The 72,089-nt window shown below is 39.0% G+C and overlaps 1 long non-coding RNA gene across 1 annotated transcript; it reads right to left on the reverse strand.

Moving 5' to 3' along the window:
- Positions 1-18,304: 18,304 nt before the first annotated feature.
- Positions 18,305-37,162, reverse strand: LOC134144144 (uncharacterized). Its single transcript, XR_009959299.1, has 2 exons — positions 36,269-37,162; positions 18,305-21,588 (listed from the first exon to the last, which is right to left on the reverse strand). It is a non-coding gene; the product is annotated as an uncharacterized LOC134144144 (long non-coding RNA).
- Positions 37,163-72,089: the final 34,927 nt, after the last annotated feature.

The following is a 72,089-nucleotide window of genomic DNA, read 5'->3' on the forward strand; positions in this document are numbered from 1 at the left end:
CTTAGGAGCTACAGAAACCAAACAAACAGAAGAGAGAGATTTTCTTTAAGAAAGAAAAAGAAATAAAAGTAGATAATAAAAAGAGGGAAAATAAAAAGTACACATTTTTGCTAAAGAAATTAGCATTTATCAGTTCTTCAGACTTTCAGCAATTTCTAAACTCTGCTTGCAAGTTGAAGAGAGACCATAACTCTCCTGGGAGCAACTCTGCAGGGTGAAAGAAAATTTCATGTTTTATCCCTAATGTATTCAGAATTCTCATCATTCATGAGTAGGAAGAAGGCCAACAGGCAAACAGTAAGTAAAGTGCAGCAGAAGGGGCAGATGTTATATTTGTATATGTGTGTGTATAGATATATGTGTGTATGTATGTATACACAGTATATATGGGTGTGTATATATAGTACATGTATAAAGTATCTAGAAGGCTTTCTCCTTGATTAAAGAAGCAACAAAGTATTGGAGCAGGTGATTTTTTTACAAAGTTTTGATTGAAGTACACTGCAATCAGTGAATGGCTCCCATTAAACCAGGCAGAGAGAGATATCGGGCGCAGTAATGAACAGATGCCATTGTCGGTTTGTGGGACGGAGATCAAGAGGCTAGTGTCAGATTTTTGTCTGTGCAGTACAATAGTTTTCTACATCACACAAATGCAAAGGATAAAGTGCCTCTTTTTACTCATTGGACTTGCTTCAGATTTTTTTGTGATGAGAAAAAAATTGCTTTCTTAGATGTGCTGCCTGGATCTGCTGGCTTACGCCATCCTAGAATTCAGTTTTAAAGTATCAAAATTTTTCTGAAGAATGCACTCCCTGTGCAGCTTAATAGGTGGGACCAGTTTTCTCTGTAACATTTACAGACCAAGCATGAAATTCTCCAAAAACTCTCCTGGGAAAATTCTGGGGGATAGCAGACGTTTCAATATTTTCTTCTTTCTCCCTGTTTTTAACTTTCTAAACAAACACAGTTTACTAGCAAGCAGGAGTCTACTTGTATGCTGAACCTGCCGAACCTGAATTTTACAGCTGTACATAATTATGATAGGTGGATACATTATGTAAGTAAAGCCAGATATATTTAATACAACAGTTTTTCAGTTCTCTAACCAAGGCTTTTGAAGTCATGAAAACTAATGTCTGATGGGATCTGTCTTCAGCAGCAGTAGTATTTAGTTAAGCTTGTTAGCACTGTTCATGGCAAACATTTTCTTTCCTTTTCATCTTTAATATTTGTGGTTAGTCAGTGTCCACGAAAGGACTCAGACTTAGGGTCCTGGAAATAAAATGTCTCTCTTTCTAATAAGTACAGGCTTTGGCTAGGTTGTTGTATTTTCTGTCTTAACCCTGCCCCTGAAAAGTCCTCCGTATGAGGAGGAAGGCAGGCCAAGTCTTACACTCTCCTCGAACGTGACATCATCTCCTCTGAGGCTGCAGTGAGTCCAAGCCATGGTCTGCCCCTTCATCACCATCCCGCTTCCGCAACCAGCAGGCAACAGGTACGAAGAAGAACTAGCAGCAGGATTTTCAGAAGATCTGAGCACTGCACAAATACATGCTGGTGAACTTCAGCTGCAACTTGAGAGCTTTTGACGCTTCCTTTCCTGGGTCTCCACATTTTGGTATCTACTGGTATAGCTGACATACACAGACAATAAGTGGTGGCACAAGGCTCACATCAAACTGATTCTTCTTCTTCTCCCAAGAAGCAGAACCAACTACTTGTGCCATTCACCTGAAGCACCGTGGAAAGAGGTAACTATTCAAACAGGCCAAGATCCTTTCTGTACTAAGTAGATTCTTGTGCATTTTAGCACTGACTAAAATATATATTGTTGTTTTTACTTATGTGAGAGCCCAAAACATATACTGTTGTCTTTACTTATATGAGAGCTCTGTGAGGCCAGGTTCTTTTTTAAAACTTTTATTTTACTCTGAGATATTGTGAGTTAAAAACTGGGTGATCTAAATTAGGTTTCTCAGTGCACACTAAGTCAGCTAAAAGAAGGTGAGACATTCACAGCTCCATTGACGTCAGTGGAACTGGAATATGTAGCCCTTTAAAAATAATCAGGACACTGTACTCTGGTGTCTGCATAAGTGTTTGTCACAACATTTGGGCCCTATTAAGCCCACACAGACTACTTAGAGATAAGAGGTTCTGTATCCTATTAAGCAGTCCTTCGAGCCATGCAATTTTACATTACTTCCCTGTCATTTGTTCAGGCCCTTGAAACTGAGCCGAATAGCAGAATTCAAATATATTCTGTAGCCATTATTGGCCGACATAATGCAGCAATCTGTCCTTGCTTAAGTGAGAATTGGTGCTAGAACTGGCTGATTTGTTTCACAACAAGACAAGGCGCCACTGTAAACCTGCACGGGTTTCAGTAAACCAGGAGACCCCTCCAAAGGCACGGCCAAGTCTCAGCACCTTGTCCCACCTGTGTTTCCCTAAGCTCAGCTTATTCTCCTGCTTTATCGTGTTTTCCTAGAGAAAGGTGGGGAGGTTGATAGGGTTGCTGGACAGAGGGCAAGTGTAGCTGACCTGAGAGTTTGAATAGTCTTTCCAAAGAAACTCTATTCCATTTATTAGTGATGTTCTGTTACGTGACCGCTGCTTGCAGGTTCATGGAGATTTCTTGATGTGAACTATACATATCTATCTGTTCCAAGTAAAATAAATATTTGGCTGGGGGGACAATCATGTATACTGCCTACAGCAAGTCTTGAATTGCTAGGCCTCAGGTGATAGAATTCTACTTTTTGCATTTCTTGTGAATCAGCCTGAATTTTCAAAGTTCATGTTTATCTAAAATAAATAGATGGAAGCATCCAAAACTTATTTTTGATGCACCCTAAATATATTTAGATAAACTACCCTGAATAAATTCTGATAATTCATTGCTCCAATGGATTTCTATAGGAAAAAGCAGCTGACAAGGACAAGATTACTTCTTTTACTGGCAGCATGTGTTTGCTCTGTAGTGTTAGTGAAGCCAAGGCTTAAATGATCATTTTATACAACTGTATAATCTTCATAGAACCAGAAGAAAGCTTGTCATAATTTTTGAGTGCATTAGCTGATTTTTTTTAATATTGGTTTTGAAGTAAAGTAGTATACTTGCCGTTATATGAAACTGAGAGATCTGTAAACAATTGTATAATGTGTTTTTAGTCTGTTTAAGTGTTTAGGGAAAGGATATTTGCTGCACAAAAACAACAGAAAACTTTGAGTTCAAACTTATTGATCTGATACAGTAGCATCTATAAAGCCATAGCGTGTGTCCATTCCCGGATACGCATGGTTCCTGGAGGAGGTCTCAGTACCTATTAAATCCATGTGGGTCAAGAGCCGACCCAGCAAGCCTCTGTAATTCCCACCTGCAGATTTCCTCACAGGCATGACATGATTACTGGGCACACAAACTACCACTTAGTTTTCCCTTTCCTAAAATTTGCCCAATCAATAAATTCCAGAAGTTCCATTTAGATTTTTTTTTTTTTTTTTTTTTTTTTTTTTTTTTTGCATTTTGAAAGTAACAAATGCTAGGAGCTTGAATTTGTCCTCTTACCAGAGGATAACTGTAAAGCTGAGTGGCCGTACTTAAATACCCTCACTTTAACTGTTTCCCTATTGATTATTTTGGCCCGTTAAACCAAAGATTATCAAAAGCCTATACTATTATTTGATGTAAGTGGAGATATTAAGATAACAGCTAATTCCATTCAGCTTTGTAGTAGTGAGATAAGATGAGGTACCCCTGTTGATTTTAATTCCCCGCCGAATGTCTCCCTCCCCAAAAATAGGGAAAGCGGGAAGTGCATCCTCTCCTGGGTGCCAGCACTGCCCCTGCCTGCTCATCACACATGCAAACTGATTGCTGCAGTCTTTACACACCAAAAGCCTCCCCTAATGAGCTGTCAAAACCTGCCGTTTCTCGCCTTTCCTTTTTTGGCACAATAGTTTGCATTTTGTACTTTCCATCTAAAAATCCACAGAGCCTAAAAAATCCACAGGCATTTCATCGACTCTGCAAGCAAATATACTCTACCACCCAAGGCAGAAAACAAAACGATGCTGATCGTAATGAGAATTGGTAGCGTGAGAAGACAGCTCGTGTGAGCAGCACGGCACGATTCTGGGACACGCAGAACCGGGCTGTCACCTGAGATACGGATCCTGTCCCTCTTTCAGCGGGTGCTTGAGCAAGGCACTACCCCTCCTGCTCCACCACCACGGCGGTGCATCCTCTGCGGTCACAGCTCGAGGAATACCAACCCACCTTACGCAGGAGTGGAGAGCGCTCAGCTTTTAGCACCGTGTTAAATAAAACAGCTTCCAGCGGCCTAATTCAGGAAAGCTTAGTCAGGTGATAATCTTTCTCACCCTTTACATGTCACTCCAGCAGCACACTAGCATTCAAAATAATTTGAAAACATTCTGAAACACAAGAGAAGGAGCCGTCCTCCTGCGCGGCTCTGGCCGAGATTAGACCTCCCAATATAGCTGCTGGGTGCAAAAGTGCTCCTAAGCCGCTGTTTCCCTGGCTTTACGTCTGAGTGCCAGTAATCAAATTAACTGTGATGGCTGCAGTAAGCTGTTTATGGAGATGAAAGACCTACCAAAAGAAGTTTCTGTTACAGCTTATGAAGCTGAATACTGTTAAGAACATAAACACCCAGTGCACAGCGAGTCTTTGACTTTTATTCTTTCTATATTTCCTCACCAAAAGGTCAAGAGCACATAAATATTCCTGTGTAGTCTTGGATGAGCCCCAAATCCCTCTTCCCACCCTATAACTGGTTTGTTTTCTAAAAAGAAGGAAAAAAAATGCATTATTTGCTTTTCTGTCCTCTCTTTAAAAAATTGAATAAATTAGACGAAGGGTAACCTAGGCAGTAAAAATAACGACCCAGTGGGATGGCTCACGCGAGGCGGCCGGGGAAGGGAGGCAGCGGGGAGGGCGGCGGGCGCGGAGCTGCCCCCGCACCGCCCCGCTCGGCGCCCGCCCCCAGCGCGAGCTGGGGAAACGAACGCCGGCACCGAGCGCTGAGGCCAGATGAGGATTTGTGTAAGCACGCGAATAGCCCGGAGGGCTTATCGCGAGGTAGGGAACCGCCTCGTCCCTCCGCTTTCTCGCTAACGTGTCAGAAAGCCACAGGAAGGGCAGCGTTTTTGAATCTGACACGAAAACCTCCACTCTCGGTGCGCGCAGGGCAGGCTGGGTGGAAAGCGTGACGGCAGGGAGCCCCCGCGCTCCTTGCCGAACGAGCACAAGCCGCCATCGCCGCCGCCAGCGGCGCCGCGCGCCCGCCCCACAGGCGCCGAGCGCGCGCCCGTCCCGAGGCCCTTCCGAACCGGGCCGCGGCGCCCCGCCGGCGGGAAGGCCTCGTCAGCAGCGTTAGTCACGTCACAGGCCTCCGCCCGCGGAAGCCGTCCACTCGGCCCAAATAAATGCGTAACAAACGGTTCCTCACAATTTCCAAACAGAAGAATTCATGGCTTTTTAGTCTCTTTTTCTGCTTTCGAAACCATTTATGTATGTGTTAGATAAGAAAAAAATTGAAAATTTTCCCGTGTTATCACCGACAGCGGACTGTATCATAATCTCGCAAAGTTTCGAGCGCTCATACTCCCAGCTAGAAATATGTGGGAAATGGGTACCAGGATTTTGTGCAATCACAGGATATTATTACCCAGTCGGTCAACTGACTACAAAGTTTCACTTTTATAGTCCAATAATGAAGAAAATATTTTATCTTCTCACCACTCCAGCACTTCACGTTCTGATATATTCTCCTCTGCCCACTAGTTTTAATTTCTGAGCTACCTCAGTCTTTAATAACATGCTGTGTCTTGCCAATGCTAGATTAATTCACATTTAAAAGCAGTTCTCTGCAGACTTCACAAATGCACAGATAGCTTTTTCAGTTCAGCACAAATTCCAATCAATACTTTACCTGAAGCTTTCTTTTGATCCTTCAGTTGTATAAAATAATTCTGTTCCTATCATTTATCTTCCTGCTATACCTTTTCTGTTCTGTAACTGAGCACAGATATCTTACGTATTCATTTCCTTGTGGCTCTTGGAAGAATTTATCTATGATTAAAATATTGCAGACAGTTGCATTAGGAGAGCAGGGTGACTTTTAAATACAACGTTCCAACTTGTACATGACAAATACAGAAACACTAATAGGCCATCATTTAACCAGCTCAGCCTCTATTTTAGAATTCAAACTAGGATAAAAATGGATAACATGAAACTTTATGCATTATGCACCAGATTAGCCTTTGATGGTCAAATTATAAACACTGGAAAAGCATAAACGCATAAAGTGGGACAAAATGGTATTAAAGCTTAGCATGGAGAAAGATGAAATAAAGTATAATTTTCTCATGCAGCTTCCTAGAAACTGACAGTATTAATTTGGCCAGATAACTTTAAGAGGCACAATTATTTTTACTTGGTGTAAAATTTTGTTTTACACCAACAACAAAATATTGTTTGCTGTTAGAGAAAAAAACCTCTCTCCTAGGTAAAAGCTGGCTTTTAATTAAGTATGTCTTCAGCATCGCACTCTAATCATATTATAACTTGCTCTGAAACCTGGACTTGTGTTGGTATCAGATGCGTCACCCTGATGATACATCAGGATGGGGAACTCTGAAATAGTGGGCACGTTAGTGAAAATTACCTTTAAAGCCCAGCATTTGCAGTTGTATGCACAGCAGATGTTAAGCAACTGCATTAACACTTGAGCTTTCAGTTTAAGCACAGTGTAGAGCACTCTGTGCATGGAAAACAAGCAACGCTGTAAGGCGGGAAGGTCGGTGCAGAGCGGCAGGGGCTTTGCTGCGGCTCCTCCCTGCTGCCGCCGGGCCGCGTCGGGCCCCAGCCCTAGCCCACGGCTGGTGACATGTGCTAAATGAGGCACGCTCATCCTTCTCCAGCTTATTCAGTACAAGCACTATTTTCATCTACAGCTCTGAGCTGCTGTCTCTGTCAAAAGGAAGCACTTCCTTAACTTACTTATCTTGCGAGGTGTGTAGTCATCTGTTGCCAAAGACATCAACTTCATTTTTTTGATAAGGAAAATACATACATGTTGTTATAGTTAATAGGCCAGTTTTACTGGAGAAGTCGCACGGGGGACAAACCATGTATTTACTGTCCTATTAAGCAATGCAAATAGCAGTGAGTGTTTGGATTTTCCACGTCCTCAAGAAGTGACTTTGCTATTACGCTGCTGATGCTCTGTCGAATAAACTTTTTCAGTTAGTAACAACCCTTGAAAATAATTCTTTCAGTCTAATAAGAATGCCAGATTACAGAAAGCTTTCCTGCGCAGCTTAAGGGCCATATTCCTGCCCGCTGTAAACAGCCGTGCTTCCACAGGTTTCAGGAGAACTAATCCAATTTATACCCTGGCCCTACCTCCCTATTCCATAAGCCCTGTATTAAAGGTTACATAATAATTAAGGATAAAGAAATAATAAAAAAAAAAACTTTCTTGATTCAGGGAATGACTTTGCACTTACTGAAGTGAGGATGAACAGAATCGAGCTCCAAGAGATTAGTTATAATGAGATTAGTTAAAAGCTCACTTAGCATAACATGGAGAAATGCATTCCAGTGCATTTGCGAATGATGTGCTTTAACGCTGCCAGTCGCTTCTGAAGGTCCCAATCCTGTAAAGCTCACTCATGACTTAATGTACTATAAATAATCCCACTGAAATCAATAAGACTATTCACAGCACAGACAGGCAAGCAGAGCTGCAGTGTTTGAAGAATTAGGGATCTAGCCAGAGGAAAGTTCCCTAGCTTCCACCTCTCCATCAGGCTTGACCTATAAAAAAAACATAGGGAAGTGTTCGGTATTATGTCAAGCAGCAACAGCCCTGTTTTCCAGTAATTTTGGTTCTACTTCAAAGAAAATCTTCTATTATTTCTCAAGTGGATGTGATTTTCACATGAAACCACATAAAGGTCTCATTCTCCAGATTTATGTTTTTAATGCTTCCCCAAAAGGGAAAACGCTATTTCCTCACAATTGCCTAAAATGAAGAAGAGCATATAATTTGCATTCATCAGCCTTGTTATAATTCTTGCCTGTAAACCCATTTGAAGCCTATATTCTGGATCAGAAATACAATGGTAAAGCTGGTTTGAGACACAGAATTGCTAGGTGTTGTACATCAAATGAAAAAATCCACGATGCAATAAGTTGCTGCTTTGTTCTAGCAAGAAAAAGGCTTTTCCCAACATGAATACAGGGGACAAGGAAAGGGCTGGAGCTTTCAGCCAAAGCATGTTTGAAAGGAAGCCTATTAACAGGAGCCAGGGCACAGAGCCAGCAAGGACTACATCAGGAACCTGAAATTTACATTTAATCAAGCTCAAGTAGTGACAAGAAATCAATTTAACACACTGTTTGCAGAACATTTACTGTGGAGTCGTTTCATATGATGCAGCACTGCTGAAAATCACCCGCAGAAAAATCAGCTGTTATTAAGGAAAGAGCAATGACCAAAGAAAATGTGCCACCGAAGGCATTGAAACAGAACAGGAATTTCTTTATTTTATTTTCCAAAACTTCAAACATAACCTTTGATAAGTTGAATGTTTGATCTTTTAGCTACCAGCACAATTTCCTAGTTACTTTTATAAACTGGAGCTTTCAAACTCCTACCTACTCCCAGTGATCTCAGCACACTGACTTATTAAGTATTCCCTCAGCTTATCTCAAGTCTCAGTGCAGCAAGGCTTTTTAGTTGCTATGGCCCTAAGCGTGCAACATGAAAGAAAAGGATATCTGGGAGTCCCACTCTACATTTCTCATTTAGAAAGGAGGCCTGGGTGCCTGAGGCACGTCCCCAGTCATTTTCAGTTGTTTTGGCACTCCTGTTTCCATTTGGAGCGTTCCCTCATCACAGAATGCTTCTGCAAAGCATTTAGTGAGACGTGCAGAAACACCAAGGCTGCACAGATCCAAACTTCTACTCAGAGCAGCGGATAAGATGCCTGCATGCAGGGACAGCATCGCCGCCTCAACTGATCATTTTATCAGATGGCTCTCTCCAAAATCTCGTGTCCTATTTAGTAATAGTCATTCTGGTACAGTCCTCCTAATACCAGTACTAATATAAATAGCATTCATTTTCCACAGATCAAATCTGTGCAGCTCCTACAGTACAACACCATTACACTAATTAATCTAGTTGTTGTCACAAGCCAAACAAAAGCTGATAAGCCCAATATGTCACATTAAGCAAAACTAGGCAGCAATGGAGCATTACATTAAAAGAACGTTTGCTTTTGTCATTTTTCACATAAAAAGCATGATATCTTTGTGAGCAGCTTTAAATTAATGTCTTTGCATCATGTTAGGTACACAGAAAAGCTAGAATACATTTAAGAGGCAAGGAATTTCCAACCAGCAAGGGAAATTTGAGGATCTCAGAACAGCAATTCTCACCAGGATTTACCCGTTACAGGCAAGGAGCTCAAGAATTGCACTGACCCAAGCTCAGAAATGTTTTTAAATTAAAGTTAATGTAGAAACTGAAATAATTCGCCCTTTCAAGACACCACAAGTTGGACCAGCAACGCCAAGTGGTGAAGCCCACAGACACCTCCAGCTTTGGGTCTCAGCAGTTCTCCAGGCAAGGGAAGCTCCTCCAACAAGACAGCAAGCAAAAACCTCCCGTTCATCCTCTCCCCACCGGCTGCAGAGGGCCACAACGACATGCGCGTGATCACAGCACGCTCACTCTGCCGAGCTCACACGGCGTGGGGCAGCTGCCCAAAGCCAGGGAAGCTGCTCACACTGGCGCGTGGGCCTAAACCAGAACCTGCCGTGATGGGAAATCACCCTTCCAGTCCTGCCAGCCATGGCAATGCCATGTACGTCCAGTGCGTTGCGTTGCAAGGACCCTTAGGCTCCTTGCTTGGAGGAGTAACAGCAATACTTCAGTGTTTCAGCCAGGGTAACCACCGTGTGCAAAACTATGCTAATCACAAAAACAGTTACACTGACTTCTGGAGGAGCTGCTTTAAAACTTGAGACTGCAAAGCCTACACCTTGAGCCTAACCCTGCTGCTCTTAAACTGCATCTGCTCTTAAATCGTTTTAATCTGGCTCAGCTCTCTCCATGTTACATTGCAATGTACAATGTACTTGAATCCTGTTTATTCTTGCATAAGGACTAGTAGCAGTGGCCCAGTTGCAGAAATCTCTTATTATCAATTTCAAAGAGCCTATACCTAGAAAATGAAGGATTTACTGCTACCTTTATAGGCACTCTGACATCAGCAAAAATTGGAGCCTGCATCGTTCTCTAAATCTCCTATTTTTCTGCAAAGAATGTAGTACACACGATTAATCCAAACCATGAAAACAGTATTTCACATCCAGCTTCTGGAATATTTCAGTGTTCCCCGTGAGTTTCAATGAGTACTAGCTGTAGAGATGTAAATATGGACCCAATGAAATCTACCAGAATTTATTCATGGAAAAATAATCTCTTCTGAATTAAAAATATGCTACAGATGGATGCTTTCATTTTCTCCTTTGTAGTAAAGAAAACATTGAGATGGGTATGGTGGTATGACAGAGGAATCAAGAACTCCTTTGCTGCTGGGAACTGTGCAGAGGTGGAGGAAAAGAGCCAAATATCCTCGGCTGTTTTCAAGCCCCTAGACAAAAAAACCTGAAAGTTCAAAAACACAGGAAGGCTGGTACCTAAAAGGACAGGGTAAAAATCTCCCAAGAAACTGTGAGAAAAGTTGCAGCCACCAGAGACACTCAAGCTGAAGAAATTATGCACACAGGCAGAAAATGTGGCTTAAACAAATCATTCCTATTTCCAACTTCTAATTGTTTGAAAATCTTATATTTCTATTTTTAACAGCTAACTGCTAGTTATATACTGTGCATGTTCAGTGTCATTTAAAACTGACTGTTTTCTCAAGCAATTTTGTTGACTTTGACATATACTGAAAGTTCTTTTGAAATATCTTTTTGTAAACCTGACTTTATTTAGATTAGGAAAGAAAAAGTCTGTCTTTGGAAGTCATCAATATTTAGGATGAAAGCAGAAGAAGAAATTGTAATATTACCTCTCCTTGTATACTTATTACAACAAACATGTACTTGCTGTTGTTCATTAAAGTTTTATACAAATAATGACTCATCAGTAGATGATGAAACTCTATGAGAATCTTTTGGAGCTTTTCACATGAATTTCTCAGAGTATTATCAAAATATTACTGATTCAAAGTCAGGCATAACAGTGACACAGATAAGTATATCACAGGTATTGCTGAGTGGGGTGAAACATGATTCAAAAATTACACGGAACATAATTCAGAAGATTTGCTAGAATGTCAAATATACTACAAGCACTTGAGGCACTTCAGTTCCTGGTCCACAGAGAGTTCCTGCTAGCCATGTGCCTGCACAGTTAAAAGGGGAATTTTATTAACATTTACAGAAAGAGGGAGATTACCACAAGAAGGGGAGGGTATGTTTGAGGTGTTATAAGCAGCTAAGGTTATATTAACCCCCGTAAAAGTTATAAATTACACCCTAGTGGAGAGGGTGCTATTCCCAAGCCTGGAGTGCTGTAGGGGTGTTCAGGGGCACTGCAGGGACTCCTCTTCTAACCACAGTTTCTTCCCCACAAATTCTGTGCATATTTGGCACCCATATCTGCAACTTACAGCCTGTTCGTGGTGATGAGCACAAAGAAAATGTTACAAAGCTCTTCAAATTTGTGATGTTTTTCACATAGGAGTCACACCCAGCATAGTAAGAGCTAACAAGGCTAAATATTACACAGTTTGGACCTAAGTGGAACAAACACTTCTAACAAACTAGGATTTCAGTAAATTTAAGTAGCCATTACATTATCAATACTGTAATTTTCCTCCATAAAAAATTATTGCATTAGTCTTATAAGAATTTATAGGCTGCAAATCAAGAAAAAAAAATCATCACAACCCACAGCTGCAAATTATCACTGCAATTTTGTGCACAAACACAGCATAAATTTCATTCCTAGAACTTAGAGGAGAGCATTTTTTAAAGACACCTAATGTAATTTAAAAGCCTTCAAGCAATGATGAGTTTGCTTCTTCCCCCAAGTTCCAGTGTTTGGTTTTCCTTCTTTATGAAATTTTTATTTCAAGCACAAAGGTGTCCATTTCATCTTCTATTCAGCAGAATCTGCAATAATTTTATTTGCAAAACTCAGATGACCTATCCACCCATGATGAGATATTCTGTTCCATATATATGGTACGAGCAGCCAGAAACTAAGTATAGTATTGTGTACTTAAGTACGGTATCTAACACCTCCAAAAGGGATGCACATAGTTGTCAACTTCAACATAAAATCAGCATGCAGTTTCCCAGAATTAGTGACTCAGCAACACTGAAAGCACATTTTGTTTTACGGCCCAATGTTTCCAGAAGACCTAAGTAGAATCAATTACTAAAGAGAAATGCTTATAACATGTTCTTTCAAAGGATGGTATGGGACTTACATTTCTTCTAGTGAAGTTGCTCCTCAACCTTTCATATAACCACCTCAGAATTAAAGAGAACTTGACCTTTAGCAAAGGATTCCAGTTCAACTTAGTTGTTAGGCCAAAGGGATCCAAATCTGAACCTCCTGAACCATCTTCTCTTGTTTCTAGTAGAAAATTAGCTGTGTTTGTGTGGGATTTGATCTTGCCAGCCTACTAAATGTGGTCAGAAAACCACTATCAGATTGAATCCATAGCATTTATTGGCTTTGACTTAAAATTTTATGTTGCAAGGTCTATTTCACTTCTGTGACCACCCTTCTTGATATCTGAGTCCTTTTTGAATTAACATGACAATTAACATCACACATTTTGTCCTGTTTTTACTAATATGCAAGAGCACTTCCCTTTTTTATACGATAAGCACTTACTTAGCTATCAAAGGATTACTTTAACCTTTCACCTGCAAAACTCCACAGACACCTCATGCTCATGCTGCTGTCTTCACTGACCCCTAATTCTATTTCTGCTTCACAAAGTCTTCCACCCTGCAATTTTAACCTGCATTCCCTGATCCTGTATGTATTCTTTTGTCTTTTGTATTTTTGAAGATCCTTCTGGATTCTGACAAAGTTCTTGTTCAAATCATTTAACTGTAACATGCCTTCAATTACCTTCTAAGTCATCAGCCTTTCTTTCATTAATAAGCTTTACCCACAAAGATTTTATTAGTATTTAGAGGGTAGATAAAAATGTCAAATATCGTTAAGGGAAAAAAATTCCTGAGAGTTTCTGCTAATAAAAACTTTGCTTATTAACAACTCCCCATTAACAACTCCATTTTGAAAATGGTCAGCGTGTCACACTAACACACATTCTGTTAATTCTACATAGCACAATTAACACACCTGTCTCACATGAGTAGGTCAGGTGATACAAAATTCTGGCAAAACAAAATTTACTACTCAACATAGCTGCTTATATCAATCAAACCTGTATTTCTATGAAAAGGATAACAGATTTGTTTACCAGAAACTACTGCTCATGAAGTCATGTTGATAGACATGTTATACTTGTAATAAATTGTTTGTTGACAGAGTCTAATTAAATGTTACATTTATTTTGCCTTTACTTGACATGTGGCTAACTAGCTTAGCGTTCCCCTGGCTCAGCCTACTTATGGTCTTCAAACTCCATCAACAGTTTTCCCCAGTTTTCTCAGATCTGTGAAAAATTTACATTAGTGTTCATCTAATGCCTTTAAAGGCTCTGACAAATTTTCTGAGCTTGCAGTTTAAGAGAAATCTTAGTTTCCGTAAGGCCTACTTCCCATTTATTTCTCCCCCCTCCCCCCCAGAATTTACCTCCTGCATATGTGTTCTTGCTTTGCTCCAAATATAGGAGAGAAACTGCTGCTGACATTTCTTACCTCTTCTACATCACTATTCATGATTTCACCATCCGTATCAAGCAAAGAACTCCAAGATTTCCTTTGATCAGAACTATATTTAGAAGTGCTTTTAAAATTGTTTTCACCCTTTGGCCATTGACATATTTCTACTGGCTTCCCTTTTCAGTTGCAGCTTCCTTCCAATAATATGTGTGTTTTAATAAGTATGGCTTTGACCAGTGTAATACAGTTTTTAGTCAAGTCTGTTTTATTCAGTTGTAGTTTTGGTTAAGTTTTTTCACTTAGCATGTGTGTTCCAAACTGACAGAATCACTGGTTTTTAGTCGGGGTGTTATCACACTTAAAATTGCCTGCACAAAGAAAAGTGTAGCAGATCATGATTAAGTCACCACATAACATGCATCAACTTAAGAGGAAATATAAGAAAAAAATAAGAAAATAGCATGTGTTCACTAGATATTGTAGGCAAAGCTACATTTACTTGGTTTATGAGGGATTTGGGGAAGCTTTAAAGACTCTGATATGACAAGTTTGTTTTGTATGCCAGACTAACAGACAGTCTTGCAACAGGGAAATGAGGCATGCAGCTAGCTATAATGTTTAAGTACTAGTTAAGGAGTTAATATATCTTCCTTATGGAGACTTTTCCCACATTAAAAAGGTAGAGAAAAGACATTAGCTAGTGCTTCCTTTGCACATTCGGTTTGATCTGGTGCTTCTGTGAAAGAACTGCACTGGCAGTTTGGAGAAAAAACAGGAGCTGCAGAAAAGAACATGCTAACCTATAAAAGCATTTTCCTTGAAGAATACTGGTACTACTTCCATGTCCATTGTAAGCACGCTTTGTTTGTTGGGACATTGCTGGGGCATACTCAATCCCCATGTCAGGCAGCTAGTATTGCTGCTGTTCTTTCATTTTTACCTTATATGTTGAATGCAGTGCTAGCTGTGTCTTGTGAGCCCAAGGTTGCAATTTCCCTGGGACAAGGACCATCCCTCCATGTCAGATAGGTGTTTGTCTTTAAAGCATGACCAAGATACTGGAGTGGGGCACTATTAAAAGCTACAAATACCACTACTCTTGGTAGTAGTTATTCTGCCTTTAGATTCTTACAACCTCATTTGTCACCAGTGCATGATGATCCTCTTCAAAAATTATATCAAACTTTAAAAAATAAAATCTGCTTGAAAAGCTGCTAATACCAACATCTTTCTGAAAGTTTTCAAAGTGAGAATTCCTAGAATACTAAATATTTTTTTTTCTTTAATCTTGTGTGGTAAAAATAGTTAGGAGCATTTAGGGTTTCTTTTAACAGAGATCATCAATTCACTTTGCTATTAAAGCAGTCTTCCATGAAAAAGCTTAAGCTTCAATGAATGTGTATATTTCCCCTAGGACCAGCTTGAACTTTTAACATCCACAGTGTTCCTTGGCAAGAAGCACCACAGGCCTGCTGCCCCTTACTCCTCTTTCTGTTTGTTTGAATCTCACTCCTCTTGACCTCATCTGACGCCCTCCAGTTACCGTCCTGGAGAAGACAGCAGCAATCGGTCTGCCTCTGTTCTTTGCATGCTGCTAATGACATTATGGACTGCTCGCCGATGCCTGGTTATGGAGTTTAGAGAGTCTAGCCTCCTAACTCGGACTCCAAAGCTAAGCACCTAATGCTTTAAAAATATTTTTGCCACTCTATCTTTGTGGGAGGCAAATTGGGAATTTCCACAATCAGTATTCACTTCCTACAAGAACCCTAAAATTGTTAGTGAGGAATAGCAAGAAAAGAAAAGGAAAAGAAAACAAATCTAATGCATAAGGGTTGCGAACAGATATCAGTACCACTACTTTCTGTAAGACTTTCAGTACCTTCTACCCACTGAAATGATTAAAATAACTGACTATATTTTTTAAAAAAAGAAAATAGATAAAGAAGATGAAAGTAGCTATGATACACCTGGCATTATATGTAAGGAAAACACTTAAAACAGGTAGAGACCATGTAAACAAATTTGCTTACTTGATTGTATTTCTTTCTTTAGTCACATAACACCTTTCAATTTGCTACATTATCTTTCCATACCTCTTCAAGCTGACAGCCTAGGGAAAGGTTCCACCCCACGACCAAAGATTTCAAAATTTGAAAAGGAAGCAAGAAAAAAAAATCAAAAAAATGAGGGATTGGCTGCTCATCACTTCTGTTCTCAACGCACGGTATATTTGATGAGATAATTTAAACACTTTGAAGCAAAAGGATCCTGATCATCACAATGACTGATGCAATTACACTGTTCATGGGGGAGGGGGATGTCACAAACTCGCTCCTATCCACAAGGCAGACATCACGTCCTCCAAAAGAAAGACTACCGCTGACTTTTATTCCCGTAAGTACTGCAGCTGCTAACTCGCCGGGGTAATTGACAAAATGGTTTATACCATATCTGTAACAAAAAGCGTGATTAGAGAGTGGAGGATGCAGTCAGATACAGCAGAGTATCTTTATATACAAAAAAACAACCTGCTCTTCAAATCCACAGAAAGAGGAAGGAAAAAAATAAGGCTTCTGCTAAAAACCTAAAGAGGACTCTGGCAATAACATGAAGCCCCTTGAGTAACTCCTTACCAGGTGATCAGCATAACTCAAATATAAGACTTGCAAGATGCCCTCAAGTTTCATTATTGATGCTTGACGGTATTAATTAATACAGTCTAGGCATGAGCTAGATCATAATCAATTCCCACTTTGTGAATAATTGCTTACATTGGAAGTCAGTGCAGGATATTGTGAAAATAAGATATTGTTGTGTTTACTTCAATAAGCCTGGAGTTTATTTCAGTTATGTAATAATGTAAGATTGTTGCATTTCTAAAGGTCTCAGGGGGATTTTTTTGCCCTCTCAGATTGTCTGCTGCTACATTTCCAAATGTCATAATCTGTCCGTGAGGATTCTCTCAATGGCAAAAAGGCAGGATGTAAAATACGAATTAGCCTGAGAAACCCCTACTTTCATTAGAAGTAGCAGCATGTAGCACTACCTTGTTCCTTGGTCCTTAGTGTAGCTACACTAATAAATACTTTCATCATGTGTGTTAATCAGATAGGGGAAAGATACAGAAAGTGGAAGAGTCAGAGGTTTAAACTACATTGCTGAATAATTACATCAAAAGATGTGCCATTTACTGAGGCTTTTTTTTTTCCCCCAAGTGAAAAGAAAAATATTAAAGAAAGTGCACGGTAATTACTTTTCTTAGAGAATGCAAACCTTTATACTGATATGAAAAAGAAATAGAATAGTATATCCATTACAGTAGATATTAACAAGCATCCCAAGGATGGTGGTAGACAACGTCTCAGGAATACTTTAGAACAGAAGAAAAATAAGTGCATTTCAGTAAGTAGCAAATGAGGTTTCCAAGGGGCTCCTCTATGTTACTGTAAGTTCAGGCACAGAACGGTTCAGAGGTCTTCTGACACAGAGGAGGCACCAGCACACACCGATCTTCAACGCACGGATCACAGCACTCAATCCTATTGATTCTGATGAGACTATTACGTGCTGAAATTAATGCTGTTTGATTTAACGAGACTTTTTATAGACACAAACTGCTTTCACTAATCATAATGGGTAGCATGTAGGTAAAAGAAGAGTAGTGCTTCCACATTCAACATGTCTATAGGAAAGAGCAGTTTTCCATCACAGAGAAGGGAGCGAGACAGAGTCAGCATCACGGAAACCATTACATAGACCATGGGTGCTCATAATTACTATAAACTAAACCTCACTTTTATACTGCAATTAAACTTTGGTCTTTCTCTGTATTTAGTCATTGTATTAAAAATGTGTATATACCTCTAGAGATGTTAATATTCTTTATAAAATATCTTTATAAAATAAAGAATTGACTTTCTGTTTTATTTTGTTGCCTAATATTACTACCAAACAAAACATATTTCATTTAGGATTAAGAAACCACATGCAACTGCCTTACTGATTTTTTTTTTTTTTTTTTTTTTTTTTTTTTTTTTTGTTATTGCTGCAAAATTGTTTAACTACCTTTACCACCTGGTCTGAACCCATTAAACTCAATGAAAAAATTACTAGGCTTGTGAACAAGCCTGTTGTATGCCACAAAACTTCATTTTTTTTATTTTCCCATATCTCAATTTGATATAGGGATACAGCAAAATTATAGCAAGTGCTAGCCAAGAAAAGAGAATTTACTAAGATTAAACTTCATTATACTCATAATATGAATGTAGCAGCACTGATTACTCAAAATCAAAATTAAAGTTGGTCATATTGAGCCCTATTTAAACCAAACATCTAAGATTATCAGGTGTTCCAAGTATATATTCAGAATTATGCAGGTTTTTTAAAATTTATTGGCCTGAGTATGAAATGAAAACGAAAACATAGGTGTTAACGATCAGTGCAGAACATACAATGTTATGGTATATCCTATCCATACTTTAAACATCAGGATGATTCAGGGAATACTGTAACAACCAACACATCTCAGTCCTTATCTTTCTTTCTACACAGTCTATGTAACCAGCAATACATACACTACTGCATATTAGGCAGTTAGCTCATCTTTTGTTAACCTTAACATCTCACAGATCCTTCTCTACGTGAATAACTTTTTTTCATGTCAAAAATATAATGACATACCATTCTAAAATATACTGCTGAAAATCAGATCAATTTTTTTATTTTAGCAAATTCCATCAATGTAAAAGAGCAGCCTCTCTGCCTATTGCTTCTTGCAATACAAGTTCATTCAATGATCATTACAGTGACCTTCAAATCCCTTATAAAATTAAGAGAATACAATTCTTTGTGTTGGTTAAAAATAGTTTCTCAATAGAGACAATTCTTAGAAAAAAAACAAAAATAAAAATCATATTAGTTAGTTGATTTCATCAGTGTGCTATAAAAGTTACGAGATGATTCCGATTTTGCATGTTAAATTGATCACACTTTATAAAGCACCCAAGACAAACCACTAATTTTTACCATTGTGACAGTGCTTCTGAAAAGCAAATGGATTCTGACAGACAAATTACACCCTCAGCTCCTCTCAAGCTTCTTTTGGATACAGCAGTGGAGAATATTAAATACTTACTTAACACCCCAAAGTAACCAGGAAAGTCAAACCACTTAGCCAGTATGTAACACACCTCCAAAGTCGGAACTGACATGAAATTCAAGTTAAAATATCCCTCTTCTCCTACAACAGTCTGACTCAAGAAATCACAACTCCCAGCAAGAACATAGAATATACTACATAGGTTTTCAACAGCCACTAACTCAAGGGAATTAGGGAATAATGGACCATTTAAATTCAGAAAGAGAGAATTTCACATTTAGCCCAGCACTCATAATGGAACTACCTGAAATGGCAAGAGGAGAGGGAACCATTTTCAATTATTTTCACTAACTAGGTGAGCTCTAACTGTTAAAAGACTAATTAGGCCTTTGGTGTGCAACTAACTGAACCTCTCCCGGGCAGCAATTATAGCAGCTGTCTGAGACTTGAAACTAAGCTACTGGGATCCTTTTTGGAAAATGCACCAGACCCATAGCATATGGAAAACAAACCTCACAACCGGAACACTGAAAAATTAAGTGAAAACTAGTGGTAGTATGCATAATTTTCAATGCTTGGAAGCTTGCTGGAGAACAAGAAAGCTTGCAAGTCTGCAGCATATGCATTGTCGTGATCGTAAGAGGAAAAATTTTGTTCTCTTGTATCATCCGAGTAAGACACATGCTCTCCGGCATCCAAGGACCTCGCTGCTGCGGGCAGGGGTAGCAGCTGGGCTCCCTAACCTATGCTTGCAGGTAAAGACCTAGCCCCCCAGATGGATAACAGTTGAGAAGATGGGGTATAGCAAGAGCCTATGACAAAACCCACTAAAAACAGCTGTCATATCCCATGGCCTGGAATGATCCCTTCCCTCTTCCCAGCAGTGCTCTCTGTGGGAAGATTTTCTTCCTTTTCTTTTCTGTGACGCAGTATTTCTGGGTGCTTTCCTCCACCCTATTTACCATATTGCACAATATAGAACAGCCTTGAATATCATCTGTGTATTAATGCTTTCTTCTCATTTGGGAGAACCTGTATTATACATTATAATTATACATGCTTTTATCCACATGGAGGATTTCATAAATTTGAAATAAAAATTGTTATCAAAAGGAAGTAAGCAAGCCATAAGGATAAAAAGAACATGTGTGTACAGAACATGTATGTACATCAGTTTAACTTCAAATACCCTGAGAACCCATCTGAACCTTCATTATGCCCTATCTTATCTGTCTGACATAGTATAATACAAAAAAAGAAAACCAGTTAAAATCTAAGCCTCTTAATTGCTAAAGCCTGATTCTGCCAATGAAAGGGCTTTTTCACTGTGATGCCAGCATGTTCCATGTGACAACAGTGAAATGGGAACAGAATTGTCCTTAAAGCTAATGACCATAATAAACAGAATATTGCTGGAACAATACTTCATGTAGAATAAAAATCCTGTAATGATTTGTTTTATGCTAAATAAAAACAAAATTTATAAATAAAGCTTAAAAAAACCCAACCAAAAACAGAGAGGGAAGTTCCCAACTATTTTTATGGCATTCACTGATCTTTGTCAATTGTTTATTTGTTACTATTTTGTTTTGCTAGATAATGAGCTTTCAGCGTTTGAAAGTTTTGAGAGAAGAACATGCTTCTTATCTGCCCCATCATTTTAACAAAGATATGGATAAAAGGAGCATCTAGAGAGTGTTCTTACTACCAGGGTAAGCAGCAGGGAGCAGAGCTGTAGGAAGCCGCTTGCGCTCGGCTTTGACTGCTCTCTGATCAGAATGAAGGTCATTTTCTCCTGCAGAGACTCAGGCAAAGCAGACTAATTGCACTGATGTTCCCTAGCTCCTGCTTTGGAAGGTTTCAACTGCAGTACAGCAAAGCAATTGTAGTACACTGTGATCTATTTACTTAAGGAATAGCTATATCTTTTAATAGCAGGAGATAATTCTAAAGAGTAAAATTCCCTGTAAAGGCTGAAGTTCAAATGAAATTTTACCTCAGACATTCATGCAACAATTAATCCTTTTCTACTTGCTTTGATTTCCAGTAGCTTCAGCATTTTGAGGTATTACAGATGTGGAGAAACAGCAGCTTACTCTGCAACTCTCTTACTAATGAAAAATGTGGCTGTGGAATGTGGATTAGAATCCACGCACTTTGGAAGACTGCTTTCTTTTTTTAATATTAATATATCTACTAAATAACTTCCCTGCCCTTCAGACTAACTCAAAATTCTTCAGCTCACCCATAAATATACATGATAAATCTGTGGCAGTCTAACCACTAACACCAGAAACAAGGAAGTATTTGCCTAAGGCTACATGGAAAGAAAAATACTGCAGAAGATGCAGCACAGCTCAATACAACTCAGTTGTCATATTGTTAGGAGTCAGCTGTGTTTTACATGACATTGTGCATTCGTTTTTACACGGACATCATTCATACCCTTCTTCTACGCTCCAGCAACATAGAAAGGCTCTTTTATGCTTGGAGATCTCTTTCAAAAAGAGCTAAGTTTGTGATGAAAGCACCATCCTTTGGTCTCACTGCAGATCTGGTTAAAAAAAAAAAAAAAAAAAAAAGGTCAACAATAAAATTTCCTTGACTGAAGGGAAGAAGAATGAATGCAAGATACAACTGATAGCTGGTTGATCTCAAATTCTTCTTTAATAGCCTTTCATTTATAATTAGACTATAATTTGGCTTCTAGGATTGACAATTTATACTTTTTCTGTGGATTGCTGCTAGATTGCCTCTCTATTTCTTTCCCATATTGCAGGAAGAGATTTCAAGTTCTGCAGGACTGCAGTTTCACTGGCAGTATAATCTGCATGTGATTTGACAAACACGAATCTGATGATTTTCCACCATTTACGAGAGCTTCAAGGATCTGGGATAAAAGTATTAGAAAGGCATTATCACTAATGGCAGTCTCGTATATAACCTGCCAGTACTGCTATAGAATCTAATCTTCTAAAGCCACAAGTTAAAAAACTTTATAATAATCCAATGACAATGGAATTATGTGGCAGTAAAATGAGTAATACAACACTCCTCAGAAATCATATCAATGTCTTTATATTCCTTTATACTTTAAAAGAAAGAAAAAACTAACTATAATCTTACATGGTTAAACATTAATATCTTTGCTAATCCAGAGACTCTCTGGTGATTTACAGCTCACCAAATATAACTCATAAATATTCCTGTCTAATGCAGGCTGATAGCTCTTATTGTGTGCAAATGACTACATCAGCCCCCTTTCAGATGAGAAGGAAAGAGTTCTGCCACTAACAATCTTCCAATTATTTTATCACAAATGAAGAAACGCTTCTTTTCTGTTATATGACAAGCATGCACTTGTCAGTGTCCATGGGGGTCTCTTTTGGAGTTTTACAATACAGAGAGGCAAATAAACTCTGAAATAATGAGATTTTCAGTATTCTAATGCTCCTGATCAGTGGCAGAAGAGAAAAAGAAAACCTCAGTTCACATAAACCTATATTAAAAAATGCTGTTATTGACAAAGGGCAGCATGAGTAGCTCATTAGGATCTTGAAGCTGTCAAACACTAGACACACGTATATCAAAACATCACAAAATACATCCCCACAATTACCTCTATGACAAGTCACAGAAGTGGAGAAAACAGACTGCTTACAAGGAAAGTCTATAACCAGTTTACTGAAGAACCTTGAGTATTTAATTTTATAAAAAATGGAAACATTTGGCAACTGCATTCCAGATTATGGAGTTTACTCACAGAGGTATTGTTATCGTTCGCTTTTCTTCATGACATGACAAGTAATGAACGGACACATTCTAAGAAAGATGAATGATGTTAATGAGCACTTGTTTGTAAGCACAGCATATTCACGCATGTGCTCATTAACTCTCTACAGTTATTGCATCCCATATAACCCACAAAAATAATCAGTTAGGGTTTTTGGTTTTGTTTTCTTTAAGGACTAGAAAATCCTTTGTACCAGTTACACAATGTCAGAAGACTACTCTAACTAATAAGGGCTAATATTTTGAGAGTTATTCAGGGACTCACCAGTTCTCCATACTTTGGTAGTGTACCAAAGTGAATTTATGCTAGAAAATGAAGTCCCCATACCAGGTATTCTAGGTAATTTTATGGAACTGCACTTCCACAAGAACATATTATTGTAACCATAAATAAGGATTTGTACAATACCAGGGATAATTGATGTTAGCAGTGAGTAACTCTGTTAATAACAGCTCCCTCCAATGTTCTAAATAAAACTTTATTTATGGCCATGCAGGAACCATATAAAACACAGTGTGCACACCACCACAGACATCAAAAACTGATTAAATAAATGATGTTTCATTTGCATATGAAGGTAATAAACACCCTTGCATTTGCTAAATTTATATGCTCCTTACATCACTCTCTTGCATCTCAACAGCACGTAAGTCTTCATATTTGTAGGAGAATTCTAGTGTTTTCTGAGTTTTCAGCACTGTACATTTCCTCAGGATTTTTCTTCTCCAATATTATTTAATAGTATTTCTATATCTATTCTCCCTCCTATCTCTCTGAAACAGCAGAATATCTGTTACTAACCTTCAAATCCCTCCAAAACCCCAGCTACAACACATTAATATTCATGGTTTTTACATTAGGTTCAGTGAGGCTGTAGCTTACTCTTGCTTTTCATCAAAGCTACATTCGCACAAAGTTTACAAATAGTTAATAAAGTATTGAGAGATAGGAATCACAAATTTTTGCTGATGACAGAACTATGTGCAACAGCATTTCATTTGTAAGTCTTTTCAGATATGGATAAACATTTTGCTAGGCCCAACAGTTAGTTTTCATGTTGAAGCATGTAATTAAAATTTATAACATATCTTTAAATATATTCAGAATAGGAAATATGAATTTACAGTCCATGTTTGCTAATCATGGATATTTATTTTAAGTCAGGCCCCCATCTCTGGTATTTAACACCCTGAAAACAAAGCACTCCTGCTCAGCCCCTGTTACCGCTTCACGTGGTGCATCCACACTGGCGCACATGTTCAGGTCTGACCCTTTCCCTGCCTAAAGTGCATCCTTCAGCCATCACTTCACGATTTTACCTGTGTTGAAAAGCCACTCTGCTTGTGAAAGATTTCACTTTTTCACTTTACTAGCCGTCATTTTTCTTCTCCAGATATACCTTCTATTTAATTTATCCCATTTATAACTTGGTCTAGGGGTACTTCATGCTTTTATAGTTATTTGTTCAGGAAAAAATCTACTGCCAGGATGGCTATCTGCATTAAATGCAGCTAAAGATAAGCTAAAATATTTCTGAGTCTAAATAATCCTAAAACCCTTCAATAAAATACCAAAGGCCTTCAGCTACCACGCAAAAAGTGATGCTATTCCCTTGTAAGTGGTGCTCTAAGGACATGTCTGCACAGCGAACTTAACTGACTTTAAAGGAAGGTACAAATGTAAAGAGAGATTGCTACCCTGGATAGGCTTCTTATGCAAACACTCACACTCTGAAATGGATGTGCTTCATCCGGAGATGCACAAGGAAATATCAATCAAAGGCAGATACTGCTCCCCCCACGGACGAGCTCCGAGCGAGCATCCTCAGAAGGCAGTGCAGGCCTCTCGGTTTCTTGGCAGGTTGCTCGCATTTTCTGGCTGGCTCATTTTTATTCAGGACCCTCCAGATGAAATAAATGCCAGCACTGTGGAGGATCAGGCTACATTAAACACAGCTTCAGCAGCTAGCAGTGCTTGCTGACAGAGTGCAGCTTCCTGGTACATTTTCTGCAGCGAGCCAGGCGGCGCGAGAGCCAGCGAGCTGGTTCACCGCCCGTGCCACAAGGCCAGGCCGGCTGCGTGCAGAGCTGCTTCAAGAGCTGGGCACGGCTCTGAGTTACAGAGATCCCAGCCGGAAGGGAGCAGAGGAGCGAGTCAGCACCGACAGCAAGGGGCTGAGACCTCTCGGGTGCCTCGTGGAGCTGCAGCTGGAGACTGATATTCTGGCATGAGACCTGCCATTTCTGGGGTCCCCTGCTACAAAACCCACTGAAGTCAATGAATTTCTCATCAGAATCTGTCAGAGCACAGTTATCCTTCTTTAGCTTCATTAGTATGTGCCTATTTGTCTGTAATGATTCCTTTTCTGAGGTTCCTCCACAGACCCACAAAACAACCAAGTCTTGAAAGCCAGCACCTTAGCTATCTGCTTAAATGCAGGCACATGCTCTAGCACTAGAGGGGATGTCCTCTCCCAAATCGGAGCTGAAGTGACATCTTTCCAAACAGAAGCAGCAAGCGGGCAAAACTGCTGAACCGATCATCAAAACACCTGGCCAGCAACCCTGGACTCCTTGGATTTGTCAACATGATCCTCTTCCTCAACATGACACGAGGGGCAGGCCTGTGTGCCTTAGCTATGTCTCTCGGTACTGCTGGAAGTGAAATAGGCCTGAAAAGATACTGTCCTTTATAAATAAAGTCAGTTCTGACAGCAGGACATCTCCCTCCGTGCAGCAAAGCCAGGGCATGCAGCGGGCGGAGAAGCGGGCGGGCGGCCGCCTCAGCCCACCGGCTCCCGGAGAGCCCCCTCAGCGAGCAGGCCTGCGTGGGCAGCTCTGCAGGTACAGCCGGAGAACAAGCTTTGAGTTTTATGCTCGTAGCTTCTTTTGCAAAAGCACTAAGGGTGAAAAATTGCATACGTAGAAAAGGAGAATGGTTTAGGTAGGTCTTGGCTTTTGGCTACTACTTATGTTTTAAAGTTAGAATGATATTTCAGCCCCTCTTGGATTTTGCACTATTTGCTTTTCATGGGTCCATACATCAAGGTTGCTTGAATGGGATCTCTTTTTTATAGCTTCAAACAGGAAACAGCTTTTTGCAAAAATGTGTCTTTAGACTGTTGTGTTCTCTGATGTCTCGTTATTTCAAAGGCTTAAGTCAATTACATTTTTTCCTCCAAGTTTCTTAATATTTTCCTCTCTTTTCCTTTCATCCTGCTCTTTCCATGTACTCCATATACTTTCTTCAATAAAAAAAATACTTAGCAGTCTAAGGCATTTGATGTGTGTTTCCTAGATACAATGAAATAAACAGGCTCTGAAAAATTACATCAAAGGGCCTGAGGGTTTAGCATAAAAAAAAAAAATCAATATTTATAAGTGCATTTTCCTATTTATTTTTGAACAACATATTTAGTGCATGCAATCTAAGATTCTTTTACTAATAGAAAGCCAGAGAGACCTGAAAAATACAGCAGTGTCATGCAGGAGTTTGTCAGGGTCAAAATTATGGTTAGGACCTAAGAAGGGTCTAAAGAGAACTAGCTCTGGATGAAGAAACCTGCTGACCAGATGGGGGTGGCTCATCCTCATTATCTCCATCTCTTAAATCCTACTGAAAAAAGCTAAAGCAACCCTGAATCTTTTCCCACGATTGCCTTCCTATAGAAGCACTATAAAACTGCTGGTGAAAGAGCTGCAACTGGGACTAGAAGGAGAAACTGGTTCCAGATGTAACTTGATAAAGATGTGTTCACAGTTTGAAAGATTTTTCAGATTTGCTGCGTGCACAAGTGCCAAACTGGCATTAGGCATCAGCAAATCCACATTTACCAATGTAATCAAAAGACCACACGGCTATCTCCACAGAAAACACACACGAAGAAAGGAAACACTTCTTTCAGTGCAAAAATCCTCATGCGTTTTAAACAGAAATATGCAAATATTTTAATTCCAGATTTAAGCATATGGCTCTGACATAACATTGAGAAAAGATGTACACTATCTTTTCCACAAGTCGCACAGACTGCTCTGATTTGGTAAAAGCACTACACCAGAATGGTTTCCTGTGCCGGAAGCACAGAATGGAAACGAAGTAATTCAACAGTAAAGTGATATTGCCTGAAACTTTACATCAACATAACGCTTGTCTGTTCACATTAATTTGTGACAACACTGCCTAAAGTTAGCAGTATAAATTCTAGATTTGACTGGATCCACAAGTGACTTGTCTCTTCTTATCTATCCAAGAAAGAGCAGAGTCCATAAAATTGTACTTCATTAGTGGTACTAGAGTAACTCTGATAGAAACAGCTTCCCCCTCCCCCCATTAATCACAGCATAGATTAAATTCCTGATAAGGAGGTACCATGTACCCTCAAATGCATACCAGTCTGAGGCTCTGGTAAAAATAAGTTTTCACAACACCCAAGCAGCTAACTCTTAATTCACAACTTCCAAGGAACTAGAAGAGAGAGAAATGGGGAAAAGCTTTTCACCTAAAGCATAAGGTTGATGCATCATGCAGTCTCAGAGCAACGCAATTTGCAAATGCATTCATACAAATCTTATCCCTTATTGCAGTCCATATATCAGAAGCATGTTTCAAATATATTCTCAGTACCAGCTGAACTACTCTTTCACACAGCAGCAGGGGAACACGTGCTGCACAGCCATAGGGAAAGTGCATTTTGCTCTAAATACAAGCACCTCCTTAGCCCTAGCAAAGGGCAGAGACACAGCCACAGAGGCTCCTTTCTTCTGTTCTCAGCTACTTGCAATCAACAGCAGGTAATTCTCGTCGTGGAGCTTCCAAGGACCCTTCATCGCCAAGGCCAGGAGGCCGCGAAGCTCCTCAGCCCTGGCCCTTCTCCCGCAGGCTCGGCCGGAGGGAGCTGCTCCACCCGGCCTGCAGTGCACAGGCTATAAACCCTTTGCTTTGGCAAATCAAACAATGAAAGTGTGAACACTGACTTTGAATTTAACCAAAATCAATTGTTAGAAGCTTTAGATCTAGCCAGAACGGAGAGGATAACATACCCTCTCCAGTTGGTTTGTATCTTTTGCACCGGCATTTTGTTGGTTTGCTGAAAAGACCTAATTAGCTTTGAGATGCTCTGGTTCAAGTAGTAAAAAATTCTCAGAAATATGTTTCTAGCTGTGATTTTCATACTTTTCCTGTATCAGCTAGGATTTCTTTCTTAAATTTGGAAGACAGAGTGCATTATTAGTCTCTCAGGATATAATCAAGTAGTTTGGAAGCAGTTACCAGTCATTAGATATCTGCATTCAGCTCTCAGTCCCAATTAGGTTATTGCTAGAACTTCACAAAGCAACACAGAAATAAACTTGATAGTACACAAAATTCCAGGAACTCAGAATTTTCAAAGAAAATGTGACTGAATTCAAGTTAAATCTTTTTCCTCCCTCCAATGTACAAGTTGTACAAGTTTTAGATGTACTTTAAAGCTAATTCTTTCTGACTGAACGCTATTTATGAAATCAGCATTATCAGATTGTTGATTTGTCTGTTTACTTATAAACAGATGATTTATTGCTTATAAAAGTAATAAATCTGCTTGTTTTTATTTATTTAAATAGTAAATTTTAAAATTATTTGGAGGTACAGCTACAATATAAGTATTACACATTCCCCCTATCTTTACGTTCACTTTAGGAGATTTCTTTTCTGAACAAAGATATAAACAAAAAACATTTCTTTTCCACAAATGCCATTCATCTAGAACTAAATTAAATCACACATTAATTAGCAATATGTTAATGAACTAAACCAAAAGCTTAATGGCGATGAAAAAGGCTGTCCAACAGTTATAGTGAATGTATTTTAAACGAAAGCTTCCTGCAGCTAAATACATTGCATAAGCAACAAATTTCAGTTTGTGATAGCAAAAATGGATTTTTATTTGCAACAGTTTGCACATTAACCAATGGGCAGAGGCTAGAGATACACGGCAGCTCCTGCTACGGGTAACACTGCAGTTCTATCGCATACCTGGGAGCATGGCTATCATACAAGTTTCTTCGGCGAGTGACTACCACCCCTGCTTCTATTCAGTACGACAAAGGAAGGGCCAAATCCTAGCAGAATATTTGCCTCTCTGAAACTGAAGTTAATGAAATATTGGCTCCAGTTGGGCCACAGTTTGATCGAATTTATGTTGGACTGATATAATCACAATAATCAGTGAGTTCTAATGGTACAAGATAAAAATATGCTTGAAATAACAAGAAAGGGATGGTCTAGACTTCTTATATAGCCTGTTAGCATGACTCTCCTTTTTCATATACACATTATAGTTCTCTTCTACTTCTCCTACAGTTATTTACAGGGAGAAATATTAACCAAAGAAAAGTTAGGTCAGAAACATCCAGTGATGTTTTGTGGGTATTTTTTTTATCCACTCCAAATTCTTTCAATAGGATTTAATATTAGAACTCAAGCAATATTAATTACTAAGATAACAAACCTTTTAGCTGCAGAAAATAACAATACTGATTGTTCTTTCAATCTGCCCACTACCATTTCCCATCACTCCTTCATTCTCCATGAATTTCCACAGCGATCAGCAGTGGTGTGCCCAGCCCAGGAGGCCCAAGGCGTTTTCCTTGTTAAAGATAAAAGAATAATATCTGCCATTTCAGAGTTGCCATTAATATAATTTATCTTGTTTATTAACTGACCTACTTCTATTTAGACTTGTGCTTTCCTTTACACTCTCTTCATAAATGCCTTTCTTAATTGAACCAAATCATTTGTCTGGCATGGACCAGTTCTGGTTTTAATACTGTATAATTGGGTTATACCCTCCAACTTTGTGTTTTTCTGTATCTAGCATAGATATATTCCAGGTGTCATATATTGTAACCTGTAACTAGTTTCCACAATACATGATCTCATAATTCAAACTCAAAATAAATGATTTTGGAGCACACAGACTGCAACTTCATAGCGTTACACAGTCATTACTGGAATAATACCACACTACATCAGGTTAGTAGATTCTGAAAGGTGCCCACTGTCTATACCCATATTCTTATTAGATATTTTAATCTCCTGTGAATAGTAATATTTAGCACATACCAAAAATCAGGTATAAAAACGAAAAGCAAAGTGAAATCCACTTCAGATTGTTCTTTAATTACAGAACAAGCAGGATTTACTTTTCCTAGACCATGTACACCATTTGCAGCCATAATCTTGAGTCCATCACCTCTGTGTATTTTCACACCAACAGTTACACACAGACACGTGCATGCATTGGGATAGATTCTTCCAAAGGTAAAATGCAAGTCTCATCATTTATTTACTATTCAAGAGTGGAAAAAAAGCCAGGGTAACACACACTAATGTAGGCAGGTACAGCAAAATTATTATTTCTATAGCTAGCTGCACAGAATTTATAATTCCTCACAACCTCAACCAGCTTTGATTTAAGTAACGGTCTCATGAAAATTCTGACTGGCTGCATGTGTGATTTGGACTCTGAGTGAATTGAACACGGACTCAGACTATAAGCTTTTCTGAGAATTATACAGTTTTGACTCTACTCCTTACAGAGTCAGACACCCTTTTCTTCCTCACCCTTTCAAAGTCTTTGCAACTCTGCCATGCATTCAAAACCTATAGACATTCAGAGCACCTGCAAAGAGGAGGAGGAGGAAGAGGAAAAAAAAGAACAAATGGTGCCTAATTTTGACCCTTACCTTCTAGTTTGAGATTTACTTCCTAACTGGTAGAATTCATTCTCCACAGTCTCTATAATTAACACTTGAAAAACATACCTGAGGGTAGGAGCCAAAGGAAGAAAAAGTAGCCGTGCATATTTTGCACCAGGCTACTCAAACTCATAGTTCTTCAGATTAGCAAACTACACAATACCAATTTAAAAGGAAGGATTTATCCTACATTCAACTCTTATGTGAGCAAACCCAATTCACCCAATTTGCAGAGATCTTCTTTCATCAAGTAAGAATACAGATTGTTTAGTTAGGTTTTAGTACAACTAGTAACATGTTAGCGTAATTCTGCTTTGTGCCCACGTCAAACAAAGTGAAGTGGATGGGAACAGAAATTATGTCCCTGAACTTTCTGAAGTAAACATAGTTTAGACCTGTGATCTCCACTACATATGCTGTCACCTGTGGTCATTTAAATAGCAGCATTGTGGTAACAACATAATGCAGTATGAGGTGTAATATGTTATTTTCCTGTGAACGAGGTCAGACATATAAATTACAGGCTTGTATCTCCTTTTCTAATGAGATTGCAAAGTAGGCTAGCATGCCTAAATATATGCACATATATTTTACTACATTTAAAAAGATGGAATCCGTTACCCTTGCATTTGAAGGACATTTCTTTAAACCAATCACATAGAGTCAGTTAAGCTTTCAATTAATTCCCTGAAGTAGCGAGACATTCTGGTTTATCCAGTTTGTTCTGAAGTAGATGAGGGCTAGGTCTTGCTACTGCCCCTTGTGTGCTACTACAGAGATAAGAAAACTAGAAGTGACCCCTCCTCCCCATTTGTTTTGTCCATCACAGAGATCTTCAGTCATCTGTGTGACCAGAATCTGAAAGATTTATTATCTGCTTCAGCTGAGCAAAACACCTCCAAAAAATGTTTGTACAAACACTACCCAACAGCATAAATTACAAGTTTGTTAAGATGCTGGAGATGATTTGTGTTGTTCCTGAGTGATTTTGCAGCTTGGTTTGGACTCCAAGCTGTATGGCTTTGTAACCAGTAAAGAATTTTGGACATACATGAGGAAGGACAGAAATGTATCTGGGCACTAACAGGAAAGGGAGAAAAAAGTATAAGAGTTTGACTCACTGTTGACAGAAGTCACTGGGTCTCAAAATGTAGCCTGAAGATATTATGGGTATTCATATGCAGGCTATCCTCATTGACTGCAATTAAGCATCAACTTGCCCAATTATCTCAAAGGCTTCTTCAAATACCACAGGCTGGACAGGTAGGAAGGAGCCAGTCTCTCAGAATTGTACTATGCCTTGTTCTCGCAACCTTGGAGGAGACGCAAACTTGTAAGGGGCTTACTTCAAAAAAAAAAATCATAATAAGGTACAGTATAGTATCACTTCACAAAATTAGGCCAATTTTGTGAAGTGATACTATACTATATTTCAATTCCCCTTTCTGTAGGAGCATGGAAATAGGAACAAAGCATCAGTGCACACTTCTAACACTTAATAATCCGCAAGGAGAAGCAGGAGGGACAGCATGAGGAATGCTACTGCTTTACAGAGAAGAGTCCAGGTTACCAGTCTGCGTCTCATTGTACATCTTCATAGTTCTCTGAAAGTTAAAATCTGAACCTATCTAAAGCATTTTTTGGCTTTTAATGTGTATTTACAACATGTGGTGTATGGAATAAATATGAAATAAAATAAGTTAATGTAGACAACTTAGGTCTACATTCTACTTCCATACAAATACACAGTTTTCATTGACTTCAGCAGGAGGCATGTGTGATTAATGACTAGATAAAGACTTTGCAATCTAGCTTAACGTGCTTGTCTATGTTACAATTTATAAATACGCTATATAAAATATCCTCAGAGAGACTACCTACATCCAGAAATATTACAGATTATAGCTTATCTTTATTTTTTTTAACTGCAGTATTGTCGGTATACTGGTCAAACATTTCAGAATCTCAACTAAAATACATCTTTTGTATTGCTCCCAGATTCAGTAAACCTCCTTCTTTGAAATATTGGCTGCTGCAAATGGAGATATTTTAGGAGTGCGTTCATACACCTGAGTACAATTTACAATAAAAGCACCTCATCAGCAGCGCTACCCTGGCAACAGCCTGATTCCAGCAGTAAGTATCCTACAGGCTTTGCTGAGACTTCCACACAAAACATTTCAAACCTGATTTATATAATCCAAACCATTCCCAGCACAGTTAGAGTGGTGTGTGATTTGATAATCTGCCCCCATGCTGCGCTGTGTTGTCCCACTGTTTCCCCAGAGCCCGGTAGGTACCTGCACCTGGTAGTTGCCTCAAGGCTGGAAGGTCTCGGGCAGGGGAGGAGACGCTGCGGACCTCTGTGCTCCTACATGCTAATACAAGTGGGGAATCGTAATAGATAACCTGGCTGCGAGATAGCTGCACCCTAGGACACTCAGTGGTTGGTAAACTCGAGGCACTACTCCAAGGCTTGTGGTTTATATTAAATCCAACGTAAAAGAGTCGAGTGAATTAGACCTACAGACTGTTACCAGCTTCACATTGCCAGAACGTACTGAAGCTGAGAATCATGAAGTGATAAATACCTCAGGATGTTGCTCTAATCAAGTGAGTTTACATAAGCGTGTCCTACCTGTGAATATCACTCAAACATGGAACTATTTAATCAAAAGGAATTTAAGTGTTTTGAAGGAAATAGAGATTTTATTATCTGCAGGTAATTGCTCAGCTGAAGTGTTCTCGTTTACTGTCTGGGGGAAGTAAGCTATGATTCATGAACAATATTCTGTTCTTGCTTCCACCACCACTGATGCAAGGTAACTACTGAAATCTCAGAGCAATTCTAATTTTAGTCCTGCTCAACTTCAACATCTTTCTGTCATTCTAAAACATGAATTATCTGAGCAGGATCAATTAAAAAGTAAAGAATATATTTAAATTAATAACAGATTTAAAATTACCATGCCACAAAAATTATTTCCCCTTGTCAAAAATAATGGCGCTTCAGTGAAATCCAATACTAACATGAGGAAAATTCGGCTCCCCATGCATGATAAATTAAAGAGTTAAGGAAAGATGTGATTTTTATTTAGAGTTGTGCCACCAGCACAGGTGGCACCAGCAGGGTGAGGAATCAGCTGAACGTGTTCTATTATGACAGAAAATGTAAGTCTGATTAAAAAAATCATAGGCATTAGTATAAGCCTTAAATGGGGATTACAAATGACTGATGGACATAAAGAGGTTTGATTTTTTTTTTCCTTTGGCTTTTTTAATTGTACATTCACCCTTGTTGCCTAGCTCTTACTTCAGAGTGGGAAAGGCCATTGTGTTCCTGTTGCTTAAGACTCATAAAAGGACAATTTATCATCTCTTGCCAAGCACCTATAATTACAATGGCTAACACAAAGAACAAAGAAATCATCTCAACTCTTCTATATTCTTGAGTAGGAAAATACTGAATAGGAACACCATCTGCAAAGCTACTGTTCACTGAGGTACATTGACTCTACAAGGGCAAATTCAACAGGTTTGCCACTAGGTGAATGAAACCAGATTCACACGCACATGAAGCTATCTTGGATATGCAAGGTTCTGGCTGGGGTTTTGTTTGTTTTTTTCTTAAGAAAGGAAAGGGAAAAAGCAAGCCTCAGGGCACTACCAATTCCAGCATCTACCCAATATGCCTGTCTTGAGAACTACATCTCAGCCTCACCTGCAGCCATCACTGGGAATCTCCCCATCAGACCCCAGCACTGCAATGACTCTTTTCAGACTGCTTGGGATGCTTTATGTTACCCACACAGATGTATTTCAGCAGGCTGCACTGCACCTAGAATGTAAGCCATGATGTTTTCACTTGCTCTAGTTTTGATAATCGCACAAGTGCTGCCAAATGATAAACCTAGCACGGGATGATTAACGGTGACATTTAACTGGTTCTGACAGACCACGTCATTCTGCTTCCCCACAGTATGGAACCTGACTTTAAACTTACTTAAGAAAGAAACCATGTCCAGTGGTTTTCTAGGAGCAAATTGGAAAACAATACATGTTTTTTCTTTTCTTATATAAAAGGATATTTGCAGAAGATTTTCAGGGATTATAGTCATTCGAATAATCTTCCAAAATATTAAATGACTTCCCAAACATTATGTAAAAGCCCTATATTTCTCTGAAATTTGTTTATTCTTGGTCAGAAAGAGCAGTGTTCAGATGGCTGTGGTCTCCCATTTCATGATAGGAATAGTATATTCAGTCTGGCAGGTACATTCACAAAATATAGTATTATATCCCACTGAAATAGGACAGCAAAAATATTCCTTACAGTTAAGTAATACAGTACACCATATATTTGTTTCTGTGATCTTAGTCTGTATTTTATCTTATGAACATTGAAACTGTCATGTGCTCCATCCATATTTTATTTCTGTATGAATTAGGCTTTTTTTTTTTTTTTTTTTTTTTTTGTCATTGTGATTTTACCAAGTGTTTCATCATTTGCACACATACCTGATTTAGGTTTGACTCTCAAATGGTCATATATTCATTGGCCTCCTTTCATAGTCCATTATGTTAAACCAAAGCTACAGGAACAGGTTTATTTCAGTCTCAGAGTGGTTTGAAGATATTAAATATTTAATATGTTTCTCGTGTTAGCTGCTGAGTGACTCTTCAATGGTCTATTTTTTTTTCTAAAAATCACCTTCCAATAGATGTAATAGCAAAAATTCATTGGCATATGCAAACATTGGTTTGTTTCACACTCAGCTGCTTCCTCTTTCGGCAGCAGTGAAGTGACAAAAGAAAGTAAGAAACAAACTTGAACCTGAATTCTGGTATCATAAATGCCGATGTTAGAACCAGTGAACTCTGTAGATCAGGTCAAGTGTACTCTGTTTTTCCTGCCCCTAGAGAGAAGGCATGGCGTATCTTCAGCTGCAAGGGCAGAGGTTTTCATGTGTAGCAGTATGACCTGCATTGCAGTTGCACGTACCCTTTACATTTTCAGTAAATTAGTAACCTGTAATTATCATTGCAAATGCAAAATGTAATGCAAAAGGGTGGTGCTGTTCCACCTACTCTGTCAAAAGGAATCTGCACTCCCCATTTTTTACACCATTAAGGAGCATGCATAAAATGTTATTTTATCTGTTAGCAGCCTCAGTTTTCTGCCACCTTGCTATGTCTAGCATCACATCGACAAACCAGACCCTCTCGGAAAGAGAAAGCAATAAATATCTCCCAAAAGCTTGTCTGAACACAAAGGGCTTGTTCTCTAAACTCTGGGGGTAGAAGTCTTTCTGCACACAAGGCTTGGTGAAGAAAAAGGGAAACGTGCAGGTGTGAAATAGAAGAAGAATCACACGAGCGTGTACACAGAGGACAAAAGCTGAATTCTTCAGACGCACAGTAGCACTCCACGCTATGCCAGCGACACAGAAGGATCAGACCCTGGACGGATGATTCCTGCCGTGTCAAGGCAGTATCTGGCAGCATAAGCTAGCAGAAATGCTGTACCTGCTTCTTGGGCCCACCCACCCGCTTTGCTTGGTTTCTGGCAGAGCCAGAAGAAGCGGCAAATCAGAGGGACGGCAGTACCCATCAGGATAGAGCCTGTTGTTATCTCCTCCTTGCATCAGCGCTTGCTCTGTTTGGGGAGAATTCTGTTTATGTTGGTATTAATGAAAAATGCTCACCTGACTGCGTATGGAGGTGTAAAGAGCTGGTGTGTGTTCAGAATCAGGTTGATATCTCTCTTCTCACACATCTCCTTCCTTCTCTTTCATCCTTCCTAACTGTTGTGTTCACAGCGTCTCTGGTATTGCTTCCTCAGGGCCCTTGGTGTGTGGGAAACATGGGGACACTTCTGCAACAAGCCAGTTCTCTCCATGCCACCAGACCTGCCAGCTCTGTGGCCTGTCTCTGTGACAGCCTCACACAGGTAAGTAACAGCTGTGGGAAACAAGCTGAAAATTACTGATGTAGAATATAAATAAAGAGACACAAGGGTAAAGTCAAAGCCATTGAAAACACTTAAATCCCTCAAAAATCATCTAATGAGTTTTTATAAGAACCCAAAGGTCAAGACAAATTGAAAGTAGTTACCAATGCTATCACCACTAAAAAACAAAAGTTGTGTTCAAGACTGTTTCTAGGAAATTTTACAGTAGTACTCGAGCTATATGCTTGTATATGAAATGCATCAAATTGTGGCTGTTAATCATTCATATTAATATAGTTCTCTGTAAAAATCCTGGGAATGCTGGAAAAATAGTGCATTTTTAAAAAACAGAATAATGAGAAAACTGATAACCAAGAAGTATGACAAAGCATCGGCAGCTAAAGAAAATCAGATGAGTGGAAATAGGCCTTGCTCAAGGATTACCTTGGGGATCTGGACTATTTTATCACATTATTTCTGCAACACATCACAACTGAGCAATGCTCCAAAAGAAAACAGGACCTGGGTCAGATCCCAGTTACAGTAAGGACCGCAGCTACATCTCAGAAAGTGAAAATATGAAGGTGAAATGCTCGATGCTCCCCCAGCCATTTACCCACGTTAGGTGCTCCCAGTACAAAAGATACCAGCTAGCGGCGGTCCCAGCGGTGCCGGCAGACAGGGGCTTTTAGAGCCTCTCGTCCCCAGGCACCGCTCGCGGCGAGCTCCACCGTCCTCAGAGCCACTTAGTAATAACAGAGTAATAGCAGCTGCATGAAGTGGTTCTACTGGGAGAAAAACTTACTCAGGTCACAGATTGAAAAATACATTGCCACCAGCCTGGAAAGACTGTCTCAAGTACGTACCGACTCCTGGTATTTTAAGTACTTCTGCAAAAGATGAATAGCATACTTCCTCAGCACAAAGATATTTCAGAAAATAGCACATTAAAGCTGAACAAAAACTGATACTTCATCCCTGTAGTAACCTCTCAGGTAGTAACAAAATATATAAAGTTCCTGGGCATATATTTATTAAGTAGAGTGTTTGATAGAGTTTTGCTCCTTTATAAGTTTGATTATCAGGATTCTACAAGAGTAAATAAGAGCAAAATTTAACAACCTTCCTCCCACTGAAGAGCTGAACGGCACTAAATTCCTGCAGTACAGAAATAACTAGAATTTAACCAAAAGACTACAGTACTAGTGAAGCGAAACATCAAATAACAGTTCTTTACAATTGTAAAGTAATCTTGCCAGCATCAAGAACATCGTAATGACAAACTGGGTGAAGAAAGCATCTGTGCCCTCTGTGTCAGAACTCATTAAAAATATAAATAAGTATATCCTCTTACAACATGAGTATCAGTTCAAGGGTCATCAAAAGAAAATAAAGAAAAGAGAGTATATTTGAAATCAAATTCCAACTTATCTTTAGGCAAATGCTGTATTCTTTATCATCATCAATGCAGTTTTTGATTTCTTATTTTAAAAAATAAAAATAAAGTAAATAGCAAGCATCATCTTGGCAGGCAATTGCTTCCATGACAGTGTGTCTAGCTTACAAGTGAAAGGATAGATGTTTACAATTCTATATCCTTTCAACTTAAAATACTTTCTCAAATTCAAATCAAACTTTCTGTTCCTTCTGTATAATCATCCCTAATCCAAAAATTAAAGATTGGGCTGAAGTTTTTTATTTCTCACCCATTTAGGCATTAAGATCCACTCAGAAAAATTTTATTTATGTTTATGTCTGAAAAATGAAACACACATGCCCTAACTCAGAAATGTCTCATAGCAGGATCTTCAAGATGCCTGCACAGATTATGCAGTAGGTGAGACTGTGTTATGAAGCAAGACAACTTTGAAGAAAACTTGTTCAGTGGTGTTGGAAAATTTTCCATTTTTTTTAAATGCAGCTGCAGTGGAATTTTCTGCATGATGGTAAGAAGATAACCAGATTGGGAAGCTGCCTGCCAGGCTCCTCCACAACACTTGCTCATCTGGTTTTCTGTTCAGTCAGCACAGTTTCAAGGATCAGAAGTGCCAAAAAGCATGTTAGCTCAGCCGAGTTTGTAGGAAGCCCAGAGTACTGTAAGGCTTCAGAAAGCAGAAATGCTGTTTTACGTAACGCCCAAAGAGCCCTAAGTGCTTGTAAAAAAACACAGAACCAGTCTTGCTATGAGCACACTATAGTCAAAAACATACAACAGGGTAACAGGATAACACAACAGGCTATCAATCCCTATTTCAAATTATAAATTATATTGTTGTGTTTTGCAAGCAGGGACACAGGATGCACTTAAGGAGAAGGACATGACTGTTAAACCAGGCAAAAAAAGAAATCTCTTAAGAAACCAAGACAAATGAGCAAGTAAATACAAGTGACTAGCAACTGCTGTGGAGTTGCTCGCAGCACAGTTCCTCCATCCTTTCAATGCCCTCTCTGGTCAGCTGCCAGCTCTCTCCTTTTGCAGCAACTGCTCACCAGCAGTTAAAGCTGCTCCTGGCCAGGAGACACAGATCTAGCCCAGAGTCCCTCAGCTGGAGGCCTCAAAGCCCCTCGCAACAGCTGCTTTTCCAGAAGAACAGGCTGCTCTGCCAGCACCACCCCAGCCTCTTCTGTATTACATTTTATCTGCAAATCATCTAGAAAACTGTAAGAAGTGCTTATACAATAACTGTAAAAGTACTTACAGAATAATGCATGTTTTCAAGCACTACTTGCTAACTTTCATGTCTTCTGATGGGGAAGAGCGCAGAGAATTAAGTTTCCAGTCTTCCTGCGGCTTCAATGCACTTGGTTCACGAAGCAACATTATTTCTTTAAATCTACTTTTGACTTTCAGAAAAGCAGAAGTTTTGTTAGACTTATGAAATATTGTTTTTCAGTCACATAAGTTAAAATACATGTTATCTATTTATCACTTTATTAATCTGATTTGTGTTCATAACACAAATGCAAACACTATACTACATTAAATTCTGGTAACATACTTCAGATGTCTTAGCAGGTCTTGTTCTGTCATTATTTAACCTTTTAACTGAGCAAATGTTCACACTATTATTATTTATGAACTTCACTAAATGACAACGTTAGGCCGGACTGCTCTCATCACCTCCTAAGGTAAATTAGGATCAAACTTCTCCATATATGTAAGTATGACTACTGAAAGAGAGCAAAATATATGATGGATTATTTTATTTTGACAAGCTCTAATATAAGTGATCACCCCAGAGAGCCCAAAAAATTCCAAAAATACTTTCAGTCTGAAAATAAGGCAGAAGAAAAAAAAGCAAAAAGATCAGACAGCCTGCTTTCTGTCATGCCAGATCTCTTCACTCATTTTTCATATCTAGATGACCTCTACCAACTATTGTGTTGCTCTCAGTTCTGAAGCAATTTGCTTCATCATCTAAATCACCAGATATATGCAAGAGTAAAAGAAAAAGTTGGATCAGAAACAAACACTGATTAGCTATCCGATGAAATTAGAAGTTTAAACCTGTAAACTGTGGCATGTGATCCAGGCAACCAGTTAGACATAAAAATTCAAACGTGGGAAAAAAGCTTATTGTATTACTCAATGCATAAAATAATGAATGCTTGGTGAAGCTAAGTCAGAAAGCTCAGAAGCTTGCAGGGTCAAGTACAAGTGAAGAAAACATGAAATGAGGACTAAAAGGAAAACTGAGGGAGGGATGCACCTCTGCTTCTGTATGATATTCATAAAAATTATCATTTCAGAATATCCAGGCTCTAGATTGTTCAATTAATTCTATAAGCATTTTATATTTTATTCTATGCAAATTTCTACACTTTTTCTTGAGCTACAAAGGAGGAATGAACATTGCCCAAGCATGTAGGGATGGTGTTAGGGAAGTGAAAGCTCAACAGAAGCTGAGACTTGCAAGAGCAAAAATAAAAGCTGCAACAGCTACCAGAGTAGCAAAAACCTGAGCTCAAAGCTTACTCTGCTTTGAGTTGGAGGTTGGACTGAGGTTCCTCCTTGTCTGGATTATCCTATCATCTTAATAGTGCTTTTAATATTAAATATTGCATTAACTATTCATATTAGTTTGACTTACATAGGAAAAACACATGGTATACTAATAAAGTGAGAAAGATCTGCATGATTTAGAAATAAGTTTTGAGGGAACTTTGTCAAAATTAGGACACCAAAACTGGCTTTTCATAAATATTGTCACCATAGCTACAAAATTTTCAGTCATTTGTATTCTATGAATACCCCACTGAATGAATTAATCCAATATTCATTAACCATTTTTGCATGTATTCACATAGTGACAATTACAAACACATAAAACCCTTGAGGTCTGCTATGATTTCATAAATTGGTGCAAATTTACACTGAGTTCCAGAAGGTTTAAGGCTTCTATGCACTATCCGATAAGATACATCAAAAGGCATTTTGATACACAGGGTAAAATTTTGGCCTATTGAATTTTGTGGTATAAATCCCATCAATATCAATGCACCTGCATTTCATTCCAACTCAGCTGCCAACCAGATACAGACCATGAAAAACAGAATTTTCATGGAGAGTAGCTAACTTTAAGCAGTGTATAGAATGCAAGGGTGGAGGGGAGGAGGCGAGTTAAAAAAAAAAAAAAAAAAAAAAAAAAACTGCTAGCTCTCTGCCTGCACCTCTTCCCTTAACCTGCCATGCATATTTTTCCCTCAGAACTAACTTGTACTCTCTCACCCATCGAACCAGTTTCATAGAGTGAGAATTATTAATTATTGGGTAGCACCAATTAATTCTCTGTTTTCTTCCATTTTAATGTTTTTAAGCCATGTATAAGGTCAGATTTTTTTTATTTATATTAAATGTCTCGATGACTTTCTACCGAAAAAAAAGTTTTGCACAAAAAGTTTCAAAATATGCTTGATAACTTGCAAAGTACTTTGAAAAATATAAATATGCCAACTAGCAGCAGAGTTAGAAAAGCCAGCATCTATAAGTAGAAACAGTATAAAAAAAAAAGTATTAATATAGCATCAGAGCCAGTCAGCTGTTTGAAATGAAAATTCCTGGTTGTTATCTCCCAGCATCTGAAAGCCACACTAACACACGGATTAGCATCAGCCAATAGTTCCCTTTTGCTCATTCTGAAGTATCCCACTGGATTTTTTTAAGCTTGCCAAAGAATTCTTATGTTTAAAAGGAGCTTAATTTAAAATTCCCTCTTAGCTCCCTCATAAAATTTATACACTTATTTCTACCAAAGAAAAAGACAACACTTCACCAACTCTAAGGGCAGGAAGCTTGATCCTTAGGTGAAAACTTTTAGGAAACCCAAAGTCCATAATCATGTTCTCGAAAGCCCAGCTCCCAGCAGACATTAAGATGGCAAATTAGGTATTAATAAATTCAATGCATCATTTTTTTAGATGCCCAAGAGATGAGCTTTTTATTTTATGAAAACAAAAAGAATCACTGGTGTCTAATTTCCCAGGATTGCCCAAGGGACACTTCAACTACGGGATTCTGGAATTAATCAGTGGTACTGATTAGCTACTCCATAGCTCACTCCACGCAAACAAGTTTTTGTTACAGGTTCACATATTGGCTTTCTTTTTTCACAGAAAATCTGGGAGATAGCTATGGATTTCTGAAGTAAACTCACAACAAAATGCACAAAAAACAAGGAGAAGCAATCAAACGAGGCCAACCCAGCTCTGCACAAAAATCCCCAAAAATTCCAGTTAGTACCAAGAAGCACCAAACTGCAATTTTGCTTAAGTCTTAGTTATTTTTTGACCAGAAACTAGGAGGTATCCTCCAAAGTCTTAATCTCTATCGCACCAAAGTCACCGGTGGTTTTTCTGCTGAAGGTAGTGTGCAGTAGCAGGCGGAAAACAAACTTTGCAGCGTTCACGGGAGAGGGGACAGGGAACCCACCATGCCTGGCTGGCCTGAGGAACAGCAGCCTTTCTATTCAAACCGCAGGTTGTGGCTCAGAGAAGACATAAAGGGAGGTTAAAAGCAAACTGCGCCAGTAGCATGCTCTCTATCGCGAGTACGCGGGAGCGGAGGCCGCAGCTCGAGCGTGACTGCTGAGCACGGAGCTTCGGTGTCTGGCGCTCCTCTGACAGCGGCTTTGCTTTGCTTCCAGTGCGTTCTAAGGCTCTCAAATGGGAAATGGAAAACATACGGCCTATTGTTAATAAATATATCAATTGCTTTCAGTCTGGATTCAGGTCCATTCTCTAAATGCTATTAAATATATTCCAGGACTCTGTCAGAGTCTACCCTGCTTGCCAGTATTTACCCAGCTGCCAAAAGCCTTCAAACGGAGCATCCTCTCTGTTGGCTCTAAACAACGAATTCCAAAACATCTCCAACTCTGATTGTCTGCAGGGGAAAACAGAGCACCAGTTTCCTGACTACACAGCTACCCTGCTCAGTCCAGCTACAGCCACCATTTAGTGCTGCTATTCCCTCCAGGTTATCAAAATTAAAAAAAAAAAAAAAAAAAAAAAAAAAAAAAAAAAAAAAAAAAAAAAAAGTAGTGCCTGAGATGTTCTGCAGAAGACTTATCTCAGATTTCACCTCAAATATTCAGTGTTACTGCCTACCTTAATAGTATGGAGTATAGACACTACAATAAACAGAATTCCACTTCACAATAAAAACCTAACTTCCCGTCTACTGTCAAATTGGGAATTGTGAAAAGCTGGCCAAATCCTTACAGAAATAACTGGCTTTGGCAATTTTTGAGCTGACCTGCCTAACAGTTGCTGGAATCCTGGAAGAGGCATACTGCAAGAACCAACAGTAGAACATTAAAGAGCATCTTTGCTCTACTAAAATCTTTATCAGTAGCACTAAAGACTATTATTGGGGCCAGATACGTTTGCCAGAGATCTCAAGCATAAATACTTTGTGAGCTTAAATATGCTCAGCAAAGGCATGTCTCCTGGAAGCCATCAAAAGCAAGGAAAAAATGACAGATACACAATCTAATATACCAGACCCTCTCAAACAACAAAGTCCAAAGACACAGAAGATAAAAAAAAATAATAATAATAATAATACTCTTTTCGCATCTGCATTTCAGGGCAGACCAGTTACTGAACTCTTTCCTTCATCTTGCTCGGGGCAAGAGACTAAAGAGTACAGATATTATTAAGGATCTTTCTTGATTGAGACTTACGGTTTGGGTCCAAATGTGACTTCCACTTAAGTAGAGCAGTGCCTTACGGCAAAACATACTAGCAGTGTCACTGGGATTAACACAAAATAGAAAGAGCAGGACCCTAAATAATTTAAACTTTTCATCAGAATGTAGTATTCACACGCATTTCTCTGCATCGAAGTACAGCCTTTTTATACAATATTCTTTAAAAAAAAGTATTGTAGGGAAAAGAACGGAAGAATTGCTTGTAAAAGTTTCCCACTGCATATTTGTCCTTCTTTTTCAAAAAGCTTGCTGATGAATGACTGACACATGGTTATTGATCCAAGTTGAACAAGGAATTGCCTGAGCCAAGAGCAACATGAAATAAGCCTGCTGGATGGGAACTCTAATCACTGTATTTCTGATGCAAATACCAAACAAAGTGTGCAAGCATATAGACACGTTATTTACACGCATATTAACCCCTTCATTTTTAGGGAAAATGTGTGCTTTCACAAGGCTGTGTTCAGCTCTCTGCAAGTGAGCCAGCTTTTAAACAAGTTGAACTGGAAAACTAAACTAAATAGGAGAAGAGATGTAACCTGCCTGCCATACCTTCTCAGACATAATTTAACCTAGTTCAAAAGGAAAATACTGGCAAGCAACACAGTAATACTTTCTTACACAATCATCTTATGGCTAGAACAGCCTGTTTTCTGCAGCTTCCTCTGTACTAAATGGAGTCAAGTAGCAAGATACTTACAGAAAGGAACAAGCGTTTCAAACATGCATATTTTTTCTTTAATATTTCAGCAAGATATGAAAGGAAGGTAGAAAGTCCTAGGCTCTGAAGTAAGGCAGATGCACACAAACTAGATAAGCTTTAAAATCCCTCGATCCTGTTGTGAGAAAATTGTAACCACATGGTAACAGCCATGCAAAAGGTAGAGCAGCTACTGAGAGCAATAAAATTTCAGCACTCAAATCTGAGTGCTTAAAAGTACTTAATTGATGTTCATGAGAACTGAAACTTCAGCTTCTTACTGTGTCTTGCTGCAGCTCTTCAGACTATGCAGAAGGAATACTTTCTGCATCAGGTAAACACAGAAACTCTTCCATGACTGCTCATGAGCAGCAAACACTTCATAGCAAGACTATGTTAAATCTGTTAAAACTCTGGTGTATTTTTCAGGACCTTGTAGTCATGCAAACAACTTAATTCCTTAGTCACCACTAATATTTACCCTTCCAGGAGAGTTATGGAAACTTCTGTGGTTGCCCCTTGATATTAAGCCAATTCAAAAGCACTTTTACAAGTGGGATGAATTACTTTTGAGAACATATCTTCAGACATTTTATTACAGTACATTATTTAAATACATATACTCATTCTTTATGTTAATACAGTAGTTCTGGGCTCTAAATTTAAAGTATTATCTCCTACCAGAATCTACCAAATGAAAGCAGAATTATATGAATATTCAATTCCTACACTGCATCATTTTTCAACCTAGGCTCATGGTTTCCTACTACCTTTAGCATTCTTTCATTAAGCAGCAGCTAAAAGCTGTAGAGACTGGAGAGTGGTATACTGCTACAGGAAAAAAATAGAAACCAAAAAATCCTCTCCTAAGCAATCATCCTTTGAAGACAGAATGTAAGATCATTTTGTTTATGTGAAGTAATGTGGAAAGGAATTTCCACTAGGGAGTCTTTTTTCAAAATAAGATCAATACAAAAAAAAAAAAAAAAAAAAAAAAAAAAAAAAAGACACTGAATGTGATGTTGAAGACTGTGATAGAATTACCATGACTTGAGGGTGTACTTTCTTTGGGAACAAAGATTCAATTTCACCAAGACCTTTAAATTCATGTTTTTCTCACTTACGGAAAACATGTCATGCAGTCCAAAGGGGTCATAAAGTTACATAGGGCTAATCAGCAGCTTAGGCATCCTCTTTTGCAAAAGATTAGTAGCAAACAGGCTAAACAGGCCATGTAATACGCTGCTCTTTTCTTTGTGGCAATATAAAGAGAGGTCTAGGCAGACTGTCAAAGAATTAGTCCAATTTATGACCAGGCACAAAAATTGAAAGAACTTATATATAATAAAGTTCAATTTACACTCATATTTTAATTTCTCCCTTTGGAGAAATCAGATTTCTTGCACTCCTGAGCCACACACAAGAAAAAACAATACACATACCCCACTTACCAAATTGCTTCAAGTATTGTCTAGTATGCCTTTCTCTGCAATCAGGAATGAAAATTATTTTCAATTTTTTGAAAATAATTTTGAAATTATTTTTCAATTATTTTCAATTACATTATGGCTCAGAGACTCAGAAATTCACTTAACCCGTGCAGATAGGAAGCCATGCAACACAGGCGCCTAAGACCCTATGTTCCACAACCCAACACTAGTATTTTAGACTGTAACACCGCAATAAAAACTCTACATTTGCTCCTAGTGGAAGTCAAGACAAGGTAAAGCCACAACTTCATCCAGCTTGCATTCTTCAGAATAACAACATTTGCTTTTTAATCCCTTTAGAATGTGAATCTAGTGATCCCAAAGGATGAAAAGGGGAGGGGGGGAATAAAGAAAACTCCAAGAGTAGAAACAGAGAAATAGATCAGATGAACACCTAACAAGACAAGGATTGAATATATGGAGAACCATGCAGTGAGGACAGTCACGTAGCAGATTAAATAACAAAGGTACAAGCCTTGATTTAGTAAGGAATCATGCTTTCGTGTTCATATGGTACGACTGCATCTATCCAACCAGCAGAATCTCAACCACTCATTTTTTATTTTTTCCCCTTCTGTATTTTGATCTCAGTATGGTTCCAACTTGTCAAGTATGTGCTAGGTAAAACTTAATTATTTGTGAACAGATTCAATTTAATTTCACGCTACAGAATTTCACACTTACTTGATTTTAATCCCAGCAAAATAGAACAGTAGGTATCAGTCTAGACAAGAACTCTGAAGTCTGATCCTTGAGTGGCAATGCTGGAGATTATTCTAATGATTTATCCAGCTCCAGCATCTTTAATTGAATGACCAAGCAATTACTTGTAACTTGTAGACAGGTCACCAGATTCAGGCCTGGATTCAATTCCCAACTGCATGTTGATTTGATCAGTCCTTCTCCTAGGCCAAGGAAGAGACACTGCTTCTCTAGCAGGGTGCTCTCCTGAGTTTTCCAGCCTTACCTCCAGGATCTTGATTCTTTTGGCTACGCGGTGTGTGGGTGCTGTGTATCTGAGAGCCTCTCCTCAGCAACAGCAGCAGGTCACCACATGAAGAACTGCTCAAGGAGCTGCCATATCCTGCTCCTCAGAGAAGGCTCCACAGGTTCACAGGACAGCCCAGAAAGATGGTCACTGCAGAGGAGAAGAGAAAAGAAATCCTTGATTAAGGAAAGCAGATTGAAAAAGACAATCTTTATCATACATTAAAAAAATTTTACAGGAAACATCAGCAAGCAAATACTTAAATCAGCTCAGGTATACTGGCTCTTGCCAATTTTTTGGTTTAAGTTCTACTTTTTTCCTCTCCCGTTAGCCCTTCATGTATCAAATTCTCAAGATTTTTTTTTTTTTTTTGTTCACGTATGCAAAATACCTTGAGAAAACTGGGGGAAAAAGAATTCTGCAGTACATCCCTCTTCTCCAAACCATTGCTCCCCAAAACTGTTGCTTGTAAGAGTCTCGTACTTAAGCGACTGCTACATCACATCTAGGAACCTACCTTCAGGATTAACAAATATGTAGTATTTCAACAGAAAACACTCTCACCTTGACCTAGCACTTGAGGAGGGGAGAAGGACAACTAACATATTTGCTTAACCATTAAATAAGATTAAAAGTTTCTTCTAATATGAATGAATACAATTGAAAGGATATGCAAGATTGCATAATGATGAGTCCCCAGAGCAGAAGTCAGAGAAATATTTTCATTTTATGGAAAAAGAGAGTGAGGAGTGGATGAAGACAGAAGATATGTTGTTGAAGAAAGGGATCTCAAGCAGCTGCCAACCCATGCATGAGGAGAGAAGACTTAAATTTCTGGCCGATTCTCTTCTCTCATTCCCAAACTGACATTAGTTTCTCCAAAGTGTACTGAAATAACAAAGTGCTCCTCAGCTGTCTCCACAGCTGAGTTGTCTTAAGAAAAAAGAGATTTTGCACCATGTGCTCAATACCCATGTTTTAACTTCCTCTGTCATAACTGTTTTCATTTTCATAAGCAAAACTTTAGACTTCTGTTTTACTGCAATAAGCTTGCATACTATTTTTCATCCTTCAGTTTATATCAAAGGCAAATCTGGAGAAAGACGACAAACCCAGGACTACATTTGTTCGTCTAACAGCAAGTAGGCCAGGCAGGGTTGTGCACAGAAAATCCTTTAAGGTGTGCAAGCTACCGTGGAAATGCAGGCTTTGGGGAGTATCTTCTGCCAAGTTTCAATGATCCCTTTGAAGGCTGATATTGCCAACTAATATTAAGTACCAGAAATAAGCTTCCTGGCAATGAACTTCTGGAAAGGGGAAATGACAGAAAGACAGGTCACAACTTTAAGAAGCCCTTACCCCTCAATCCCAGGACATCTCATCAGGAGCGTGAGTCTGACCGGAGCAGGCAACTGCCTTCTCCAAGGAAACCAGCACTCTAGGAGTTCACAATTTGGCCACAGCTGTTATATTGACGTGGGAGGCAAATTGCAACCTGCCCAAGCTGGCTTTATTGCAATTCATTGGCAAGGCTTTGGAGAAATGAGATTAATCCTAAAAGAATTAGAAACAAGCTGCCACAAGTAATGGTAATATACATTAATCAAGAGTAAAGAGAATAAATGACTTCATTTTGCTAGCTCGAGAGTTACTGAAACCAGTTCTTAAGATCAAGTCCTGCAATTTTTATTCTGACCAAATTAATGATAATTTATGGCCCATCATAAGCACAGACCTGCCATTGATATTAGGCAACAGTTTGGCCCAAATGATAAACTATATATCAGATTATTGATGCTTTTCTCTTTTCTCTTCCCACTCCATTCCTCTTCTCACCACCTCCTCCACCAGTCATATTTACAATACTGGGAAAAAGAAAAAAGGGATATATTTTTTCATGCTGTGCTGTAGATCCATTAAGCAGGTCATGGAGCATATAATCAAGGAAAACACACCAAAAAAGAAAAAGGAAAAAAAAAGGGAAAAAAAAAGGGGGGGAAAAAAAGGGGGGGGAAAAAAGGGGGGGGGAAAAAAGGGGGGGGGAAAAAAGGGGGGGGGAAAAAAGGGGGGGGGGAAAAAAGGGGGGGGGAAAAAAGGGGGGGGGAAAAAAGGGGGGGGGAAAAAAGGGGGGGGGAAAAAAGGGGGGGGGAAAAAAGGGGGGGGGAAAAAAGGGGGGGGGAAAAAGGGGGGGGGAAAAAAGGGGGGGGGAAAAAAGGGGGGGGGAAAAAAGGGGGGGGGAAAAAAGGGGGGGGGAAAAAAGGGGGGGGGAAAAAAGGGGGGGGGGAAAAAGGGGGGGGGGAAAAAGGGGGGGGGGAAAAAGGGGGGGGGGAAAAAGGGGGGGGGGAAAAAGGGGGGGGGGAAAAAGGGGGGGGGAAAAAGGGGGGGGGAAAAAGGGGGGGGGAAAAAGGGGGGGGGAAAAAGGGGGGGGGGAAAAGGGGGGGGGGAAAAAGGGGGGGGGAAAAAGGGGGGGGGGAAAAAGGGGGGGGGGAAAAAGGGGGGGGGAAAAAGGGGGGGGGGAAAAAGGGGGGGGGAAAAAGGGGGGGGAAAAAGGGGGGGGGAAAAGGGGGGGGGAAAAGGGGGGGGGAAAAAGGGGGGGGGGAAAAAGGGGGGGGGGAAAAAGGGGGGGGGAAAAAGGGGGGGGGGGAAAAAGGGGGGGGGGAAAAAGGGGGGGGGAAAAAGGGGGGGGGGGAAAAAGGGGGGGGGAAAAAGGGGGGGGAAAAAGGGGGGGGAAAAAGGGGGGGGGAAAAGGGGGGGGGAAAAAGGGGGGGGAAAAAGGGGGGGGGAAAAAAGGGGGGGGGGAAAAAGGGGGGGGGAAAAAGGGGGGGGGAAAAAGGGGGGGGGAAAAAGGGGGGGGGAAAAAAGGGGGGGGGAAAAAGGGGGGGGGGAAAAGGGGGGGGGAAAAAGGGGGGGGAAAAAGGGGGGGGGAAAAAAGGGGGGGGGAAAAAGGGGGGGGAAAAAAGGGGGGGGAAAAAAGGGGGGAAAAAAAGGGGGAAAAAAAGGGGGAAAAAAGGGGGAAAAAAGGGGGAAAAAAGAAACCAGAAAAATTCACACAGCAGCGAGTTGTTCTCTGTGAACAGCATAGGCAATGAAAGAACGATGCCAGTGGCTGCCATCATAACACACACCTGCTCAGGTGCAACCTGTATGAAACCTGCACTCAGCACCCAGCTTCAGGCACTCAGCATGTAATTCCTGCTTCTGAAAGACTTGATTTCAGCCACTTCTGAACTCCACAACCAAAGATTATGTCCAGTCCAGCATGTGTAGGACACAGTAATACTGACAGGAGAGGCTGTTCTTCAACCTTAAATGAACAAAAGCAGGTGGCCTGTTCAGCTGTTTCTAATACTGAAAGAGGAAAAATTATTTATTCAGACTTTGGTTTGAAATGAGGCGAGGTGACCGAAAAGGACACAAGCAATGTTCAAAGGTAGGCTAGCAGGGGAGGGACAGAGCACAACAGCTACGCGAGCAGCGCTAGAACACGTGCTGGTATAACATAGGATATTCTAGCTAAATAGCTCTAGAATTGTAGTTCTCTCAGTACTGACCAAAGCTTCTTAAGATAGAGAAAAAATTGTACTGAAATGTTGGGAAACCTGCTGTGGGAGTAAGACAAACATTTCCATTTCTGAAACCATTTTAGAAAACAAAAGTTCCTTAAGAGATTTGATCAAGGAATTGTTATATACACTAATTTTTATTCCTAGGAGGTTCCACCATTTGATGGCTGCCAAGTAGCCTGTGTGGAATGGCCACATGATGTCAAACCACTTGCTGGAAAAGAAACATCTACATGAAATTAAAAATCCCAGGCCCTTCTCACTGTTTCCCTTGAGCTTCATCATTCACACAATTCTAATTAACCCAGTAAACTGATTAGACATTGTTATTCCCTGCTACACAGCTGACTGTCGTAGTACAGATGGGATCTTATTATTTCCCTTGTACACTAAAATGTTTAAACATACTGTAAATAGCTCAGGTGACATCTGTGTTTAACTGGGTTAAAATTACAATGTCAGCTTAAATAATAGCACATTGATGGAGACAAGGCTCCATTTAGAGAAGGTCTACAGAGTCAAGGTCCATATACATGGGGAGGGAAGCAGGAAGAAGTGGCGTGCACACAGATACATGAGTTTATTCTGTGCCATGTCAGAGAATGTTAGTGCAATCTCTACCCATGCCCAGCGGCACATACAGTTTTTGTGGAGAAAAAGGTAGAGTAATTTTTCGTAATAATGCAACAACTGATTTCAGTTAATTAATGAATTCAGAGTTGTACATTACAAAGTAGCTATATAACATTACGTTCTAATAAAAACATTGATTTGGGTTAAATTTTCTGTTGCCTATATACCTATTCTTATGATTGCTGTAGGGGTCCTGCAAACAGCTAGATAATCCCCAAAGATTCAGTGGTGCTCCATAAGATAGGTTAATCTTAACCAAGACATATGAGGAAAATGATTTAATGCCAATTTTGACTTGTGAAAACAAATAAAAAGATGATTAAGTTCTGGATACTTAGGAATTTCTGAAAACTGTCTATAAAACATTAAGACAGCATTTTCCCATCACCAGAGGGGAAAAAAGTATAGTAAAAAAAGAAAACAAAATTTTTCTCTTTTCCTGCACAAAAGATTATCAGATCCTGACAACCATGTCCAGATACTTCTAAAGCTGTTTAAAGGCATAAGCAGCCCAGTATGTTTTATCTATATCTAAGTTTTTGCATGATCTCCTATCACAGCAGAGAGTGCTATTTCTATTTTCCAAAGCAGAACTAGCAGCGTTGCAATATTTACAGAATCTTATTTTAATCCAAGGAGGTTAACATCTGTAGTTTTTCTATATATTCAACAGACAGATACAGACTCTTCCTGAGTACTGATAAGAGCAGGATTCAAATTGTGCATTTTGGAAGGAGCCTGTCCGCCATCATCATCAATAAAAAACAGGGAAACCAGCCTCCCTGGGATTAAAATCAGCTTGTGCAAGATCCTTCCTCTTCCTCACTGCACCCACCCTCTCCTTCCAATTTACCTGATATCTCTATTTGTTCCCAGACTATTGTGAAAAAAGAAAAACAAAAGAAAAACAGGGTTTTGGGGGTTGTTGGTTTTTTTTAATAGCACTTATTGACAGGTGTGCAATATTTTCTGTATGTTCACATCAGCTTTTTGAAAACCTCATTTCAGGGAAGTGAAAATACAGTATCATTATTCAGGCTAATTGACTACAGGGAGATGGTGATATATCAGAGCTTGCCTCACAGCAAGCTCTTCTACATTGGTGTGAAGAACCAGCATCGTAATAACATGAAGGAATCCCCTTTTGGTCATGTTTACTCCTCTATTTTTGCAACCCTTGAACAAATAGTTTTTTCCAGATCAAGTTAATTTTTTCTAGGTTAGAAAAGAAGCCAGGCAAGCACCAGAAGGAACTGAAGTTCTGAATGGTAAAGCACCTTCACTCTTTAGATCACTTAAAGAGAATTGTACAAAATTAATTCTGTTAATTAGGGGAGCAGCATATATGCGGCCCTTGCTGACCACAAATAACAGCAGGTATTTATTTACACTTGAAAGCTTCTATGCTTTTCTGTACCAGTTCAATCTGAAATGTTAATTTTCCCTAAAATTATCTTGTACATTGAAATGAATGGATAAATACATTGTACTGTAAGCTAACAGCTACGTTAGACTTCTCTAGAAGAACAAGATTCTTCGACGGTGTTACAAAGCACTGTTGCACATCACATGTAGAGGTGTTTGGTATCAGTACATTTCTTTACAGGTTCTAGAACTACCCTGCTAGACAAAAAGCTTCATACAACCCAGTCACAAACCTGAGATTCACAAATGAACAACTACTTACAAAATTTGTACAACTTACTAAATTACTTATTCCTATTTTTTCCCCACTAAGATCACTTGCTTGAGTAGCACTACTGTCACTCCCTAGTATGGTTAAGGATATCACAGCCTACCCTTAGCACGCTGATCTGCTCTCTCCTCTTTGACTGGATATTTCATAGATCACAAACTTTTCTACTTTCCTCCTCTATCATGCTCTTTATCAGACTACATAAACTACGTACACTTTAAAAAATGTTTTAATATACAATAGGGTATTTGCTCAGACCCTTCCCTGGGCCATTTTTATTTTGGCCTCTTTAATAACTTTGGATCTATTTAAAGGAAAAAAAGTGTTATTTTGATAGCAATTTATTTATGCAAACAGATTGCTCACATTGTTAGTGTATAAACATTTGTCTATAGAAACAAATTTATATCCTTCATATCCTTAAAATTTTCATTGACTGTAGCAGAGCTACAGGATAGGAATATTTCCACCAGGATAAGAGAAAAAAAGATGAAGCCCAGTGGATTTTTCAGAGAGTTAATTTTAAATTACTATTAGATACTTCATATTTCAAGCCTACCTCAGCTGTAGTTGTTACAATATGTAATTTGAGGAACTTACCGAAACTAGGGCACCATTTAAATAAATACGTCCTGCAGACACAGATCTTCCATGGCAAAAGATTTCACCTTTTTTGTGTATGCAAAGGCAGTTACTGCCATGCAGAATAAATTAGACAGAATAAATCAACCATGCTTAAACAAAAGAACATTGCACAGAGAGCTGTATTTTTCATATGTAGTTTCAAAATTTCCCAGTTTCAACTATTGGCTCCACTGACACTTTTTTTTAATCACACGAACAAAACTATTACACATCCAATAAAAAATGTCCTGTAGGAAATTTTCTTGAATATGAGAAGTAAAATAATTCTCAAAGTTAAAAATCTTTTCTAAATTACTAGAGACATCACTGAGCTTTGGGTAAGAACAAGGAATAAATTGCTGCAGTCAGATTAAATTTTTAATAATCAAGATGTGTTCCTTTTGAAATTAAGTCATTATGTTATGTGGAGCCTCATTTTTCACCTATGTCCCTTCTCCTCCTCAAAAAGCTTCATAAAACAGTCAAAATCACCCCAGCTTACCTAAATCTTCTCAAGAAACAAGAGCATGTCTCCTCTTGAACTCAGCTCAAGTTATTGTCACAGCTCTCAAAATTTTGGGGGCTGCTGGTTGTCAGAGCCATTCAGTAGTTTCATTAGCGACCTAGATGATGAAAGTTAAAGATAGCTGTTGTATCTGTGTTGGTCCATGGGTACAAGTGAAGCAAGATATCTGGGGATCTTTCAGTAGGCCAACTGATACAGCAGAGGGAAAATGGATAACCACTGAAGCACACTTTTTCAGAGCTAAAAAATTATGTGCTTTTGTAAATAACATCTGGGGGTTAGAGAAGGTCCCAAGTGTCAGAAATCTTCTCAACTGCTTTCCTGGTTGTATCAGTTGATCTAAGAAAAGATATTGTGTCTCCTGAAAAACCTTGTCTTGTTGAGCGATGAAACACTTACTTACTACATGTGTTAAATTAAATGTAATGCATCTCCCACCAATCTGGGATACAGCCATTACAAGCTGGAGTTGATCTCAAAACTACTTGGAGACCAGTAGAATTTAGCTTTAAGGAATAAGACTGCTAACAACAACAGAGGGCTCGGCATGCCCCGTATGGCAGGTACTATTAAGCACTAGAGTACATCGAACTGAGTTGGTTCCCTATTGGAATAAGCCAGGCTGGCACGCAACTGCAGCCAGTGGAGCTAAACCAAGTTTACGTTTGTAATCTAACCCGAGTGAACACCAACAAGCAGAATTCGTGAGCATTGTTCTAGCTCTACAGTGTTCCACAAAATAAGTTACCTATGTCACATCATTTTTTCCAACTTAAGGCATTTACAGTGCATAAAAACAATTCAAGGAATAAAAACAAAACAGTCTTGAAGAAGTATAAAAGCTCAAAGTGCTAGAAAAACAAATAAGTATGAATAACCTGAACTCTAAAGCAAGTAATCTAAGTTAAGGTTTCTGTCTTGCTGAGAAAGCCAATTTTTAATGGACTTCTCTAACATAGTTTCTTTTTCATTTAAAGTCTGAAATGCATCTTTTCAAAAAACGTTTTTTCCTACTGCTGCTCTTAAAGTGTCCTCTCCCCTCAAACAACTTCTGAAAGTAGCTTCAAGAGGAAGCTGAATGATTGGAGACTGGTCGCAAGAGAGTGTCAATCTTTGCCAGAATGGAGTGGGGGGAGGTCTTCTCCAAGTAACTGTAGATCCTGCCAAGCAGAATGACCTTCCCTTTATACTGCATAATGTTCTGGGTATGGACAGGCTTTTCCAAACAGAGATAGCTATTCATCTGCTTAGCCTTAAAAATGTATTAAAATTCCCCCACATTCCCTCTATCATCAGTTTCCTTGCTTTTGCACCACCAAATCCAGATAAAACAAGCAATTGCTCCAAGCACCTCACAGTGGTTTGAATGAGACACACTCTCTCCAAACAGCTGTAAATCAGCTAGGGCATATTATGGGACAGGCTAAAAGCAGACCATTTCACTGCATTCTTTGAAAAGAACAGAAAACTGCTGCTTTTGCAGCGCTGTGTCAGAAGCGCTATATGCCATGCCCTTCCTTTGGGGCCCCATAGAAGGAAGGAAACACAGACACTGACAGCCTCATAGAAGTGCTTGGTGCCCCCCAAAGTAGGGAGTAACAACGGGAGCACAGAGCTGCTTTCCTGCCCGACGAACTCCACACAGGAGGCCTAAATTTGAAGTATCCATCACCTCTTTTTCCTCAGTCTTTCTGGTGGAGCTACGGTGCCTTAGGACAGCGGGTGCTGACACAGCCACGCTGTCTTTGATCTGGGTCAGCTCTCCACAGCGGTGCCGACGTAACTGTGGCACGGGCTTCAGCACGGGCTCATTACCCAAACACCCAGTCAGCTTTTATTGATCGCCGTGCTGCTGCTCAGCGCTTTAGATGGGCCACGTGGACTGCAGTCCTGGCTTCTGCTGCAGAGCTCTGCAGACCTACAGACATGACGAGATCTCTTTCTCAAGCTTGGAACGTCCTGCCTGACGTCTCAGACTGGTGAACAGGTAAAAGAAACAGAAGCAATACAGAGGTTACATCTTTCTGCCATCCCCTATCCTTCCCTCTTTCCTGACTTTCTTTTCCAAATTATAAAATTTCACTGCTCTAAAGTGGACAGCTCTTCCACGGTGCCAGACTCAGACTTACCTCTTACTGACCAAGGGATCCTGACCTTCTTTTCTGGGTATCCTCTAAGGTGAAGGTCTTAAAAAATATCTAACTGAAATTCTCTGTTATTGCAACAGTCTCGGTTCTGAGGAATCATGAAAAATGCTGAACCTAGTTTTCAGTTTCAGCTTCTAAATGAAATTCAACCAAAGTGATTTGTTTCAGCCGTCAAGCTGCAGTCCTACATAAACAGATTCTAACAGTACAATTTTCAGAGGAGATGATGACTTACATACACTCTTTTCTTCCTTGGAAATCTTTCTGTAAATTTTTGTACTGTCCCTAGCAATGATGATTTGGACACATTGGACAAAGGTTGCAAGCTAGAATAGTTCAGGTACAGGACACTGTTGCATGGCAACACTCAAATGACTCCTAATCACCTTTGCAAAAAGCAGATCTCTTCCTTTCTGTTAAGCATTTACCAAGTAGAATCAGCACATGTGCTTTCAATTAGGAATTCTATGAATAAAAATAAATAAATAAATAAATAAAAAACACTTAAGTCAACTATTCCAGGCTAAAAAAACTCAGTCCAAGACATTGGTGGGGACGGAATAAAAAGGCTTTCTTCTTCAAGTCAGCCCACCAACCATTTGGTACAAATTGCAGGTTTGTTTGACAGAAAAGCGAAATACATTTCAACTATCACTTCCACTAATAACATGCTTTCTCTACAGAAAAAGAGTTCAATAAATGTTGTTCCAGTTAATCCTAGAATGTTACAGTTCACAAATTTCTCTGCCCTTAAGGAGTGCTAGTTGTACCTCTTCAAGATAAAGCCTTACCCAAATTACCTTTTGGGAACATATCCCAACGGCTAAAAACACATATGACCCCTTAATACTAAAGTTTTAATTTATAGATTTTTCTTGATCCTGATACATTTCTCGGAATACTCATATGTTTCTTTTCCTAATTAGAAGCACTTGGAGTGCAAAGCCACATACTCTTCTGCTACTCTGATACTTCTACACATATCAGAGCTCCCATCTATAATGACCCGTCTATGACAAGTCTCCTCTGCAGCTTTAGACTGGCTCCTCTTTAGACTGGCTAAAATTCATGGAGCAGAAATCTTCCAGGGTAGCTGCAGGAGATGCTTGGGGAACAAAGTGTTCTTTATACATTTAAAACTGCTGTTCAGCCTGCTTATTCATTTTAATCTGCTAAAAGCATCTTAGCCAGTACCATCTTAAGAACAATCTTATCAGCTTAGCTGTCCAGTAAGGAGTAAAACCTGGGACATGACCCAAGCATGGAGAATTATAAAAGCCTCAGGTATATGTTTATGCATCTGCACATGTGCCCATACACAGGCAATGATAAATCAGCATTACCCCCATAACAGAAGACCTTTTTTTCTTTTCAGAAGGATGCATCTTCATAAAAGTGCAGCACATCAGTTAATGAATCTTATGAATCTTTGGTAAGAATATAAAAAAGCATAATGATGCATCATAGACTTAACTACGATGTAAATCATAATTCACATTACTCCAGCCTGCGATTTCCAGGGCAGTATTTGTGGCACATTTTTAAAGCTGTTTCCTAATGAACAAGAGATTTGCTCTCATGAAAGCCTCTTCCAAGAGTGCCATGTGAAATAAGTTGTCCACCACTGAAATCACCTCTTGAAGTCTAGAATTCTGAGCTATCACAAACTGAAGTAGAAGGCTGCTCTAATTTGCTTCCTTACCTTCAGCTGCCTTGCCACTTGTTTAGTGCAGAGACATAGGAGGAAGATTAGGTAAATAGATTGAATTTGCTATATGTCAATCACTATTTAAAAAGGTAATATGTGTTATTTGTTATCATAAATAGAAAATAGCACATGTTAATTACAAAACTAAGTATCATAAATGACTACAAATCTGCTTTAACTATTTATATCTCATTATTTCACAATGGCTCTAACAACCTTAGCACTGATCTCACTGAACTAGAAAAATCTCATTGAGGGCAATAAGTGAATGCCATAACAGTTGCTGGGAGCTGGCTGTATTCATTTTTCTTGGTGATTATCAAATATTTTCTACTGGTAAGGTCTTCTTCATTTCTCTGCGGAATACCAGCTTCCTGTACATGGGATATACTCTGTTGTTTTGATCTGAAATGGATCTTCACTGATGAAATTTTCTATGATCTAAAGAATTTGATGGTTCTTTGCTGATTTCCCTTCCCTGAGAATTTGTGCTTATGAATGATGCAATGTGGATGTCACTGATGGATACTTATTTGGGTTTAATTCTTGGATCTAATTATATGACATGACATATTTGCCTTAGGATTATTTTTTATATTTTGTTCAAGGCTTTAAATGTATATTCTTGAACAGAACTTTTCTATAGCACTATAATCGCCATACCTTTCCTCAACAGTTCCACCCTTTTAAAAAGAAAATCTTGAATTACTAGGCTAAACAATTCAATTTCAAGAGCCCAGAGATGTAAAAGCTAAATATTTGACAAGGAAAACTGACCTTCACAGACATATTATTTTTAATGAAAACAATCATTTCAATCAAAAATTTTCCTTTTTTTGTGCAAATGCAGAGCAGACAGATGGAACAAGAGTATGACAGGTGCACTTACAGCTGCAAGTTCTTGCACAGCTGATAAATGTGACTCTACATTGCATCAGTATTTGGAAAGGGATTCAAAGTAGTCAGAGCATATCAGCATAAAAACTGGCAAATGCTCATTCCTTGTGCATTTATTTTTTATATGCATTCAATAATAAGTTGCAGAAAACCAGGGAGTTCTGATTCCTGTATCAAAAAACACTGGGGCAAGGCTCCAGCTTAAGGATAGGAAATATTCCCTTAACAATTAAATGTTATCATACACAGCTATACAAAATATAGTTATGGAAGTAACTTAGGATCATTGCAAAAGTGTATAGATGTCTCAAAAGAAAATATTTGCCCTTCCATCCTTTATCTACATTTCTTTTAGAGAGAATAAATGGTATACTGAAATTAAATAGTTTTGTGCATTTTATTAAAAAGAGAGTTTCCACCTATCCCTTAAAAAGAGAGTTTCCACCTATCCCAACGCCTCTCCACACGTGGAAACCCAAATAAAATCATCCGGCTTCATTTTGCCCTTTCTGACATAAGTCTTAAGCACACGATTATTCATGTCTAATTTAAATCACAATGATAAAAATCCCATAAGATCCAACTTCTTCTGATACTATACACCAAACGCTTACTTGCAACATAGTAATAGTCCCATTACTTGCATTTAAGCATTTGAAAAATGCCATCATCAGAGGTTCATGGCCTGACTCTTCTGAATTAAGTTAATCCCATTGATTTTGTTGTATTTTTTTCAGACCTACAATTGTATAAATCTCCAAAAAGTAGAGATTTACTATACAAACCAATCAGAGAATTAATATTATTTAATTAGTTAGTGCTGTATAGATAATTATGCAATGCCTTGCATCCAAAGATCTGATTTTGATTTCTTTCAAATTAGCCATTGTTCTTATATCTCCTTTGTAGTGAAATATAAATTCTCTGTGCATTTTCATGAAATATGATTTATAAAGACAGGAAACAGTTTAGGATAGGTACTTGTCTCTTGATCTTTTGTCATTAGTTCATTCTTGTTCATGTTTCTAATTTTCTTAAATGAAATTATAAGAATGGACATTACCAAGTTGAAGGAAGCAACATGAAAATAAGTAATTTGTTATAAGATCCAGTCTTTCATCTGCACCTTAATTTTGAGACTGAAAACTTTTCCTCTTATATTTTCCTAAATTTTTTTTTAAACCAAGAAATTAAGAACATTATAGGACTTTTTTTCTTCTTTTTTTAGAGGAATGAAGAAAAGATCACTATCAGCATGAAACTATTGGATACCAAGATGACACAGCGAATAAGCTTGTTATGAGACTGTAATTGCTTATTTGAGAAGCTGGCTCAGCATCAGCACCCCCGGAGGCATCCAGACCCCCGGCCTGATTGCACGGAGAGCCGTGACTTCGTAAAGGCAAGCGATTGCTAACAAACCCGGGAAAAGCCGTCACACGGCTTGCAGGGCTGACTAGCGCTTTTCACGATATCCTCTTCCTCTCACCTCTCAACATGAAATATTTTCATGTTATAACTACTTTCAAGGCATTGCAATCAGAACAATTTCCCTCAGAACTAAGTAATTCTTACTACACTTAACTGTGAAATGGAGCGATATTATAACATTGCTTTTTGTATTTCCCCAGGACACTCCCTGGCAGGACTAACTAGTCTGTATTGAAAGCACCAAATTCAGGAGCAGTAAGAGGAATGACAGAAACTAGTGTTAACCTTGCCACGGAGACATCTCTTTGCACTATTTTCAGTGCCTGCTAATACTTTTTCTCTCAGTTCAAAAATATATACATAATTTCAGTTCAAGGCCCTGAAAAGTTAATAATTCCTTCATTTACTACTCTATTTACAAACATAGGGAATATCAACCTATTGCTTAGAATATTCCTCCATGGACTGACTGTATAATATTTCCACTGCCAACACAATCTTGTCCCGGTGATCTCTTCACAAAAGATTCCTCTTACAAATGTAAGCTTTATAGCATGCAGTGCTCTGGATAACCCCTAAAATCTTCTATAAATGAAAAGCAACATTTGCTGCGCTTGCTACTCTCTTTTTCTTTTCTTTTTCTTTCTTTTTTTTTTTTGTGTTTTTTTAAGAAGAGAGAACAGTAGTCAGTTCCTTTCACAAGCTATAAAAAAAGAAATAAAATATTTATATATGAATTCCTAAGGTTTGGGGGTCAAGCACTGAGGCAGCTTGCATAGTGCTATTCCTTTCTTCCATCCTTTGGAGGTCTAGTTTGTTTAGTCTTGATTACTATAAGCAAGCTGACACTATCTTGCACAAAAACTTGGCAAAGCTAGTAAACAAACTGTATTTGCGTCAAAAACATAGACGACGTTATATTACATCATGCTGACAAAGTCTGCAAAATTCTTACAAGACCTTTGCCAGCAAGAGAAGGAGAGGAGGGAGGGGGTAATCGAACCATTAGCCACATGAGCCTTAAACAAACATAGTTCAGGTTTCTTGTTTCGACTTTGCAGAACGAGCCCTGGAGTAACCCTTCCTTGGTAAGGCAGTGGACGCAGGCTGGCATCCCAGGGGCTCGGAGCAAGAGCTAAGAGGCTTCCAGCACAAGCGGAGGAGAGTCAGAAGAGCGGTTACCTTGAATTGCCAATGCTTTTGCATGGTTGCTTTATTTGCAAAAACGACTTCTGGGCATCTCTTTCAACAGCCTGAAGCCACAGGAGGATGCTGCTTCCCCATCGGCTCTGTAGTTGGCAGCCGCTTCCCTAACAGTCAGGCTTCCTGCTCACCACCTCCCAGCAGAGATGAGGACAGCTCTAAGCCAGCTCTGCAGTTCAGGAGTCGGCAGAAGGCCGAGCAACAGAGTAAGTGAGAGGTGACAGGAAGAGCTGAGGGAAAAAGCAGAAGATAGGAGAGGTAGGAAATAACAGGAAAAGAAGTGAAAGTTGAAAACAAGCATTGCACATGCTAGGCTGCAAGGGAGCCAAGAGCCCCTGCATCACAAAGAGATAAGAGAAATGATTTTTTTTGGAGCCTCTGGTTTACATTTTTGAATGCTTATGGCTGACAACTGACTTTGTGTCTTCAGCACTGCAGAAACCCACACGAGGCATTCCTTTCCTGCACAAGTTTTGCAGGAATTGAAAGGGATACAGATTTTTCTTGATCAAGAGACCCGTAAAATGTCCTATTTTTACTACAGACTTCAGAGCATTTAAAAAGGTTTACAATTTTAACTGATATGGCAGTGCTTATTAAAATTTCTACTCAAAAATCCACTGCTTAGCGTTTGTGGAACCAGTGTGCATAAAACAAACAAAAGATACATATAAAAAAAAAAGTCGTGAAATACATTTAGCAATTCACCCTTTTTGAGCAATTAAAGTACAAGTATTTCGGCATCTTTCTAATTAGATTTTCTAAAATACTGTCCTATTGATATAATTTGGATGTTCCACAGAACAGTTAAAAGTTGCTGCAATTGTTCAAGCTAACGTGTTGTTGAACAACTGGTATGACAGACAGGTCAGGGAAAGGAGTCTGTTTACATTGCATAGCTCCTAGTATTAATGAGTTTAGTTAGTAATAATGGATGTGGCAAATAGTTTTTATAATTCTCTAGCTCTGAAAAATTACACTAATTTATGAATCTCCAAACACATGTTGCAATAAGCAGTACATTCTTGAAGTAGGTAAGCAGAAGCTTTATTTGTGGTTCCTCTAACTGCCAGTAAATTACCATTTTTAGGTTTTAGGTAGGATCAATTGCTATAGCTCATTTCGCAGAGGGAAGTGCTTACTCTACACCAGGATGACTCTTAATAATGGAGTTTGCTGCATTTATTTGCATTATCTTGCCAGCTGAGGCTGCTTGTATAATATTGATACACTCACACACAAGCATGTTTGTGAAAAGTCCAGCTTTGAAAGTATGTTTATGTTTTTTAAGGATGTAAAATGGGCATGTCAGGACCTGCTACTTTTTCTCATTGCACTGCCGGCCATCGCACATCATTCACACGGGTTAAGCCTGGGCTGCTGCAGCCCAGCCTCCCCCAGACACCAGTCCGGGCAGTAGTTATACTCCCCTGAGGCAGACCTTCGCATCCCCCTAATTCCTTGCAGACCTTTAAATCACAAGCACTACAGGACAGGGGCTTTCATTTACCATGTGGTTTTCTCTGGCCTGGCTGAGCCTTTTTGACACCACAGCAATATTTAACTACAAATACGTCAATCAGCAGTGCAGCCGTCTTGACTGCTCAGTCGAGGCCTGGGACTCCAAGCCTGCAATTACTTTGCATCCAAATGGAGAAATGTCGCAGATTAATTCCTCTGTTTCCTAAGCCATGAACAGAACTAACAGCACATTCTAGTTGTTTTTCTCTCTCTTTGTTTCCCACTTCCTCAATCCTCTATAGAATACCAGAAATTAAAATCTAGAATTTCACTGACTTACAACATTCTTCATTCTTTTATTTGTCAGACTTATTGCATCTATACAGCAATTCCCCTGGTAGATTAAGAACCCTCAGAGGCTATTGCTCAGACTAAGCAGTAGCTCTTATTGTAAGCTTCTTACTCTCAGGGTTTCCATCTTCTAATCTATCCGCATGATTAGACAATAAGTATATTACATCTTTCAATACATCTGTCACTTCAGGTCCCATCAGTTTCAGCCTATTTCTGACTCTGCCCATTGCACCAAGACATGGTGTGTGTCCTTCACCTCTATAGTGCATTTAGTTTGATTTGCAAGTGTTCTAAAAAAACATCATATTCAGTGACGCCTATGTTATTTCACGTGCAACTTCTAAACACAACAATTTCTGCTGCTTTCTACCGTCTTTCAATGCAAAAAGTCTATAATGAGGTACCAAGAAATCTCATTGCTGAAATTACAAGCGACATTAGGTGGGTCTATTCAGCCAAGCACAACATGCTGCTTTAGGAAAAAAATGCAGCATACTCCAAAGGATAATATGACCACTAATTTTCAGGCAGTCTGCTACCATGGGAAATAGAAACGATCCCAGTCAAAAACAGTTTCCCAAAAATGGAATACTATTGCAAATTCTAATGAAAGAAGAGGGTTTGCTGCCTTGAATAATAATAAAATATCATAAGTGTGATGTATTTCTACTTTTTCCCTTACGGCTAGAATCTTAGCAACTGCATCAGAAGGTTAAACAAGTAATACTTTAAAGAGGCATAGCCAGGGAACATTTTATTACAAAATGCATCAGTAGGCTAGATAGATCTGTTGGGTTTTGTTTTTTTCTTTAAGAACATGGAACACATCTACCTGAAAAGAGAAAAGATGCATTTCCCACAGTTAGCCATTAATTGCGGGCATTTTGTATTGTTGGTGTTCATTACAACAGTTCAAAGAACTTCAGGCAGTAAGATATGCCAGAACTCTAAAACTTGCAGCAAATTCAAAAATAACCTTCTTCTGGCCCAGCTCAGGTCCAGCCCTGCAGAGTGTGGAGTGTTTCTTTGGACCTGGTTCTTGAGATTAAGATGCCAACGTATAAATAAAAGTGAAAAATATGAAGTGGACCAAAAAAGTGTTTCTAATAGCAAATAAGGCCCAAACAAGTAGTATTTGGCTACTACTCAGTATTCCTCTGGCTCTGAGAACTGTTGTCTGTCATGCAGTACAGCCAAAAATTGGCTACACTTTTGATCAAAGAGGGAACTGAGCAGGTGGGAGAAACCATGGACATTAATTCTTGAGTTTGATTTACTCAGTAGTATTTATCCAACAGTAAGTATTTAACTGAACCAGCTGAAACACCACCTAAAGTGGAAAGAGTAAACTGTTACTGAGCACCAGCCTAGTGAAGCATAAGCACTTCCCTGTGCAAAAATGAGCTATAGCAATTGATCCTACCTGAAAATTAAAGTTCTAGTTTCTTAAAAATATATATTATTGTTAAAGTGTGAATCTTTTCATTCCAGTAAGACCATAGATAAGGAAGGTAAGTAGGAGGGCATGTAGCAACTGTGATTTTGCTTTGTGGGTAATATGCCCAAAGCAGCAGAATCTCGGTTCATGACTAGACTCCTAAATGTTAGTACTAGAAGACAACAAACTATATCAATAAAAATTCACCTAGAGTTGACCCCTTGTCAACTTTATAAGGACTAAAAGATCTAAGAAAATAATCTCATTAGAAAAGCCAAGAATGAGTCTTAAGTAGCTGTTAGCTGTTTAAAGGAAACAGTAATTTTTCAGACTTCCCCGAAACAATAGACAAAAGCAAAACAAACGGACAAGAAGCAGCCAAACAAATATTAAAAGCAATCTCATGCAGCACAACCGTAGCTAGTTAAACAACAGAATTAGTCAACTTTTTGCATATCCGTCTGAAGTCCTACATTTCTTCCTGTGTCAGATAAGATAACTCTGTTATCAAGAAACATTATTTGTTTCCAGTTAAGCTTCTAAGCATTTAAACAAAAGGCAAGAAACTGTTTTGCCTTTCCAACTCCTGCCACTGCTCTGCTTTTCTAGACATGTGGTGTAAACCATTGCTTGACCTTATAAACATAAGCAAAACAACTATTTTGGTTTACCTCTGTTAGTGTTACATAATGAAAAGTTGCTTCATTCTACATACAGGCAACTGGACCCTTTACTAGCCTCCAAGTCCCCAATCCTTCCTTACTGACAGTGCTGAAGGGAAAAGACCGTGTTTTACTTTCAAATCATCAGAAGTTATTCTAGTGGATTTAAATGGAAGTAGAATTAAATCCATTAGCACTACAAATTCGCTAAACTAAAAACACTAAAAATCCAATACACTGAAAAACCTAACTACAGTAAAACTCATTTAGAACAACCCTATGACATAATTAACCATGGTTTGGCTACAGATGCAGATCTTCAATATTTTAGTTTCACACACATCAGATTCAGAGTGAGTATATACATTCTAATACCGTACCTCACTGACAGCACATAACATCAAGAGTCAAATTCAGGATTGGTGACTGATGACACAGGTTTCCTCTCGGTCAAAACAGCACTTCTGTGCAATATACCACATTTTAAAAAGCTGTAGAGACAGGACTCAGAAAGCAGAGGAGAAAACATGTCATTGGGGTCATAGTTGGCAAGTGAGAGACAGAGGCAAGGGACTGTGCATTCACAGACAAAAACACTACTATTTTTGTTTCTGTTTTTTTTTTTAATCTATCTTCAACAATTTCTTTAAATATTACATAGCTTAGGTTTCAGCTTCAGCCTTCTACATTTTAAAAGGGTTAAAAGTTACTTGTAGTTTTAAACGAAAACGGAAACCACAAACTCATAATCAAATGAACCAGAGTTTTCAGCCAAAAATCAGAACTAGCAAACAGAAAATCTCAAGATTTCGCAACATTCTACGGGAAACTACATAACGCATGACAGCTGTTGGGAGCAGTGCAGCCGCTTCCCCGTGGGAACCCAACTAGAGAACTGCTAAATTCACATATTGGTTTGATTTGCTCCAGGATCTGAGCTACTGAGAACTTAAGAGAAGCGACCTCCAGCATCCCAAGGCTGGGATTTGTCCCACGAGCTAAATGTCCCATGTTATCTCTTAATATTATCTCTGGGGGAAAGGAGTCATTCCAAGAAATTACAAACAGCTTGTACAAACTACAAGGTGGCAGTGTCGCTTCCCTGCGGTTCCTCAGACTGCAGAGATCATATCTAGTTTGAGTGAATTGGATTCTAGCCTTTGTAAGATGAAAACACAGTCGTCTGCCTTCTTGCAGGGGAAATACGCTGTAAGGCTAAGACCTAATGTTAGAGATCATGTCATTTATGCAAAAGACAATAAGACAATGAATATTCATTAGATGTGCTAATCAGAACAGCAAATTAATCCCAAAGCCTAAGATCTCCAGCTATCATGACCTACAGGTTTAAATTGTGCAAGTAGATCTGCTTGTTCATCACTGTGATTTTGACTTGCTATGCAATTAACTACAAATCAACTGCATGCACTTAATTTTTTCATGTGATTAAACGTCATCCTCATTTAAATTAAAAATATTTGTCAACAGGAATGGCAATCCTTCCTCTAAGTATATTTTTCCACTTAATGATATCACACTTTCTGCTCCAGGTCTTACAGCAGCCATATGTTTCTCCACAGCACATGCTATGGCCTAATCCGTAGTCCGACTTCTCCACATCGCTGCACAGCTCAAAGTACTTGTTCCTAAGCTTGGTTTTCCTCATAACCATATTCATCCTTATCATTGGAAGAAGAAATATTTCTATATATTTTACTCCACCAGTTTCCACTCAAAGACTATTCAAACATCTCCAGATTTGCCAGTCTATTCCAGCAACTTCAGGTAGGTGGTCAAGAGCATCAGCTCTCTTTTTTAACCTCTTATTAAAAGGAATGAGCTGTCAATGCAACAATTCCAATTATGTAATTTTTAAATGATTTTCCGAGTAGTTTTGCTGCAGCAATAGCTCTGCTGATGTCCAGTCACCTGAACATTGGCAGTCTGCCTGGAATAATCTTAGGCACCCAGGAATAAACGACAATTTTCATTCACTATGGTGCCAACCTTTTCTCAGGTGAAAGTCTTTCACTGGATATGGCTATTCAGCTACTGAATAACAGAGTTTATTTATGATGGTTTGAATTAATTCTTCAGCTTTTACATTTCTGAACTTCTATATCTCATTCCAGAACCGAATTTATACTCTAAAGGGCTCCAGGAAAAAAGGACACAGAGAGAAAAGACAGCGTCACACTCACTGACAGCCAGCATGACCCGCACTTTGTTCCAGGTTATACCAAGTTTACTATTTTCCTCATGATTCTAGAAATGAGACACACTCATTTGTGTTTTAGCTGGATTGGCACAAAATTAATTTTGCTATATTAACTGAAGCCTGAAGAGCACAGACAGTCAAGACAGTTTTGATTTGCCTGAACCCCTAAATTCGGTTGTGATACTAGGTTTTACAATGAAACAATTTCTTGTTTAGACACGGATTTGTTAGCCATCTCATAGATGTTGATCCTATCGTGAACCAGTCTTTCACCATGCCATATATTTTGATAAGGAGTTTCTGGTGTTTTAAGGTGTCATATATTGTTAATATATCTGCAAGCATGGCAACTATGAATATACTCTCTCTATACCCACCTTAAATAGATATCCAGCCTTTGACCAATACTCTACATTCCTTAGATTAATTTACTTTTAAGGAAATTATGATAGGAGGTTTAAGAGAGAATGTTGTGTTTAGAAGTTTATAAATATGAGCCCAGTAAAAGTGTAAGCATGAAATTCTTCAGCTCTGAAACGTTCTGCCCCAGGTTTAGATCTGCAGTGAGTTTTATTGCTATATCTTAGACACTTTACACATTTAAACACTTCCAGTTGCCAGATTCTGGTCACTGATTCAAAACGTGGTCACAGATCTCTTCAGCATGGATATTATTGGGTGTAGTCACTGGAAAATTTTTAATAGACTAAACAGATGCTTATTCATTCACCAACTATAATAATTTAAAAACAATTTTTATGAAAATATTTATACTTTAGTTTTTGCACTTACAAGCGCTTGTTAGCAGCTTCTGACACATTCAGTTACAGACAGATACTTTGAAATCCGTTAGGCAACTACTGAAAAACCGGAATTTGGAGAAAGTTAGCGACACCAACTAAATATAGAAACATTTTTCTCCCTTCCTTCCTGTTCTGTGCTAGCCCAGAGTGAAGATCAGAAGAGAAAATAAGTTAAAGTGAGTATCCTCCCCAATAGGCAGTGCACAATTGAAGTTGCCCGACTGAATAATCTACATTTCCAGAATATGAAATTCAACAGGAAACTTGAGAAAATAAGGGCAGAATTATAATGTAATCCAAAAAACACATCTCTTCCTCCATTTTTCAGAATAAACAGTAACTAACAGGAATTACCTGCAAGCACCCCAGCAGTCTGCACTGTTTTGAATGTTTCGTTGGATGAACTTGGCAAAGATGGAAGATCTGAGATTAATTCTTTCCTAATGTTAGTTTTTAGAAATAAGGAAGAGATGGATGTTTATCTCCAGATAAGAGTGCCTTATTTCAACCCTACATTCAATACTTTGTACCAAAATCTCATGTGCTTCTTGCCATGGGGCTGACTGGCTGTTAGATGAGAAACAAGCACTGTCTCCTAGCTCAGGATCACAGAACAGTTGAGGTTGGAAGGGACCTCTAGAGATCTCTACTTCAAGTCCCCTGCTCGAGCAGGGTCATTGCCCTAGAGCACATAGCCCAAGATTGTGTTCAGACAGCTTTTGTATACTTTCAAGGATGGAGATTTTACCACCTCGCTGGGCAATGTGCTCCAGAGTTCAGTCGTTCTCACAATATAAAAGTTTTCTCATGTGCAAACAGAACTTCTTGTGTTTCAGTTTATGCCTGTTGCCCCTTGTCCTATTGCTGGGCATCACTGAAGAGTCTGGCCCCATCCTCTCTACACCTTCCCTTCATATATTTAAATACATTGATAAGATCCTCCCCCTCCATCTGCTCTTCTCCAGGCTGAACTGTCCCAGCTCTCACAGCCTTTCCTCATATGAGAGATGCTCCAGCCCCTTAGTAGCTCTCCACTGGACTCTCCCCAGTAGCCCCACGTCTCTATCGTACTGGAGAGCCCAGCGCTGGACACAGTACTCCAGATGTAGCTTCACCAGGGCTGAGTAGAGGGGCAGGATGACCTCCCTCGACCTGCTGACAAAGCTCTGCTCTTCCTGATGCAGCCCAGGATACCATTGGCCTTCTTGGCCACAAGGGTACGTTGCTGATTCATGGTCAACTTCTTGTCCACCAGGACTCCCAGGTCTTTCTCTGAAGAACTGTTTCCAGCAGGTCAGCCCCCAGCTGATACTGGGGTGTGTGCGTGGGTTATTCCTCCCTAGGTGCAGGACTCTGCACTTCCCTTTCTGGAACTCCAGGCAGTTCCTCTCTGCCCATCCCTCTAGCCTGTCAAAGTCCCTCTGAACAGCAGCACAGCCCTCTGGTGTATCAACCACTCCTCTCAGTTTAAAGGCTGGAGGGCCAAAGACAGCTATTTGATGGCATCTTATGCATTGGAGGGTAAGAAAGACTCAAAAACTGGTGGTGAGATAGGGAAGATAGTGTGTTTTACTCTTTCTGAGGAATAAAGCACGTGTGTGGCTGCAGATTAAGTTTAGTGCAGATGAAACAGAGCAATTTATCTACCATGAATGTACCAGGATGCTGCTCAGAGAAGACTCTCCTAGTTTTTAGTTCACTGGTAATTTCTTTGGAGTTTTAGATGCTGTCTGAATTTGAGAGATACTCTGATTGTGTCCTTCCCCAAATCTGCAATCAGATAGATCACAGCAAGTTGCCATCCTCTCCCCTCTCTAGACTTTTGCCTACCGGGAAGGGCAGAGGTCTTAACCCCAGCTACAACAGAGCTCTTCTCTCACTGCAGTAAGACTCTCTGACTCCCAAATATGCCAACACCAGCAGATAAGCATGTCAGAGCAGCCACAATCTCCCCAAGCAAAAACAAAAGAGCGTCGACAAAAGCAGGCTGAGTGGACACAGCACAATAGTAATCAAGATGCATCTACAAACAACGTGGGATTTGCTTCTTTTATCATAGGTTCCCATTAACCATGTTTATCCTACCTTAGTGAATACTTGGAACTGATGCAAATTGCTGCAACCCCAGCAAAAGAACAGATGGCTGTGAAAGCTGCTGTTCATAGGCCCAGGATCTCATATGTATGCTAATCTGTCTTGCAATACACACCATTAGGGTTTTTTTCTCCTTCTTATTTCCATGTACAATTCAAATATTGAAAAGTCCAGCTTTCCTCCTTTTTATCAAAAGCAGGAAAGAACACTGAACACGCCTTCCAACCTCACCTATCCCTCGTATCTCCTCAAAAGCAGAAGTAGAATCCACACACGCTGCTTAAGAGCTTTTCTCTCCTTGCACCCCACTATGCTTTCTGATTGCACTTGTAATGGTAAAATGAGGAGGGAACAAAGAAAAGATCAGAAACTTACTTAATAAGGACTCCCAAGACACATTTACAAACCACTAATAGTAAGTTTTAGTTATTGTATTAACACATACACATTTTTCAAGATTTTTTTCTAAACCTTTGAGACTCCCCAAACATAACTATTAAAATGGAAATCATGCATTTACTAAGATAAGTTCCCTTTTAATTCAATGTCATATGTTTCAGAAAAAAAGAGTAAAGATCAGCTCTTGTTTCCAGTTATCACATACCGCTTCTAATAACGCTTTGCCTACTTCTATAGATAATAGATAAAGCTGCAACTCTGGTTTAAAATTCCACACAAACATATCCACAACTTGAAGCCCAACTGAATATTGACTTCATTTGAAGACCGAAAGATGTTCTTGTAATTACTCATGCCTACTGGCAGCATTTCTAGACATCAATACATGCAATGGGAATTTCTGAAAGCATAACATAAATTATTTGGGGTCACACAATAAACACAAAATATGCTATCACATTTTAAAAATGTTAATCGGTCAAAAAAATATTTGATGCAGGGCCTTAACTTGCGTGGGCTCACCAAAAAATAAACACACACTTCTATTTTCTCTCCTTCTTAGAGAGAAGAAGGAAGAGGAGGGAGGAGAGGAAAAAGAAGGTATTACTGTTATTTTTGGCTCTGGGTCTAGTTTGCTGAGTGCAAAGGAGAGTGGAAAACTACTTAAAACTGAACAAAATAACATTAATGAAGATTTTGACTACCTTCTACCTGCTGCTTTGGAAAACAAAACCCATTCTCATGACTGAAACTGTTATTTTGATCTCACTAAGGATATAAGGAAAAAAATTACGTGAGCACGAAAGTGTGCACCTATTCTTTTTTGAAATGAGCAAAACTAAAAAGGAGTAGAAACTGAAAGGTTAAATTCTGCATTAAAATAATGAAATGGTACTGAAGATAAGTACAGTCAAAAGCACATGCTTAATACTAGACAGCTAAATTCATGTTCAGTCACTTAAATTAGATGTCATGGATTTAAGTGCTTAGCTATAGGAAGCATGATTTGTAATTCTGATTTAAGAGTCCATAAGGAAAAGAAGCTATGATATATTAAATAATAGTCATATGTATATATTTGTTTGTAGTCACATATATTTTAAAATAGTATATTTGAATATAACTGTCAAATGGTTTGGAATGAAGTATTCATATTTAGCATTACACTGGGGATAATGCATTATTACTATTATGCAGGTTGTGAAAATTTGCAATAAAAATATATTTTAAAACTCTGGCCTCTATTAGTCATACCCAAAAATCATCACCTTTTCAAAGCGATTCAGGGAAATGCATTAAATGTCTACTGAATGTGTGTTAATGTAATAAA

Source organism: Rhea pennata, chromosome 9 (assembly GCF_028389875.1).
Source record: "Rhea pennata isolate bPtePen1 chromosome 9, bPtePen1.pri, whole genome shotgun sequence".
Taxonomy (NCBI): Eukaryota; Metazoa; Chordata; class Aves; order Rheiformes; family Rheidae; genus Rhea; species Rhea pennata.